The sequence below is a fragment of the Hordeum vulgare genome, chromosome 7H, assembly GCF_904849725.1.
Source record: "Hordeum vulgare subsp. vulgare chromosome 7H, MorexV3_pseudomolecules_assembly, whole genome shotgun sequence".
Taxonomy (NCBI): domain Eukaryota; kingdom Viridiplantae; phylum Streptophyta; class Magnoliopsida; order Poales; family Poaceae; genus Hordeum; species Hordeum vulgare.
This window is the reverse complement of record NC_058524.1, coordinates 599,883,240-599,955,328: the sequence shown is the minus strand read 5'-3', so window position 1 is coordinate 599,955,328 and position 72,089 is coordinate 599,883,240. Positions and strand designations below refer to the sequence as shown.

The 72,089-nt window shown below is 44.3% G+C and overlaps 3 protein-coding genes and 1 pseudogene across 3 annotated transcripts; all 4 read left to right on the top strand.

Annotated features, from left to right (window-relative positions):
• Positions 1 to 6,981: 6,981 nt before the first annotated feature.
• Positions 6,982 to 7,640, top strand: LOC123411998 (cortical cell-delineating protein-like). Its single transcript, XM_045104956.1, has one exon. It carries the CDS (start codon positions 7,060 to 7,062, stop codon positions 7,456 to 7,458), a length of 399 nt encoding a protein of 132 aa, XP_044960891.1. The 5' UTR covers positions 6,982 to 7,059; the 3' UTR covers positions 7,459 to 7,640.
• Positions 7,641 to 32,635: 24,995 nt separating this feature from the next.
• Positions 32,636 to 33,325, top strand: LOC123411995 (cortical cell-delineating protein-like). Its single transcript, XM_045104953.1, has one exon. It carries the CDS (start codon positions 32,713 to 32,715, stop codon positions 33,085 to 33,087), a length of 375 nt encoding a protein of 124 aa, XP_044960888.1. The 5' UTR covers positions 32,636 to 32,712; the 3' UTR covers positions 33,088 to 33,325.
• Positions 33,326 to 40,607: 7,282 nt separating this feature from the next.
• On the top strand, positions 40,608 to 41,168 carry LOC123411997 (annotated as a pseudogene).
• Positions 41,169 to 65,639: 24,471 nt separating this feature from the next.
• Positions 65,640 to 66,329, top strand: LOC123411996 (cortical cell-delineating protein-like). Its single transcript, XM_045104954.1, has one exon. It carries the CDS (start codon positions 65,717 to 65,719, stop codon positions 66,089 to 66,091), a length of 375 nt encoding a protein of 124 aa, XP_044960889.1. The 5' UTR covers positions 65,640 to 65,716; the 3' UTR covers positions 66,092 to 66,329.
• The last annotated feature ends 5,760 nt before the right edge of the window (positions 66,330 to 72,089 follow it).

The window sequence follows — 72,089 nt, the reverse complement described above, 5'->3', positions numbered from 1 at the left end:
TTATTATATTTCCGTGTTCATAATAATCGTTTATTATCCATGCTAGAATTGTATTGATTGAAAACTCAAACACATGTGAGGATACATAGACAACACACTGTTCCTAGTGAGCCTCTAGTTGACTAGTTCGTTGATCAAAGATGGTCAAGGTTTCCTGACCATAGGCAAGTGTTGTCACTCGATAACGGGATCACATCATTAGGAGAATCATGTGATGGACAAGACCCAAATTATATACGTAGCATATTGATCGTGTCATTTTATTGCTATTGTTTTCTGCGTGTCAAATACTTGTTTCTATGACCATAAGATCATATAACTCACTAGCACCGAAGGAATACCTTGTGCGCATCAAACGTCACAACGTAACTGGGTGACTATAAAGGTGTTCTACAGGTATCTCCGAAGGTGTCCGTTGAGTTAGTATGGATCAAGACTGGGATTTGTCACTCCGTGTGACGGAGAGGTATCTCGAGGCCCACTTGGTAATACAACATCACACACAAGCCTTGCAAGTAATGTGACTAAGTGTAAGTCACGGGATCTTGTATTACGGAACGAGTAAAGAGACTTGCCGGTAACGAGATTGAAATAGGTATGCGGCTACCGACGATCGAATCTCGGGCAAGTAACATACCGAAGGACAAAGGGAATGACATACGGGATTATATGAATCCTTGACACTAAGGTTTAACCGATAAGATCTTCGGAGAATATGTAGTATCCAATATGGGCATCCAGGTCCCGCTATTGGATATTGACCGAGGAGTACCTCAGGACATGTCTACATAGTTCTTTAATCGGACTATTGACTTTAGGTTTATGGAATGAAATATCAAGGGGTTTCTAGAAAACATAGAAGATTTTCTGGACTCACTTAAAACAGGACAGTAGGTCGTTTAACCGAAAGGTTAGGAAGTTTTTAGTAAAATACAAAATATTTTTAAGATTCACTTAAAATCAGGACCGTGAAAGAAACAATTGGGTTTATTTGTTTCCAAAAGGTACGACGGACGGGTAGAGACATTTATCCTTTTATTAATAAGTATAGACATAGACTAGTGATCTAGAATAAATGTATTATACTCCCTCCATTTCTAAATATAAGTGTTTCTAGATATTTTACTACGAACTATATACGGATGTATATAGACATAATTTGAATTGTAGATTCATTTATTTTTATTGGTATGTAGTTCATAGTAGAATATTTGAAAAAAAACTTATATTCAGGAACCGAGGAAGTACTAATTTACAAGTAGTATCTTTATGTGATTAGTGAAACACCAACAATATGTGAAATTCAGACAGCTTGAGATAGCAAGTTCTGGATGAATCCACATTAGTATATCCTAGTACATCCATCACACGTACAGCTAGCTAGGCAACCCTGCCGTAATGACGTGCATATATAGATATGCCTTTTTCTAACACGCAACCCTGCCGACATGGAAAATTAAATATACATGTGAACACTTGACTGGTCATACTACACTACAAGAAAATAGAATAACCAGACCCGCAATGTATATCAGAATACTAGCACCGCGTAGACTTCATAGACTAATTGCATGACAGGACGATCAACTTGCATGTTCCATGGAAATGACTAGCCTATGATCATAGCAGTGGGGTGTCAGTTAATATAATATAACTTAAATATCATCTTAGTTTTAACAAATAGTCCAAAAATGGCACAAAGTTGTTAGAGAATTGTAAATTTGTAACCAATATAGTGGACCTATGGCGGGGCTCCACCCTGTTCAAGGGTTGTATGTTCAATCGGAACTGGTTGTTATGAGAGTCTCACTGCTGCATCTTTCAAATGTCTAGATAAATGGTTTCCCTTCATGCCCGGCGCAAAAAAAATGATGCGCCTAAACTTTTAGCAAAAAACTAAAAGCTACGCAATTATGATTTTGATACTCCCTTCAGATAGTATGAGGAAATGGCATGTGCATGAACTAGAGGTCGTCTCTCATCAGGTTGCTATTAAACTTTCCCTAAAAATCTGGGACAAGAGATTGGAAGATGCATAGACATCCACGCTCTGAAAATCAAGGGAGATGGATTAATGAGATTATATATTCAGCCTCACAACTAAAATTAGGGGGATTAGGATTGCGCTTGCAAGCCTATCACGTGTTGCGACGCGCGCACACGTAAAAGTCTTCTCATGTAATCCATAAAGCTAATCGATAGGAACGATAGACATGCTGGCAGCTACATCGGATTTGAATGGTTTGGGCACGGAAAATGATTAGAAGGTCGCATCTCCTTGGCGGCTGCCCTAGCATGACACGTGCACTCCATGGCACCGGAAATCGGCCTGGGGTGAGCAACCTCGATGATGAAGGTGTATCCCTCCTCGCAGTGCCACATGAGGTTGTGCAACTCACATACGAATGGGTCAGCTACATGGCTAGCACTAACAGATGGTTGCGATCTCTTTTGCACCTCCAGGGAGGACCCAACTATCCACGATGCTAGACCGGTGGGCTAGCTCAGCGTCGAGGCGGCGGAGCCATGGATGAGAGGGCAGATGATGGGGAGAGGAGTGGGCGGGCTTCACCATGGCATGGAGGGGAGGTGTCTGGGGGAGATGGCGGTGGATACTCTCTGGCGGGGAGATGAGATGCGGTGACAATTGGTGTCTGGTTGGTTGTGCGGGAAGAGTAGAAGGCAGCTGTGCGGTGCGTGAGTGAGAGGAGTGGCTGCTTTTTTTCCTTTCAGAAAAAAGTAAAAAGGAGGAGCTTCTATACGTTGACATCAATGTCACATAGCATAACAAGTCATTTCTAGAAAATATATATATACACAATTTAAAACTCATCAAAATAAGGATGCGGCTCACATTGTGCCATGCAATGAAGTTGAAGACAACATTCCTCACATTGTACAAAACTATGTTAAACACATCAAGTAGATCTTTATTTGTAAAAGATAATTAATTGGATTACTGAAGTGGATTTCAATTACTTCTCATCGTTACATGCTATAATTTCTATGCATGTAAATTTTTACATGTATTGTGACTATGTTTGCAACTGATAAAAATATATTCATAGCCCGTGGCAATGCATGGATATTATACTAGTAATGCTTGTATGGCGCACCTTATAATTGTTGCTGCCAAAATTATGAATGCTTCTTGATGTCTAAAAAAATTTAACCACCAATAATTTATAGGGAACTGCTTCTCTGAAACATCTACTATAACAGCATAGATTGTAGAAGCTAACCTTGATGTATAAAATTTGCGTTGGAGCGTTGGTGCCATCAAATTACCACGAAAATATATTGTGGAGCTTAGGCTTCTAGGCATCCCCCTATCTAGCCATCCAATTCCACATCGCGATTCGTGCAAGTACTTTTTTTTTTGTTTTTCCCATATAGCACAACAAATGAACTTCGAACTTGCAGCACAACACATTCTAACTGGAATGTGGAAAAAAACATTCAGATGTTTTGATGAATCGAAAATACTAAAAAAAAATCAAACAAATCTCATATTGTATATTTATGTCAGACACAAATCTAATTGTTTTTCCCATATTGTAGTAAGAATGTTTTGTTTTCCTGCAAAGTTTGAAGTTCATATATTGTCTTGTTTTGAAGAAAACAAAAGAGAAAAATTTCATGTGGTAAGTTAATTGTATAGTACGGATCTCAAAGCAACATTGAACTGTAAGGACAAGAGGTGTCTGGAAGCCAGAGCTCAAAAAATTCACGTCCAAATATTCGTTGAAGCGTTGCAGCCATTTGTTTCAAATTTCGACACCAAAAACTACTTTTGTCCAGCGTGTGGATTCTACCATGTTGAAGCCATGGAGGGCCATGTCTTTGGATCTCCTCGCGCAAGTAGTACTCGATCGTATGCTCATGTAGGGATCAGCAACACAGTGTCTTTGGATCTCCAGGTCCTAGTAGTACTCGACAGTGTGCTCATGCAGGGATCGGCAGTATGTAGGCTCATGGAGGGAGGAAACGACGACCATCGGTTGCAGCACCAGCAGGCGAGATGGAGGCGCTCGCTGGAAGAGGAGTGCTGGAAGCGTCGGGTCCTATGGCTACCTAGATAGGCTCTAGATGAAGCATCAGCATGCGATTGTACATGCAAGGATATCCGGATAAAAGCCATGAACCGCGAGGGTGGCAGACGTCAAGAATAATGAGGGTGTGCAGATGTGATGTTGCCTCGAAGCCAGCGGCGAGGCAACATTCAATCAAGTCGACAAAGATCTTAGAAGCCATACCTTTCTTAGAATGAGCTAATGGAGGCCTCATGCACATGATACGGCAACGAGAAGCCCTAAATTCCGAAACCAGGGTAACCTCGAGAGAGGTGATAGATGGTCCGATGTAAAAAGTGGCGCTATATGGTTAGTCTAACTTTTCAGCTAATGAAGATTAGTTTGTTCTCCAGAAAACTCGGTCAGTAATAAATATAATATCTTCCTTTCTTTTCGAATAAATCTCGGATGGATTAATTTTTCGTCTTTCAGTCGTTTCGGGCTGGAACCAAGCCTAGTGTCCTCTGGTTCGAATATATCTTGAGAGACAAGGCCCAATTATGTTTTCTTACTCATTTAAAATCGTTGAAATATCATACAACATGTACGTAATTATAATAGTTAGTTGTCTCGGTTGATCATTGCGTCGAATCAATTGCAAAGTAGAACATTTTGGATTGGAAGTGCTCTATTATCACCGTTCTTTATTTAGACCCAGGTGGGCCGTATAAATTAGGCTAAGGCCCAGCCAGTTGTGAGACGCACCGGGAGCAGGCCTAGGTGGGCACTGCGTAAATGGCCCAAATGGCCCAAGTGGGACCCTGGAAGACATTTTATTTGGTCGAACATTTTTCGGATAGTTTTTGGGACGGACCAAAAAATAGTACAACATCGGATAGGAAAAAAAATCTGAAAATCTAATATGGATGAACATATGAAAGAATTAAAGAAACACACCTTGCTTTATCACTAGGTATAGATATACTCTTTGGTGAATAGTAACCTAAAATTGAATTACGAGAATTCTGAATTTATTTGTCAGCGTGAAAAATTAAATTAACTGTATCATTTGTCTTTTGACTTGTTTTTTTGCACATGTCAACACGCTTAAGCTTTCCCATTAAAAAAATGCAGGTGGCATTTGGGTGTGACAATAAACACATATATATTTTTAAATTTTATTTGAAGTTGATAAAATACAATTTAACACGCAACAACATATATATACTAGCCCAAAGTAATATCTGTATAATGTGTAACTATTTTGTTTTACTCAATATTTTTTTCAACTAAATCTTCTAGGCTCTATCTTGCACCACGGCGTTCAAGCAGTATTGAAATTAGGACCGCCTATACGTCAGATATATGAAAAAAGAATCCGTGTCAGCCAATTTTCTAAGCCGTTGGATGGCAGGATCGTCCCTTCGTTCGGCCTCGCACAAAACACATTATGACTGATGCAAAAAAAAACACGTGTCCATCCGTGCCAATGAGCCAGTATAATAAACCTGTGGCCGACACATGGCATGGTGGTTGGTGATGCAGTGGGCCAGCAGGGTCTGGCAGCGGAGATCGTGGCGCGTTCCGGTGGCGACGGGGCCGACTGGTGGCACCGGCGGGTTCCCACAGGCAGGTTGGTGGCGACGCTGCGATGGCTTGGTCACAATTGAGTCTTGCGAGCAGCGAGCGGTCGGTCACTTCTGTGCAGCGTGGCAAGCGGCGGTGCTGGCCTGGGTTGCGTGGAGAGGCGGGTCTGATCGCGGCAAGACCGTCCCTTGGAGTGGGTGACGGCCATTGTAGGCGGTCCTGGACCTGGCTGGAGGTGCTGGTCGGGTGCGGTTCCTTGTGCAGGCTGGGAGTGGATGGTGTGGCTGCGGTTTTCTTGTTTGGTGGTCGGTCCTTGGTCCTTAGCTTTGCAGCTATATCGGCAAGTGTTGCGGTGGCGGCGGTATGAAGCTTCTTGGATAGTGCTACCAAGTCCATGGAGGCGAGGTGGTGGGCTACGCGCGGATGAAAATCTTGCACGGCTTAGGTCGAGCCGGTGTTGGTGACACCCGTGGATGTCATTTCCTTCCTTGGAGGCATCGTCGAGCGTGTTTGCCACCTCCTTCGTCCTCCAGGAGCTGTTAGGAGCATTGTGTTTGAAGACAAGTCTGACTCCTCGTTGCTCTACTTCGGAGTCCGCCGCGGTCCTTGTTTTGATCCTAAGTGGCACTATATATGTCTGTCACCGGTTGTTCAAGACGGTGACTTTTCGGTGTGGATCGAGTCCTGTCATTGATCTGCATCTTTCTCTCACGCGCTAAGGGTGGCTGGTGCGTCGACAAGAGACACTCTGCGGAAGTTATTTGGTCTTCGGTGTTGTTCGGCGTCAGTCAAGACGCGGTGCTTTGTGTCGGTTCAGGATAAGCTCTTTTGCATTGTAGCTCGGTGGACGGTGTGGTTTATCTTTAGGTTTGTTCTTGTGATGTTCGTGCTATGCATCAAGTGATAGGCTTTTTCATTGAAATTATGTCTTTACCAGAGTACAAAAGGTATCATGGACACATGGAATCAAAATCGTACGACTCCTATTTGTGTCTCCGTGAACGTGATGATCAGGGTAAGCCAGCTCCTAGAGCTGCCATGCCAGATATATCTATTCCTTTGTCCGATCCTGTGCTCCAGATTATTATGGCCACACTTGTAAGCCATCAAATATTTATGTACACACAGCAGACAACATGCATATAGGAGTACTCTTCTTGGAAACAAAAGGAAACTCTCATGGCACAGCTCTCAAGTTTTTGTTCATTAGCGAACAGATTAAGCTCCAATGATGGATGTCACACCCGTAACATGCGAGTACAATAATGGTTGCACATGAGTTTTGGAAATTACCACGGCAAGATTGAAACTAATTACCTCGATTGATGATGACATGAAGGCACTTGCACACCACACCCGGTCTATAAGTACCACCCCCAAACAACCCAAGAAAACCATCCCAAGCTAGCATACCCTACAAGCTTAATTAGCCACATACCAGCACAAACGATCAGTAGCAATGGCGCCCTCCAAGCTCGCCCTCTTCCTCGCCCTGAACCTTGTCCTCCTTGCCGCCGTGCAGGGCTGCGGTCCCTACTGCCCACCGGTCGTCCCCACCCCGCCGATCCTTCCACCGTCCGTGCCGTCGACCGGCGGGGGCAGCTGCTCGATCAACACGTTGAAGCTGGGCGTGTGCGCCAACGTGCTGAACCTGCTGAAGCTCAAGATCGGCGTGCCGGCGAACGAGCAGTGCTGCCCACTCCTGGGCGGGCTCGCCGACCTCGACGCCGCCGTGTGCCTCTGCACCGCCATCAGGGCCAACATCCTCGGCATTAAGCTCAACGTCCCCATCGACCTGACCCTCCTCCTCAACCAGTGCGGCAAGAAGTGCCCAACCAACTTCACCTGCCCCATCTGATGCATCCATCCATTGCATGGGCTCCCTCGCTCGTGCATGCATGCTTGATAAGCTCGTGATTGATCATCAGGGTCATTGTATCCCGTTATGGTATCTAAATGCACGATTTGCATATTTGTAAAAGGATATACATACTTGTACACGCACCTTGGAATATAAAATTTGTTCAAGTTGGGGTTTTCTCTCTTCCCTCTCGGCTGGAACCCTAGCCCTCCTCGTCAAGAGAAAAGATCATCCTAGTGTATGTAGCTTAGTAAATATACCCTAGCCCTCCTCGGCACAAAAAATCTTATGTAACTTAGGAACAAGGCAGGATCTAAGAATCATTTTTGTTTATTTAGTTTGATAAGGCAGTGTCAACAACAACAAAATATATGATGGTATTGACATCCTAGTGTAAATCTCTCTATATACAATGGGTGCTCGGAAGCAAAAAGAATTAATTATAACTACCCTGGTTAAAAATGTATACCTGCTATCCTGGGGGTGTTAACCAAAGGTGCTAAGCATGAAAGCAACAGAACTTGGCATATTTATATATGTCATACTTTTGAAACATAATGTATAGCTTGTATATAGGAACCATGGTCATGCGAAATATTTGGGCGCCGTTCTTGTCAGGATGTCTTAGTCGGAGATCGGAAAAACGATTGAGCAACAAGGACACATATCCTTTCTTGGGTTAAAAGATCCTAAGAAAAATACTTACATGAGCTTCTTTCTTTTGCTGGTAAAAAGAAGACTTACTTGAGCTTCTTGAACAAACCAAATTCTGTTACGGTCCGAGGAAGAAAATCTTCAGATCGAGCCCAAACCTGCCATGCTTGTCTGAAATTTCGAAACAAGAAGAAATTAGAAACTAGGAGAAGTATTAAAACAAGAGAATTAAGAGGGAAAAGAGGTTATTCATACGAGGCCTGGATGAGTACGGTGCACTTGGCCTTGCCATAAGAGGTCTTCACGGTGTCATCCATAAATCAAGCCCATCTAGGCCACACAGGAAAGAAATACTCAAGTGCGCGATGACGCCGGGCTGAATAATTAGGCCTTTGGTGATACAACCTACATGTGTGGCTTGGTACATAGTCAAAGGGCTACCTGTCGATTGTCATGAGGCAACCAAGCATATGTGGCATGACTATGTCTTGCTCTGTTGTTCCAATTTGGCATGTAGGTCGCTCTATAGCAAGTTGGTGCATAGCCCCCTCCCGAGATTGTCCCGCGTTTGGACCATCCTAGTCTAGTTTTTTTCTTTTCAGTTGGCGGAAGTTCTAGAACCTTCGTTGAGTCAGTTTTTATTTTCTTCTTCTTTGTTGCTTCTTTTTATTTTTCTACATCTTTCTCATTTTCGTTTTTCTCCTTTTCCACTTTCTTTTCTATTTTTGATTTTCTTTTATTATGTCATTTTCATTTTAATTTTTCATTTCTCATTTTTTTTCTTGTTTGCCTTTTATTATATTTTTCATTATTTCCAATTTCAATTTTCCTGTCTTTTTCAAAAAAACAAATATTGAAAAAATATCAAAATTGTGAACACATTTGGAAATCATAAACATTTTTTCAATTTATGGACATGTTTTGCAACGTGAACATTTTTTATATTCGTATTTTTTGCATATTCTCGGACATTATTTGAAATCATGAACAGTTTTTTAAAGTTAAACCAATTGTTTTGAATTGATAAATATTTTTATATTTTGGAAAAACTTTTTGAAGATCATAATTTTTTTAATAAATTTGTTTTTGAAAACCATGAACATACTTTCATTCAACAAACCTCTTTTCAATTGATGAACTTCGAAATTCAGTGACAATTTAAACTGAAATACATTTTTTATGGACATTTTTTACAGAATCGTGAATATTGTTTTAATTCATGAACTTCTTCCATCTTTAATAATTGTTTTTGAACCCACACACTTTATTTCTTTCCCGGACTTTTTTTCAAAATCATGAAAGATCTTTGAATATGCAAAGATTTGTTTGAAAATCATGAATTCTTTTAAATTTGAAAATTTTATGACTTCCCAAATGTTTTTCAAAAACATGCACATTTCATGAATTCACGAATATTTATGATTTCTCAAAATATTTTTATTTCTCTATTTCCTGAAAATGGAAACATTTTGTAATCCTGAATTATTTTAAAATAGAAAATACAAATACAGAAAAGAAAAAAAAGGAAAAATATATAAAAAAACATTGGTGTCCCGCCTCCCACATGGGTCGGCCCAAGACTAATGGGATTTTATCAAGTGGACCAAAGCCCTCTTTTCTACTAGTGTATGATAGAGTTGAATGGCCTTATTTGAAAGGGGTTCTTGTTAAATTTGACTTTAATTGAAACTAGTTAGAATCGGTGATGAGGTGTGTGACCTCTATACAATATGCAGTCAAATTAAATGGGAACTTAACTGGCCCTTTCATACCTACTAGAGGCATATGTCAGGGTGATCCCATCAGCCCATACTTATTTTTATTATGTCCTGAAGGTTTATCTTGTCTTCTACAGTTAAAAGAAGCAATAAGGGACATTAGAGAAATCAAGAAAGGAAAAGCAGGCCATCCTATTTACCACCTCTTATTTGATGATGATAGCATATTTTTTGTGACGGGAGACAATAGAAGCACAAACATACTTAAAATTGCTCTTGAGACCTACTACAAAGGCTCTGGTCAGAAAATCAACTTGCACAAGTCATATATCTTCTTTGGACATCAATGTGACAATCGGGTGAAGGAACGAGTAAAGAACATGGTAGGAGTCCGAGATGAGTCTCTACAAGCCACTTACCTTGGCATGCCTTCTTGGGTGGGATGCTCTACAACAAGCAATTTTAATTTCCTCACTCGGAGGCTATGGAGGATATTAAATGGGTGGAATGATAAGACTGTTATCCAGAGAAGGTAGAGAAGTACTTCTAAAGTCGGTGGCTCAAGCCATCCGGACATATGTAATGTGCTGCTTCCAAATTCCAATATCAATATGTGAGAACATGCATAGACCTATCTCCAGTATGGTGGGGAATGGAAGATGGGAGGAAAAAATTCATTGGAGGTCCTCTAATTGGCTATCCTCGCCCAAGTATCTTGGAGGAATGGGATTCAGGGACTTGGTGATTTTTAATCAAGCCATGCTTGCAAAGCAGTGCTGTAGGCTCTTAGTGAACCCCAATTCATTATGCTTCAAGGTATTAGAACGAAGGTATTGTTGGGGAACGTAGCATAAATTCAAAATTTTCCTACGCATATTCAGATCTTCCTATGGAGAGACCAGCAACGAGAGAGGGGTAAGAGCATCTTCATACCTTTAAAGATCGCTAAGCGGAAGCGTTGCTAGAACGCGGTTGATGGAGTCGTACTCGCAGCGATTCCGATCTAGTGCCGAACTACGGCACCTCCGCGTTCAACACACGTGCAGCCCGGTGACGTCTCCCGCACCTTGATCCAGCAAGGAGGAGGGAGAGGTTGGGGAAGAACTCCAGCAGCACGACGGCGTGGTGTCGATGGAGAGACGAGGTCTCCCGGCAGGGCTTCGCCAAGCACCGGCAGAGAGGAGGATAAAGAAGAGCAGGGCTGCGCCGAGGGAGAGGGAAAAGTCTGGTCTCCAATGGCCAAAAGTGCCCACTATATATAGGGGGAGGGGAGAGGGGGTGCCACCCCTAGGGTTCCCACCCTAGGGGGTGCGGCAGCCCCCCCAGATGGGATGTGCGGCGGCCAGAAGGGGGAGGAGGTGGTGGCGCACCAACTGGTGGGCCTTAGGCCCACCTGGCTTAGGGTTTGCCCCCCCTTTTCTCTCCCTTGCGCAATGGGCTGAGTGGGGAGGCGCACCAGCCCACCTAGGGGCTGGTTCCCACCCCCACTTGGCCCACCTTACCTCCCGGGGTCGTCGCCCCCCTTCGGTGGTCCCCCGGGGCCACCTCCGGTGGTCCCGGTGGTCCCGGTACGTTACCGGTGATGCCCGAAACACTTCCGGTATCCGAAACCATCCGTCCTATATATCAATCTTTATCTCCGGACCATTCCGGAGCTCCTCGTGACGTCCGGGATCTCATCCGGGACTCCGAACAACTTTCGGTAACCTCGTATAATAATTCCCTATAACCCTAGCGTCATTGAACCTTAAGTGTGTAGACCCTACGGGTTCGGGAGACAGGCACATATGACCGAGACACCTCTCTGGCCAATAACCATCAGCGGGGTCTGGATACCCATGGTGGCTCCCACTTGCTCCATGATGATCTCATCGGATGAACCACGATGTCAAGGATTCAATCAATCCTGTATACGATTCCCTTTGTCTGTCGGTATAGAACTTGCCCGAGATTCGATCGTCGGTATACCTATACCTTGTTCAATCTCGTTACCGGTAAGTCTCTTTACTCGTTCCGTAGCACGTCATCGTGTGACTAACTCCTTAGTCACATTGAGCTCATGATGATGTTCTACCGAGTGGGCCCAGAGATACCTCTTCGTCACACGGAGTGACAAATCCCGATCTCGATTCGTACCAACCCAACAGACACTTTCGGAGGTACCCGTAGTGCACCTTTATAGTCACCCAGTTACGTTGTGACGTTTGATACACCCAAAGCACTCCTACAGTATCCGGGAGTTGCACAATCTCACGGTCGAAGGAAAAGACACTTGACATTAGAAAAGCTTTAGCATACGAACAATACGATCTAGTGCTATGCTTAGGATTGGGTCTTGTCCATCACATCATTCTCCCAATGATGTGATCCCGTTATCAATGACATCTAATGCCCATGATCAGGAAACCATGATCATCTATTGACTAACGAGCTAGCCAACTAGAGGCTTGCTAGGGACACATTGTGATCTATTTATTCACACATGTATTACTGTTTCCTGTTAATACAATTATAGCATGAACAATAGACGATTATCATGAACAAGGAAATATGATAATAACCATTTTATTATTGCCTCTAGGGCATATTTCCAACAGTCTCCTACTTGCACTAGAGTCAATAATCTAGTTACATTGTGATGTATCGAACACCCATAGCATTATGGTGTTGATCATGTTTTGCTCGTGGAAGAGGTTTAGTCAATGGGTCTGCAATATTCAGATCCGTGTGTACTTTACAAATATCTATCACTCCACTCTGGACATGGTCCTGGATGGAGTTGTAGCGGCGTTTGATGTGCTTCGTCTTCTGGTGAAACCTGGGCTCCTTGGCTATGGCAATGGCCCCAGTGTTATCACAGAAGAGTGTCATTGGACCCGACGCGCTTGGAACCACTCCAAGGTCGGTGATGAGCTCCTTCATCCAAATTCCTTCATGAGCTGCTTCTGAAGCAGCTATGTACTCCGCTTCACATGTAGATGCTGCCACGACTTCTTGCTTGCTGCTGCACCAGCTCACTGCCCCACCATTCAACAGATATACGTATCCGGTCTGTGACTTAGAATCATCCGGATCTGTGTCGAAGCTAGCGTCGACGTAACCCTTTACGACGAGCTCTTCGTCACCTCCATAAACGAGAAACATTTCCTTAGTCCTTTTCAAGTACTTAAGGATATTCTTGACCGCTGTCCAGTGCTCCATACCTGGATCACTTTGGTACCTCCCTACCAAACTTATGGCAAGGTTTATATCAGGTCTGGTACACAGCATGGCATACATTAGAGAGCCCACAGCTGAAGCGTAGGGGACAGAACTCATCTTCTCTCTATCTGCTGCCGTGGTCGGCGACTGGGTCTTACTCAATCTCATACCTTGCAAAACTGGCAAGAACCCTTTCTTTGAGTTTTCCATATTGAACTTCTTCAATATCTTGTCAAGGTATGTACTTTGCGAAAGACCTATGAGGCGTCTTGATCTATCTCTATAGATCTTGATGCCTAATATGTATGTAGCTTCTCCAAGGTCCTTCATTGAAAAACTCTTGTTCAAATAGGCCTTTATGCTCTCCAACATCTCTATATTATTCCCCATCAATAATATGTCATCCACATATAGTATGAGGAAAGCTACAGAGCTCCCACTCACTTTCTTGTACAGACAGGCTTCTCCGTAAACCTGTATGAACCCAAACGCTTTAATCACCTCATTAAAGCGAATGTTCCAACTCCGAGATGCTTGCACCAGCCCATAGATGGAGCGCTGGAGCTTGCATACTTTGTTAGCACCCTTAGGGTCGACAAAACCTTCTGGTTGCATCATATACAACTCTTCCTTAAGGTTCCCGTTAATGAACGCTGTTTTGACGTCCATTTGCCAAATTTCATAATCATAAAAGGCGGCAATTGCTAACATGATTCGGACTAATTTCAGCTTCGCTACCGGAGAAAAAGTCTCTCCGTAGTCAACTCCTTGAATTTGTCGAAAACCCATTGCGACAAGTCGAGCTTTGTAAACGATTACATTAATTACCGTTTGCATCAGCCTTCTTCTTGAAAATCTATTTATTTTCTATGGCTCGCCGGTCATCGGGCAAGTCCACCAAAGTCCATACTTTGTTCTCATACATGGATCCTATCTCGGATATCATAGCCTCAAGCCATTTGTTGGAATCAGGGCCCGCCATCGCTTCTTCATAGTTCGAAGGTTCACCGTTGTCTAACAACATGATTTCCATCACGGGGTTGCCGTACCACTTTGGTGCGGAGCGTGCCCTTGTGGACCTTCGCGGTTCAGTAGTAACTTGATCCGAAGCTTCATGATCATCATCATTAACTTCCTCTTCAGTCGGTGTAGGCGCCACAGGAACAACTTCCCGCGCTGCGCTACTATCCTGTTCGAGAGGGGGTGTAATTACCTCATCAAGTTCTACCTTCCTCCCACTTACTTCTTTTGAGAGAAACTCTTTCTCTAGAAAGGATCCGTTCTTGGCAACAAAGGTTTTACCTTTGGATCTAAGATAGAAGGTATACCCAATAGTTTCCTTAGGGTATCCTATGAATACGCATTTCTCCGCTTTGGGTTCGAGCTTTTCTGGTTGAAGTTTCTTCACATAAGCATCGCAGCCCCAAACTTTAAGAAACGACAACTTAGGTTTCTTGCCAAACCATAGTTCATACGGTGTTGTCTCAACGGATTTAGACGGTGCCCTATTTAAGGTGAATGCAGCAGTTTCTAATGCGTATCCCCAAAATGGTAGCGGTAAGTCGGTAAGAGACATCATAGATCGTACCATATCTAATAAAGTGCGATTACGACGTTCAGACACTCCGTTGCGTTGCGGTGTGCCAGGCGGCGTCAGTTGTGAAACGATTCCACACTTCCTTAGGTGTGTGCCAAACTCGTGACTCAAATATTCTCCTCCACGATCAGATCGTAGACATTTAATTTTTCTGTCACGTTGATTCTCAACCTCACTCTGAAATTCCTTGAACTTTTCAAACGTCTCAGATTTGTGCTTCATCAAGTAGATATACCCATACCTACTCAAATCATCGGTGAGAGTGAGAACATAACGATAACCACCGCGAGCTTCAACGTTCATTGGACCACACACATCAGTATGTATTATTTCCAATAAGTCGGTTGCTCTCTCCATTATTCCTGAGAGTGGAGTCTTAATCATCTTGCCCATGAGGCACGGTTCGCATGTGTCAAATGATTCAAAGTCAAGAGACTCTAATAGTCCATCAGTATGGAGCTTCTTCATGCGCTTAACGCCGATATGACCAAGGCGGCAGTGCCACAAGTATGTGGGACTATCATTATCAACTTTACATCTTTTGGTACTCACACTATGAATATGTGTAACATCACGATCGAGATTCATCAGGAATAAACCATTCACCAGCGGAGCATGACCATAAAACATATCACTCATATAAATAGAACAACCATTATTCTCTGACTTAAATGAGTAGCCGTCTCGCATTAAGCAAGACCCTGATACAATGTTCATGCTTAAAGTTGGTACTAAATAACAATTATTAAGGTTTAAAATTAATCCCGATGGTAGATGTAGAGGCAGCGTGCCGACGGCGATCACATCGACCTTTGAACCATTCCCGACGCGCATCGTCACCTCGTCCCTGGCCAGTCTCCGCTTATTCCGCAGTTCCTGCTTTGAGTTGCAAATGTGAGCAACAGCACCGGTATCAAATACCCAGGAGCTACAACGAGCGGCGGTAAGGTACACATCAATAACATGTATATCACGTATACCTTTAACGTTGCCGGCCTTCTTGTCCGCTAAGTATTTAGGGCAGTTCCGCTTCTAGTGACCCTTTCCCTTGCAATACAAGCACTCAGTCTCAGGCTTGGGTCCGTTCTTTTTCTTTTTCCCGGCATCTGGCTTACCGGGCGCGGCAACAGCTTTGCCGTCTTTCTTGAAGTTCTTCTTACCCTTGCCTTTCTTGAAACTAGTGGTCTTGTTGACCATCAACACTTGATGCTCTTTCTTGATTTCTACTTCTGCAGACTTGAGCATCGAGTACAACTCGGGAATGGTCTTCTCCATCCCTTGCATGTTGTAGTTAAGCACAAAGCCTTTGTAGCTTGGTGGGAGAGACTGGAGGATTCTGTCAATTATAGCATCATCCGGAAGTTCGACTCCAAGTGAAGTCAGACGACCGTGTAACCCAAACATTTTGAGTATGTGCTCACTGACAGAACTGTTCTCCTCCATCTTACAGCTAAAGAACTTGTCGGAGACTTCATATCTCTTGACACGGGCATGGGCTTGAAAAACTAGCTTCAGCTCCTGGAACATCTCATATGCCCCGTGTTGCTCAAAACGCCTTTGGAGCCCCGTTTCTAAACTGTATAACATGCCACACCTAACCAGAGAGTACTCATCACTCCGCGTTTGCCAGATGTTCAGAATGTCCTGGGCTGCTGTGGGAGTGGGAGGGTCACCTAGCGGCGCATCAAGGACATAAGCCTTTTTAGCTGCTTCAAGGATGAGCTTCAAGTTGCGAACCCAGTCCGCATAGTTGCTACCATCATCTTTCAGCTTGTTTTTCTCTAGGAATGCGTTGAAATTGAGGTTGACGTTGGACATCTACAATATTTATAAAGACAACTTTTAGACTAAGTTCATGACAATTAAGTTCATCTAATCAAATTAAGTATGATCTCCCACTTAAATCGACATCCCTCTAGTCATCTAAGTGATACATGATCCATGTTGACTAACCCGTGTCCGATCATCACGTGAGACGGACTAGTCACCATGGTGAGCAACTCCATGCTGATCGTATTCAACCATACGACTCATGTTCGACCTTTCGGTCTCTTGTATTCGAGGTCATGTCTGTAGATGCTAAGCTCGTCGAGTCAACCTAGGTGTTTCGCGTGTGTAAATCTGGCTTACAGCCGTTGTATGCGAACGTTAGAATCTATCACACCCAATCATCACGTGGTGCTTCGAGACAACGAACCTTCGCAATGGTGCACACTTAGGGGAATACGTTCTCAAAATTTTAAGAGGGATCATCTTATTATGCTACCGTCGTTCTAAGCAATAAGATGTAAAACATGATAAACATCACAATGCAATCATATAGTGACATGATATGGCCATTATCATCTTTGCTCTTTCGATCTCCATCTTCAGGCATCGCATGATCATCATTGTCACCGGCGTGACACCATGATCTCCATCATCGTGTCTCCGTGAAGTCGTCACGCCAACTACAACTATCACTTCTACTATAGCTAACCGTTAGCAATGAAGTAAAAGTAGTAAGCACATGGCGTTGCATCTCACACAATAAATTAAGACAACTCCTATGGCTCCCGCCGGTTGTCATACTCATCGACATGCAAGTCGTGAAACCTATTACAATAACATGATCATCTCATACATCATACATGCAACATCACAACTTTGGCCATATCACATCACATGTCAAACCCTGCAAAAACAAGTTAGACGTCCTCTAATTGTTGTTGCAAGTTTTACGTGGCTGATTTGGGTTTCTAGCAAGAACGCCTTCTTACCTACGTGACAGCCACAATGATGATATGCCAAAGCTATTTACCCTTCATAAGGACCCTTTTCATCAAATCCAATCCGACTAGAGTAGGAGAGACAGACACCCGCTAGCCACCTTTATGCACGGTGTGCATGTCTGTCGGTGGAACCAGTCTCACGTAAGCGTACGTGTAAAGTCGGTCCGGGCCGCTTCATCCCACAATACTGCCGGAAAAGAATAAGACTAGTAGTGGCAAGCAAATTGACAAATCATCGCCCACAACTTTTGTGTTCTACTCGTGCATAGAATCTACGCATAGAAAACCTCGCTCGGATGCCACTGTTGGGGAACGTAGCATAAATTCAAAATTTTCCTACGCATATTCAGATCTTCCTATGGAGAGACCAGCAACGAGAGAGGGGTAAGAGCATCTTCATTCCTTTGAAGATCGCTAAGCGTAAGCGTTGCTAGAACGCGGTTGATGGAGTCGTACTCGCAGCGATTCCGATCTAGTGCCGAACTACGGCACCTCCGCGTTCAACACACGTGCAGCCCGGTGACGTCTCCCGCACCTTGATCCAGCAAGGAGGAGGGAGAGGTTGGGGAAGAACTCCAGCAGCACGACGGCGTGGTGTCGATGGAGAGACGAGGTCTCCCGGCAGGGCTTCGCCAAGCACCAGCAGAGAGGAGGAGAAAGAAGAGGAGGGCTGCACCGAGGGAGAGGGAAAAGTCTGGTCTCCAATGGCCAAAAGTGCCCACTATATATAGGGGGAGGGGAGAGGGGGTGCCACCCCTAGGGTTCCCACCCTAGGGGGTGCGGCAGCCCCCCCAGATGGGAGGTGCGGCGGCCAGAAGGGGGAGGAGGGGGTGGCGCACCAACTGGTGGGCCTTAGGCCCACCTGACTTAGGGTTTGCCCCCCCCCTTTTCTCTCCCTTGCGCAATGGGCTGAGTGGGGAGGCGCACCAGCCCACCTAGGGGCTGGTTCCCACCCCCACTTGGCCCACCTTACCTCCCGGGGTCGTCGCCCCCCTTCGGTGGTCCCCCGGGGCCACCTCCGGTGGTCCCGGTGGTCCCGGTACGTTACCGGTGATGCCCGAAACACTTCCGGTATCCGAAACCATCCGTCCTATATATCAATCTTTATCTCCAGACCATTCCGGAGCTCCTCGTGACATCCGGGATCTCATCCGAGACTCCTAACAACTTTCGGTAACCTCGTATAATAATTCCCTATAACCCTAGCGTCATCGAACCTTAAGTGTGTAGACCCTACGGGTTCGGGAGACACGCAGACATGACCGAGACACCTCTCTGGCCAATAACCATCAGCGGGGTCTGGATACGCATGGTGGCTCCCACTTGCTCCATGATGATCTCATCGGATGAAGCACGATGTCAAGGATTCAATCAATCCTGTATACGATTCCCTTTGTCTATCGGTATAGAACTTGGCCGAGATTCGATCGTCGGTATACCTATACCTTGTTCAATCTCGTTACCGGTAAGTCTCTTTACTCATTCCGTAGCACGTCATCGTGTGACTAACTCCTTAGTCACATTGAGCTCATGATGATGTTCTACCGAGTGGGCCCAGAGATACCTCTTCGTCACACGGAGTGACAAATCCCGATCTCGATTCGTACCAACGCAACAGACACTTTCGGAGGTACCCGTAGAGCACCTTTATAGTCACCCAGTTACGTTGTGACGTTTGATACACCCAAAGCACTCCTACGGTATCCGGGAGTTGCACAATCTCACGGTCGAAGGAAAAGACACTTGACATTAGAAAAGCTTTAGCATACGAACAATACGATCTAGTGCTATGCTTAGGATTGGGTCTTGTCCATCACATCATTCTCCCAATGATGTGATCCCGTTATCAATGACATCTAATGCCCATGATCAGGAAACCATGATCATCTATTGACTAACGAGCTAGCCAACTAGAGGCTTGCTAGGGACACATTGTGATCTATTTATTCACACATGTATTACTGTTTCCTGTTAATACAATTATAGCATGAACAATAGACGATTATCATGAACAAGGAAATATGATAATAACCATTTTATTATTGCCTCTAAGGCATATTTCCAACAGGTATCAATATTCATCAATGATTGCTAGAATGGATAAATGTTGCACCAGATCTTCACGCATTGTACTTTACTGTGGCTATATGGAATAACTCGGATAACAGAAATAATATAAGAAATGGTGAGAATTTGCATCATCCGCATCGTGTGGCTGGGAAGATTAAATCCTATATTGGTTTCATCTTAATGGACAATTTCAAACCGAACTAGACCACTAGGCGTGAGATCCAAACATCAGTCACAAACGATCGGTGTTGATAAATGTTGATGCTGCAGTCTTCTCACAATCATCGCGAATGGGAGTGGGCATAGTAATAAGAAGTCACCTAGGAGGCTAGGACTACTACTAGCAACCAAAACAAGGTATGTGGACCAAGTGGTTAACCTTGAACTCGCGGAGGCCATTGCTATGCGGTGTGCCCTACAATTTGCTGAAGAAGTGGGCTTCCAAAGAATTATCGTTGCATCTGATTGCGCCACTTTGATCAGCAAAGTGACAAGTGCTACGATGGATAGATCTCAAACAGGCGCCATAGTTTTTGATATTAAGAATAGAGCTCCAAAGTTCGAATATTGTTTGTTTACTCATGTTAGTCGGTCATGTAATATGGCAGCTCATGTTCTAGCAAAATCATCGGAAACAAGATCTTCGGTCATGTTGGTTTGATGAAGTTCATGAGGTATTCAGAAACATTTTATGTAAGGAACTATCTCTGTTTGTATAAATGAAGTTGCCATGTCAAAAAATGAAGAGATATATGTCATCCGTGGAATTACAAATCAAATAAAAAAGGGACACGCGAATGCGGCAGCTATAGTGCAACGGCCAACCTCATGGTCATGGAACTAATCATGTTTACCATGATTAGGCGAAAACATGACCCCATCGATGAACAGGACAAGTGGCAAGATATATGTGTCTTTAGCTATATGTGAGGATTTGTTTAACCCATTACAACGCACAAGTCTTTTTGCTAGTTATTATACAAGAAGCTGAACGTATCACTAGTGGGGACAGGGCCTATAGCCCCGGCCCGTAAGGGGCTTTAGTCCCGGTTCACCAACCGGGACTAAAGGGACGGGACTAAAGGCCTAACCTTTAGACCCGGCCCTGCTACAAGCCGGGACTAAAGGTGCTCCACGTGGGCGCCTCGTAGCGCCCCAAGACAAGACCTTTAGTCCCGGTTCGTCACACGGGCCGGAACTAAAGATTTTCAGATTTTGCTGGTTTTTGGGTTTTTTTTGAATGAAACTATTTTTGGGTTTTAGGGTTTTAGGGTTTAGGTGTTCGGGAGATTAACGTGATGCCTCGTTTGGTTTTCGGGAATTAATTTTCATATAATTTAAATAGAAATAAATATGCGTATATATATAAGATTAACTTATCTTACAAGCGAGCATATATATACAATTATATGCAGATCTGAATTATCGGGACTAGAGCCCGTCTATTCGATTACATGGACGAACATCAGTAATGGCCCCTAGCTACACTAAATCGTCTTTTGTCATCTATAGCTTCCGTCCTCAGAAATCCCGCAAGCTCCTCTGCAACAGCAATCGCGCGTTGCTCTGGTAGGACCTTCGTCCTCATGGCCGTGTGCTATATAAGAAGAGGAGATGAATATGAATATCAATCATGATAACAAAGAATGATGGGTAAAAATAGAGGTGTGAATGTTCATTGCTTACGTCGAATCTGTGATCCTTGAGCTCAGAGGTAAACGTGCGAATGGTCTCGCAAACATAGTATCCGCATAGATGCGTTCCCCGTGGCTGCTGGTCGCACTTTACGAGAATAGAATATATATAATCAAAATAATAATCTAGCATCATAAATGTATTGAAAACTAATAGAAGTATATCATACTACTACTTACCCGAGCCGCTCTAAAGGTCAGCTTCTCAGGAAAGTTACCGGGAGTCACGCACTTGAACCGCTTCCAAATCCTGCCCGACAAGGATAATAATTTGCTAAGTTTTTCATTAATTGATATATCAGAACATCATCGAAAGAGACCGATAGAGCGCAAGAATGATTAAAATTACCCTTGGAGCATGTCCTGCACGCTTTGGAACTATTCCAAGGGTCTCGATAATGGGTCGAAGGCATCAATTCTTCCCTTATCAATCTGAATGTCCAACAGAATCCAATGGAAGCTGCATATATATATATATATATATATGTGTGTGTGTGTGTGTGTGTGTGTGTGTGTGTGTGTGTGTGTGTGAGTAACTTATCAATTACACTTATAAGTGAATGGACACAACAGAGTAAAGACCCTCACCTGAAGTTGTATGGAAACAGTATGTGGTCACAGAAATTTTGATCTGTTAGAAACCTTAGAAGGTTTTCCTCCGTCTCCTTGGGATAATTAGTTAGCGTCGCTATATGTATTTTATCTGGGTCAATAAACCCAATATTTATGATGCTCTTACTTTTACAATCCAGAATCTTCATTCTGCATAATAGAGTACAAGTTATATATAGACAATGAATTGAAATAACTAAACAAGTTATATGTAGACAACGAATTGAAAAACTTACAGACAATAGCAACTCATAAGCGATTTGTCGAGGGCGTCGGCATTGTACATCTGGAAGAGTTCATCAAAGTCGATATGGATTTCTTTGGGGTGGCCGTAGTACTCCCGTGGCACACTCAGCACGATCATCGTTCTCCCCTTCTTTGATTCACTTAAGTACCATGTATGCAAGTAACGCATATTTGTTGGGAGATTATCTTTGCTGACCAAAGGCTCACCCATGACAAACTTTGGCTTAGGGGCTACCACAGCCTTGGGTATCTTGTCGTCTTGGGAAGACAGCAATTCTTCAACCGAGATACCACATTGAGCCGCCAACTCCTTTGTTGTTTCTAAAGCTAGCCCCTGCACCGGAGGGGGAACATTCTCGGTTAACACCTTGAGGGGTGGGATCGACTGTTTGGCATGTTGTCCAAGCCGAGGAACGTCTGATTTTTTCTTGCTTGTAGTTGAACTGCTCTTTTTCAGTTCCTTCTGCAATGTGCGTGTATAGTCATCAGGCTTATGGTGTAAGTCATAAGATCTGATAGGAAGATTAGCAGACGTACCTTTGGGAGGGGGGACCGTTTGCGCTTTGGGGTGCTCTGTGACTTAGGAATCGTCGGCGGAGCGTTCTTGGTGGCACGCTCCCGCTTAGTATCCGGAGCGGGCGGCGGCGGAGACTGACGACCCAAGTCCGGCGGCGGTGATCGAGATCTTCTCTTTTTCACTTCCTTCTGCAATGTGCGTGTATAGTCATCAGGCTTATGGTATAAGTCATACTGTGATGGAAGGGTCGTGAAGTATTTTGCAAATGCTATTTTCTTCTAGGTGTATTCCGGGCGGGGCTCGGGTTCCTTCTTTTTCATCTGCGCATCATGATGTTCCTTTGCTATCCTGGCGTTTTCCTCGGGGGTACGATCATAAGGTCCGATAGGAAGATTAGCATGACGTACCTTTGGGAGGGGCGACCGTTTGCGCTTTAGGGTGCTCTGTGGCTTAGGAATCATCGGCGGAGCGTTCTTGGTGGCACGCTCCCGCTTTGTATCCGTGGCAGGCTCAGGCTTTGTATCCGGAGCGGGCGGCGGCGTTGCGTTCTTGGTGGCACGCTCCCGCTTTGTATCCGTGGCAGGCTCAGGCTTTGTATCCGGAGCGGGCGGCGGCGGAGCGTTCTTGGTGGCACGCTCCCGCTTTGTATCCGTGGCAGGCTCAGGCTTTGTATCCGGAGCAGGCGGCGGCGTTGCGTTCTTGGTGGCACGCTCCCGCTTGTATCCGTGGGAGGCTCATGCTTTGTATCCGGAGCGGGCGGCGGCGGAGCATTCTTGGTGGCACGCTCCCGCTTTGTATCCGTGCCAGGCTCAGGGTTTGTATCCGGAGCGGGCGGCGGCGGAGCGTTCTTGGTGGTACGCTCCCGCTTTGTATCCGTGGCAGGCTCAGGGTTTGTATCCGGAGCAGGCAGCGGCGGAGCGTTCTTGGTGGCACGCTCCCGCTTTGTATCCATGGCAGGCTCAGGGTTTGTATCCGGAGCGGGCGGCGGCGGAGCGTTCTTGGTGGCACGCTCCCGCTTTGTATCCGTGGCAGGCTCAGGGTTTGTATCCGGAGCGGGCGGCGGCGGAGCGTTCTTGGTGGCACGCTCCCGCTTTGTATCCGTGGCAGGCTCAGGGTTTGTATCCGGAGCGGGCAGCGGCGGAGACGGACGACCCAAGTCCGGCGGTGGTGATCGAGATGGACTCGTGTTGTGCTGGCCAACGTCATGTATAGGGCTTGGAGGTAATGGAGGTGTAGGTGACCTGCGACGACTCGGAGGCGGTGTTGTCCTTGGGGCCGAGCCTGGAAGCTTGATGTAGTTCTTGTCCCATAAGATGACTCCACCCAATACTTCTCCGAGTATCCTCCATCTTCGGGTCCAGCTATGTCGAGCTCCATATCATTAAACCCCGTCATGATTTCATCCACCCCGACTTTACCAAAGCCAGCTGGAATCTCACGGCCATGCCAGCGTGCATTAGGGCCAGAAGGTAAAGCTTGTCCGACGGCCACCTTCATGGATATGTTCTTGAATTTCTGATGAAGTTCACATGATGTTGAATCCTTGATTCCATCCACGGGGTAGCCGGGACCGCCCTCTATCATTCTTCGTTCATCGGCGGGCGGGGCCTCAGATTCAGCCACGCTGCTTTTCCGCTTAGATGGGGCACCGGTAATATCAAGTGCAGGATCTTCCTGGCGCGGTACTCCTCTAAGCTCATCAATCTTCTTCTGTTGCTCGTTAATCCTGGCAAGCAACTGGTTGAACTTGTCATTCTCCTCATCCTGCTTCCGCTTCTGTGCTCTCTCTCGGCTTCTGTAAGTGTCTTGGTCTCTGGCAAACCCAAGCCACCACGGGTAAGATGGACCGAAGCCCCCTGGCCCCAGCTTGTGGTGATATTTCTTCTTGTCGGCATTTATCTTGTTCTTTTCTGATAATGCCTGGGCATCTTCTGACTCCTTGTACTCTTGAAATTCCTTCCAGTGATTCGCATGCTTGGCTAGATACCCCTCGAATACTGGCACTTTCTTTGTCGTCAGATAGTTTTTCCATAGCTTCTTCTTCCAGCTACGGAATAGTTCGGCCATCTTCTTTAGAGTCGACTGCTTGACTTTGGCCCTCAGTTTGTCTGCGGCGTCTTCATTCTCACATTCTGGCAGGTTGAAATGTGACATGATATCATTCCAAAGACTATCTTTGTACCTTTCGACGACATAGTCACTATCGGCTGCCCCTTTGCGCTTGTTCCACTCCCGAACGCTGATCGGGACGTGATACCTAACGAGAACTCCGCATTGCTTCTTGAATGTGTCAGCATCATTCTTAGGAAGCTTGGGTTCACCCGTAGGCATTATCAGCTCAAAGGTGTAATGCGTCCGTGCATCCAACTTTCTAGTCGGGCCTCGTTTCGTAGATTTGCTCGATGTGGAGGCCTAAGAGGGAGAAACATTCGTCAAATGAATGTATATGTATAGAATATAGAGCTATCTCCAATATTTTTCACATATTACAAGTGATTGTCGAACTTCATATGTATACCTCGCCGGACTTTATTATTTCTTCACCGGCTTATCCACCGGCTTCTTCATCAGTGGAGCTATCACCTTCTCCATCATTGGACCTATCTCCTGCCCCATCGGCTTCATCTTCGTGTCGCTCGACCTCCATTCCATATCCATAGTCGTTTAGATATGACGTCGGAGATTCAGCTGGTTCAACGTCGGGGCCGTCTTTGATTATATCTTCGAGAAGTTCTTCCTCTTCGAGGTTCCTGATATGTGGATCCATAGTTCTGCAAAAAACGGACATTTGATTAACTAATAAACTAACAAACTATATAAGAGGGGTTGGAAACTTCGAAGGCTCGTTTTATATAGGAGGACCTTTAGTCCCGGGTCTTGGCTAGAACCTAAACTCTAAAATACCAGCCGGGCGGAGCCCAGTCCCGGACACTTAAGCATATACAATAGCAAAATTAAACTAGTTCTATTAATTTTCTTGCTAAAAATAAACTATTAACACTTAAGCATATACAATAGAAAAATTAAACTATTAACAATTAAGCATATACAATAGCAAAATTAAGCAATAATCTAAGAAACACTATTAACACTTAAGCATATACACTATACAATAGCAAAATTAAATGACAAAAAAAATAGTTCTTCTTCTTGTAACCCTAAACTAATTTTTCCTCTTCTTCTATTTGTCCTCTTCTTCTACTTCTTCTTCTACTTCTACTTCTCCTCTTCTTCTACTACTTCTCCTCTCCTCTTCTTCTATTTTTCCTCTTCTTCTCCTCTCCTCCTCTTCTTATTCTCCTTTTTCTTCTTTTCTTCTCCTCCTCTTCTTATTCTCCTTTTTCTTCCTTTCTTCTCCTTTTTCTTCCTTTCTTCTATTTTTCTTCCTTTCTTCTCCTTTTTCTTCCTTTCTTCTCCTTTTTCTTCTTTTCTTCTCCTTTTTCTTCCTTTCTTCTCCTTTTTCTTCTTTTCTTCTCCTTTTCCTTCCTTTCTTCTCCTTTTTCTTCTTTTCTTCTCTTTTTTATTCCTTTCTTCTCCTTTTTCTTCCTTTCTTCTCCTTTTTCTTCTTTGCTTGTGCTGGCCGGAGTGTTGGGGAGGAGGGGGTGTGGGGCTTACCGGCCGGAGGTGTCGACGGCGTGCGGCGAGGAGGACGGCGGCGAGCGGCGAGGAGGACGGCGGCGCGCGGCGAGGAGGGCGGCGCGCGGCGAGCAGGACGACGGCGACGGCGAGGAGGTCGGCAGGCGGCGGCGAGCAGGACGGCGGGCAGCCTGACGGCGTCGTCGAGTTCGTCGCTTGCCGCGCCGGGCAGGAGAACGAGAGGAAGAAGAAGAGAAATGGATGATTTGGTTCGAAATTTTCTAACTCCCGCTTATACAGGTGGATCTACAGTCCCGATTCGTGGCTCGATCCGGGACTAAAGATCCTTTAGTCCCGGATGGAGCCACGAACTGGGACTAAAGGCCCTTTTTCGGCTGACCAGAAGGCGGGAAGCAGGGGCCTTTAGTCCCGGGGCGTGGCTCGAACCGGGACTAAAGACCACTTTAGTCCCGGGTGGAGCCACGACCCGGGACTAAAGCCCCTTTTTCGGCTGACCAGAAGGCGGGAAGCAGGGGCCTTTAGTCCCGGGGCGTGGAAAGAACCGGGACTAAAGTTTTGCCTATATAAACCCTCGCCCCTGCCCACCATATCCCCTGTTTTTTGGTTGTTGAAGTGTGACCATGCCATGCTCTTGCCACTCTAGTTCATGCACATGACGTGTTCGATGAAATGCTCGAGCCACTCTACTTAAGCTTTCTCCTCTCCAAGCTCGACCTCCAAGCTCCATTTTCCTTAATATTTGTCTAGGTTTGGCCGTGCACCAACTGCGAGCACCACCGTGGTGAGCCTCTTGTTCTTATCTTCTTTTTAAAATTAAAAAAATCTTACTTGTATGAATTATATACATACTTGTATAAATTACTCACTTTCATTATTTTTTGTTATGATATAGTGCGATGGTTTTGGTATCCGCCTCCGTCGGCCCTCGTCCTGTCTATGATTCGGATGTGGTATATATTATCTTTTATAACTATTTGTTTTATTTAGTGTTTATGACAATTATGACATATATTTTTTAATCTAGGAGGTATGTGAACCGGAAATTCCAACCCACATAAAAATTCTTGCCGAGAAGTTAAATTTGGTTGAAAAAGAAAACAAATACTTGAAGAAAAAATTGAAAATAATTGAGGATAAGAATATGGAACTGGAGTTGCATGTCGCCGATGTCATCGATGATTGCAAGATGAAGATCGATGCGATGCGGTTGAAGATGGATGCAATGCGCTTGAAGATGGATGAAATGCGCTTGAAGATTAGGAATATTAGAAAATATGCCATTGATAAAGAGGCTTGGTATCATTATGTTGTTGGGTCAATTGTTACCTTAGTTGCGATTTTGATCGCGTTTGTTGTTGCATTTAAATGTTTTACATAGTTGTATGTTGTTTTATGAGAGAACTTTATGTATTTATTTTTTGCAATAATAACATTTGATCACTACTGTTCTTTGGCTTTAATGTGATGATGAACTTGTATTAATTTGGTCATATGTTTTGCAATGGTTTTTTAATATATTTGATTTCATAATAGAGATGAATCGCCAATGATAATATTTAATTTCATAATATGGTTTTTTGAACTCCATAAAAAGTTGAGAGGGCTACGACAAAAACTAGATGCACTTCGTGTACAAAACGGACAATCTCTCTCGAAGTATCAGGGTTTCGAACGAGAACTTGTCTCTTACAAAGGGATTTCATTTTTGTGAACTTATTTGAACTCCATACTTTTTGGTGTGTTCAAAATGCACCATTCAAAGGCACAACACAAAATTTCAACAATTTCTGACTTCATTTGGTATATTTCGTGGATTTACTTATTTGTTTTGAGCTAGTTGACCCTGAAATTGAAAAGCACTACAAATGAACTCTGAAAATGTTGAAAGTTGGCATGCTATCATCATTTCACCCACATAGCATGTGCTAAAAAGTTGAGAGGGCTACGACAAAAACTGGATGCACTTCGTGTACAAAACGGACAATCTCTCTCGAAGTATCAGGGTGTCGAACGAGAACTCATCTCTTACATGGATAATATGAAAATGAAAAGTGTTTGAAATTTAGTACGTTCCATACATGCATTACATAAAAGGTTTAATACATTATTACATTATTGCACCAATATTCCTATCTATTATTTCTGTTTTATTCTGGGTCATAGCCATGGAGAATCTTCATCATTCATTAGGATGCTTGGGTCATTTTTCACTTTGAAGGGCGGAATTTCATGAAACTTATTATAATCTTCTGACATGTCTGTCTTGTCATCTACTCCCACGATGTTTCTTTTCCCTGAAAGAACCATGTGGCGTTTTGGCTCATCGGATGATATCTTCTTTTGCTGATTTCTTTTTCTCGTTAATGTAGACATGTCCTTCACATAGAAAACCTGAGCAACATCATTGGCTAGGACAAATGGTTCGTCCATGTACGCAAGATTGTTAAGATCCACTGTTGTCATGCCGTACTTTTGGTCTACAACTAACCCGCCTCCTGTCAGCTTCACCCATTTGCACCGAAATAAAGGGATCATAAAAGTAGGTCCATAGTCAAGTTCCCATATCTCCTCTATGTACCCGTAATATGTTTCCAAACAGTGCCCATTCTCGTCTGTTGCATCAAAGCATACACCACTATTTTGGTTGGTGCTCTTTTTATCTTGGGCAACCGTGTAAAATGTATTCCCATTTATCTCATACCCTTGCAAAGTACATATAGTCGAAGATGGTGGCCTGGCCAAACAGTACAGCTCATCTCCAACGGTGTCGTCATTCAGGAGATGTGTCTGCAACCAACTGCCGAAAGTCTTCTCGTGTTCCCCTTTAATCCAAGAGTCAGCCTTCCCCGGGTTTTCGGAGCGTAGAATATTCTTGTGTCTCACGATATACGGAGCCACCATGGTGGAATTGTGTAGAACTGTGTAGTGTGCTTGAGAGAAAGAATGCTCGTCCATACATACTTTTGCTTTCCTTCCTAGTGTGCCTTTTCCTGTCAGCCTACCCTCATACCGAGATTCAGGAACACCAATCGGCTTAAGGTCAGGAAGAAAGTCCACACAAAACTCAATGACCTCCTCTGTTCCATAGCCCTTGGAGATGCTTCCTTCTGGCCTAGCACGGTTACGAACATATTTCTTTAAGACTTCCATGGACCTCTCGAAGGGGAACATATTGTGTAGAAACACAGGACCGAGAATTCTAATCTCTTCGACTAGGTGAACTAGGAGGTGTGTCATTATATTGAAGAAGGATGGCGGGAACAACAACTCAAAGCTGACCAGACATTGGACCACATCAATCTGTAACCCTGATAGACTTTCTCGATCGATTACCTTCTGAGAAATTGCATTGAGGAATGCACATACCTTCACAATTGCCAGGCGAACATTTTCCGGTAGAATTCCCCTCAATGCAACCGGAAGCAATTGCGTCATAAGCATGTGGCAGTCATGAGACTTTAGGTTTTGGAATTTTTTGTCTTTCATATTTACGATTCCCTTTATATTCGACGAGAAGCCAGTCAGGACCTTGATACTGAAAAGGACTTCAAAGAAGATTTCCTTCTCTTCCTTAGTAAGAGCGTAGCTGGCACGCCCTTGAAACTGCCCTGGATGCATGCCATCTCTTCCTTTATGACGTTCTTGGTCCTCCCGTGCTTCCGGTGTATCTTTTGACTTCCCATACAAGCCCAAGAAGCCTAGAATATTCACGCAGAGATTCTTTGTCAGGTGCATCACGTCGATTGCCGAGCGGACCTCATGGACTTCCCAGTAGGGTAGCTCCCAAAATATAGATTTCTTCTTCCACATGGGTACGCGCTTATCAGGGCCGTTAGGAACAGGTTGGCTGCCAGGACCCTTTCCAAAGATTACTTTTAAATCTTTGACCATATCAAATACTTCAGCACCAGTACGGATGACAGGCTTCCCCCGGGGTTCTGCCTTGCCATTGAAATGCTTGACTTTTTTCTTTAAGGGATGCTTGGGCGGAAGAAAACAACGATTGTACGGATACACATTCTTCCTACAGTTGTCGAGATATATACTTTCTGTCTGATCCAAATAGTGCGTGCATGCATTGTATCCCTTGTTTGATTGTCCTGAAATGTTACTAAGAGCAGGCCAATCATTGATGGTTACGAAAAGCAACGCTCGAAGGTCAAATTCCTCTTGTTTGTGCTCGTCCCACACACGTACACCTGGTTCGGCCCACAGCTGTAAAAGTTCATCAACTAATGGCCTTAGGTACACATCAATATCGTTGCCGGGTTGCTTTAGACCTTGTATAAGCACTGGCATCATAATAAACTTCCGCTTCATGCACAACCAAGGAGGAAGGTTGTAGATACATAGAGTAATGGGCCAGGTGCTGTGACTGCAACTCTGCTCCCCAAAAGGATTCATGCCATCTGTACTCAGACCTAACCATAAGTTCCTTGCGTCTGCTGCAAATCTCGGGAACTCTCTCTTGATTTTTCTCCACTGCCGACCATCAGCGGTGTGCCTCAACTTATCGTCTTTCATACAATCTTCCATGTGCCATCGCAACAACTTCGCATGATCTTTATTTCTGAACAGACGTTTCAACCGTGGTATTATAGGAGCATACCACATCCCCTGGCAGGAACCGTCTTCCTGGGTGGCTCGCCCTCAATATCACCAGGGTCATCTTTTCTGATCTTATACCGCAATGCAGTCTATACCGGGCATTTATCCATATTCTCGTACTTCTCACCTCGGTAGAGGATGCATTCATTAGGGCATGCATGTATCTTCTGCACGTCTAATCCTAGAGGGCAGACAAGCTTCTTTGCTTCGTACGTGCTGGCGGGCAATTCGTTCTTTCTTGGAAGCATCTTCTTCATCAGTACCAGCAACTTTTCGAATGACGAGTCAGTCACACCGGTCTCTGTCTTCCACTTCAGCAATTCCAGTGTGCTACCCAGCTTCTTCTGGCCATCTTCACAAGTTGGGTACAACAATTTGTTGTGGTCCTGTAACATCTGCTCGAACTACAACCTCTCCTTTTCTGTGTCGCAACCTCGCCGTGCATCAGAAATGACCCGGCCAAGATCATCAGCGGGCTCATCTGGTTCCCGTTCTTCATCCTGATCTTCTTCTTCATTGTCTTCCATTGCGGTATCAGCATACTCAGGGAACATAGATCGGTAGTTGTCATCATCGTTCTCTTCTTCTTCATCGTCGCCTTCCATCATAACCCCTCTTTCTCCGTGCTTGGTCCAAACATTATAGCCCGACATAAAACCGGACCGAAGCAGGTGGCTCTGAATGACTCTTGAGGAAGTGCAATCCTTCTCATTTCGACATTCAACACATGGACAAAACATATAGCCACCACCATGCTTGTTCGCATCGGCTGCATCTCGAAAAGAATGCACGCCTTCTCTGTAAGCGGCTGTGCGTCGATCACCGTACATCCATGGATGGCTCATCTCTGCGTTATACGACAGTATATCAAATACAATCACGATCCTAAAAATTAGTACCGCACGATCTAAACGAGGAAATATAGTTGCTAACCTTTTAGAATAAGTAGAAATAAAGAGGAAGAGGTTTAAGCGTGGCTCGGGCATCTCATATCGTAGTTGTGTTCGGTGAACTGAAGCGGCATCGCTCTAACACACATTTCAACAAACACCTCTAGTGCATAAAAAAAAGTGGAGAGCAAGCACCCACCCACAATCCTCCATCCAATAAAAATGCAACGAAGAGGGGAGAGGGGGGCTGTGCTATATATAGGCAGAGGACTTTAGTCCCGGTTTGAGACACAAACCGGGACTAAAGGTGGCGCACATGCGGGCTGCCCACCGCGTAGCCCTTTACTCCCGGCTTGGGACACGAACCGGGACTAAAGGCTCCTTACGGGCCGGGACTAAAGCCTCGAGGGAGGATATGAGAATTGGGGCGACGTAGCCGGGCCTTTAGTTCCGGCCCAGAGGCAGGCCGGGACTAAAGGGTACAGGCCAAAGGCCCGGTTTCTACTAGTGTATGTGTCCAGCCCTGCCAACGAGCCAGTATAATACACCAGAGTACGAAAGATATAATATACACATGAAATCAAAACCATACAGCTCTTATATGTGTCTCCCGTGACCGTGATGATCAGGGTATGCCAGCCCCTAGAGCTTCCATGCCAGATATATTCCTTTGTCCGATGCTATGCTCCAGATTATTATGGCCACACTTGTAAACCAATCAAATATTTATATGCAAACAGCAGACAACATGCATATAGGAGTATCTTCTTGGAAACTAAAGGAAACTCTCATGGCACAGCTCCCAGGATTTTGTTCATTAGTGAAGAGCAGATTAAGCTCCAATGATGAATGTCACACACGTAACATGCCAGTACAATAATGGTTGCACATGAGTTTTGGAAACTACCACGGCAAGAATGAAACTAATTACCTCGATTGATAATGACATGAACGAGGCACTTGCACACCACACCCGGTCTATAAGTACCACCCCCAAACAACCCAAGAAAACCATCCCAAGCTACCATAGCCTACAAGCTTAATTAGCCATATACCAGCACGATCCATCAGTAGCAATGGCGCCTTCCAAGCTCGCCTTCTTCCTCGCTCTGAACCTGGTCCTCCTTGCCGCCGTGCAGGGCTGCGGTCCCTACTGCCCACCGGTCGTCCCCACCCCGCCGATCGGCGGGGGCAGCTGCTCGATCAACACGCTGAAGCTGGGCGTCTGCGCCAACGTGCTGAACCTGCTGAAGCTTAAGATTGGCGTGCCGGCGAACGAGCAGTGCTGCCCACTCCTGGGCGGGCTCGCCGACCTCGACGCCGCCGTGTGCCTCTGCACCGCCATCAGGGCCAACATCCTCGGCATCAAGCTCAATGTCCCCATCGACCTCACCCTCCTACTCAACCAGTGCGGCAAGAAGTGCCCCGCCAACTTCACCTGCCCCATGTGATCCATCTATCCATCGATTTACTCGTAGCTATTGCATGTCATACGCGCGCACTGTTACAGTTCATATGTCAGGCGTTTGCATGGGCTCCCTCGCTCATGCATGCATGCTTTATAAGCTTGTGATTGATCAATGTCATTGTATCACGTTATGGTATCTAAATGCATGATTTGCATATTGTAAAAGGATATACATACTTGTACACGTACCTGGAATAGAAAGGTTGTTCAAGTTGGGTTAAGTCGACTAGTGATATGCCAGCTCTTGAGTTGTATATTCATATGTACATGCATGATTGCATCAATCATGATCAGATCCACATCTTTCCCCATGCATTAGATGATCCTTGATAAAACTAAAAATCTTGCTGAAGATTTTCTTCTTCTTCAATGTCACCTTTTACATCTTGACGTTCTAGCTGATCCATAAAAAATTAAAGGATGCATGCATCGTACTACTGATTATCCCGCAAGGCAAGACGTACACTCGTAGATGTCATAAGTGCATGCACGCATAGTTTTTTTTTATATATACAATGGCAGATGCGCTCACGTACATGTACATACACTCACCTATATGAACATACACACGCATCCTATATCTACTAGGGCCTCCGAGATATTGAGTTAGCACAACATTTGAGATTGACGAAGTCATCAGAGACGTTTAATGATAGATGGAAACATTTTCTTTAACTGATGAACATCGCCATGTGACATTTGTGGTAAGCAGTTCAAACTTATTAAGGAGAGAGTTGAATAAATATAGAAAATTTTGAGCATTGGTGTCAAGTCTAACTGGTGGTCTGATTCCACCACAAGTAAGCTAACTATTTTACCTATGCTCAATTCGCTACTTAAGTTAGCATAATGTATTCTATAGTGAATATGTACAAATCATCCATTGTTGTATCTTGTTGTGGCATCTAACTGACTCACATGTTCATAGAAGGACACACATAATAATAAAAAGAGTGAATTCCGGTTTTTACCTTCTATTTTAATATTTTTGACACTAGTTACCCGATTTAACGCGATTTCATCTGTTTTAATCCATTTAGCAAAAATGTTGCCATAATTTACCTTGCTTAAAATTTTGTGAGCGTTTTGACCGATGGGTCTCAATTGTAAAGTCCAACTGGCATGTCACATCAGTGGGGCTTTTCTCATGGTTTTTCTGCACGTCGAACCACATCGTCTGCCTTCTCCTGACCGGTCAGGGCCTCATTTGTTAGGAGGGGAAGGACGAGGTAGGGGACGAGCGGCAGGCAAAACTTCAAGGCATGGCTACTGGCAAAATCGGAGCTAATACGACAATCTTCTCCCCTCCCATGCATGGCTCCATCCTCTCCTGCTCAACCCAGGTGGTTATGTTTTTATGGCTGGATTTTCTCTCAGTCCGAGATGCATATTTGATAGGTTTAGGCTCCTTGTTTCCGGTTCAAAGAAGTATGGTGATGAAATGACCTTACTTCATAAGGATGGCATGATCCCATTGAACAAATTGTAGGAGAAATTGTTACTGATGTAATCATGTATGTTTTTCTACAGCATTGTCATGTATGACCCTAAGTATGCATGATTATGTGGATCAGATTAAAACTGGTGTGTAAATATACTACTTCACTTACTTTGATGTACGTATATATCTAAATACCTAGTCAAGTAGCGAATATGTTGACCTCGTAGTGAGTTGGTATATATTGTTGGAAATATACCCTAGAGACAATAATAAATTAGTTTATTATATTTCCTTGTTCATAATAATCTTTTATTATCCATGATAGAATTGTATTGATTGGAGACTCAAATACATGTGAGGATACATAGACAACACACTGTTCCTAGTGAGCCTCTAGTTGACTAGTTCGTTGATCAAAGATGGTCAAGGTTTCCTGACCATAGGCAAGTGTTGTCACTTGATAACGGGATCACATCATTAGGAGAATCATGTGATGGACAAGACCCAAATTATATACGTAGCATATTGATCGTGTCATTTTATTGCTATTGTTTTCTGTGTGTCAAGTACTTGTTTCTATGACCATGAGATCATATAACTCACTAGCACCGAAGGAATACCTTGTGCGCATCAAACGTCACAACGTAACTGGGTGACTATAAGGTGTTCTACAGGTATCTCCGAAGGTGTCTGTTGAGTTAGTATGGATCAAGACTGGGATTTGTCACTCCGTGTGACGGAGAGGTATCTCGAGGCCCACTTGGTAATACAACATCACACACAAGCCTTGCAAGTAATGTGACTAAGTGTAAGTCACGGGATCTTGTATTACGGAACGAGTAAAGAGACTTGCCGGTAACGAGAATGAAATAGGTATGCGGCTACCGACGATCGAATCTCGGGCAAGTAACATACCGAAGGACAAAGAGAATGACATACGGGATTATATGAATCCTTGACACTGAGGTTCAACCGATAAGATCTTCGGAGAATATGTAGGATCCAATATGGGCATCCAGGTACCGCTATTGGATATTGACCGAGGAGTACCTCGGGACATGTCTACATAGTTCTTTAATCGGACTATTGACTTTAGGTTTATGGAACGAAATATCAAGGGGTTTCTAGAAAACATAGAAGATTTTCTGGACTCACTTAAAACAGGACAGTAGGTCGTTTAACCGAAAGGTTAGGATGTTTTTAGTAAAATACAAAATATTTTTAAGATTCACTTAAAATCAGGACCGTGAAAGAAACAATTGGGTTTATTTGTTTCCAAAAGGTACGACGGACGGGTAGAGACATTTATCCTTTTATTAATAAGTATAGACATAGACTAGTGATCTAGAATAAATGTATTATACTCCCTCCATTTCTAAATATAAGTGTTTCTAGATATTTTACTACGAACTATATACGGATGTATATAGACATAATTTGAATTGTAGATTCATTTATTTTTATTGGTATGTAGTTCATAGTAGAATATTTGAAAAAAAACTTATATTCAGGAACCGAGGAAGTACTAATTTACAAGTAGTATCTTTATGTGATTAGTGAAACACCAACAATATGTGAAATTCAGACAGCTTGAGATAGCAAGTTCTGGATGAATCCACATTAGTATATCCTAGTACATCCATCACACGTACAGCTAGCTAGGCAACCCTGCCGTAATGACGTGCATATATAGATATGCCTTTTTCTAACACGCAACCCTGCCAACATGGAAAATTAAATATACATGTGAACACTTGACTGGTCATACTACACTACAAGAAAATAGAATAACCAGACCCGCAATGTATATCAGAATACTAGCACCGCGTAGACTTCATAGACTAATTGCATGACAGGACGATCAACTTGCATGTCCCATGGAAATGACTAGCCTACGATCATAGCAGTGGGGTGTCAGTTAATATAATTTAACTTAAATATCATCTTAGTTTTAACAAATAGTCCAAAAATGGCACAAAGTTGTTAGAGAATTGTAAATTTGTAACCAATATAGTATAACTAGTTTGCATTTTTTAGTATAACTAGTTTGCATGTCCCATGGAAATGACTAGCCTACGATCATAGTAGTGGGGTGTCAGTTAATATAATTTAACTTAAATATCATCTTAGTTTTAACAAATAGTCCAAAAATGGCACAAAGTTGTTAGAGAATTGTAAATTTGTAACCAATATAGTGGACCTATGGCGGGGCTCCACCCTGTTCAAGGGTTGTATGTTCAATCGGAACTGGTTGTTATGAGAGTCTCACTGCTGCATCTTTCAAATGTCTAGATAAATGTTTTTCCTTCATGCCCGGCGCAAAAAAAATGATGCGCCTAAACTTTTAGCAAAAAACTAAAAGCTACGCAATTATGATTTTGATACTCCCTTCAGATAGTATGAGGAAATGGCATGTGCATGAACTAGAGGTCGTCTCTCATCAGGTTGCTATTAAACTTTCCCTAAAAATCTGGGACAAGAGATTGGAGAGATGCATAGAAATCCATGCTCTGAAAATCAAGGGAGATGGATTAATGAGATTAGATATTCAGCTTCACAACTAAAATTAGGGGGATTAGGATTGCGCTTGCAAGCCTATCACGTGTTGCGACGCGCGCACACGTAAAAGTCTTCTCATGTAATCCATAAAGCTAATCGATAGGAACGATAGACATGCTGGCAGCTACATCGGATTTGAATGGTTTGGGCAAGGAAAATGATTAGAAGGTCGCATCTCCTTGGCGGCTGCCCTAGCATGACAACGTGCACTCCATGGCACCGGAAATCGGCCTGGGGTGAGCAACCTCGATGATGAAGGTGTATCCCTCCTCGCAGTGCCACATGAGGTTGTGCAACTCACATACGAATGGGTCAGCTACATGGCTAGCACTAACAGACGGTTGCGATCCCTTTTGCACCTCCAGGGAGGACCCAACTATCCACGATGCTAGACCGGTGGGCTAGCTCAGCGTCGAGGCGGCGGAGCCATGGATGAGAGGGCAGATGATGGGGAGAGGAGTGGGCGGGCTTCGCCATGGCATGGAGGGGAGGTGTCTGGGGGAGATGGCGGTGGATACTCTCTGGCGGGGAGATGAGATGCGGTGACAATTGGTGTCTGGTTGGTTGTGCGGGAAGAGTAGAAGGCAGCTGTGCGGTGCGTGAGTGAGAGGAGTGGCTGCTTTTTTTCCTGTCAGAAAAAGTAAAAAGGAGGAGCTTCTATACGTTGACATCAATGTCACATAGCATAACAAGTCATTTCTAGAAAATATATATATACACAATTTAAAACTCATCAAAATAAGGATGCGGCTCACATTGTGCCATGCAATGAAGTTGAAGACAACATTCCTCACATTGTACAAAACTATGTTAAACACATCAAGTAGATCTTTATTTGTAAAAGATAATTAATTGGATTACTGAAGTGGATTTTAATTACTTCTCATCGTTACATGCTATAATTTCTATGCATGTAAATTTTTACATGTATTGTGACTATGTTTGCAACTGATAAAAATATATTCATAGCCCGTGGCAATGCATGGATATTATACTAGTAATGCTTGTATGGCGCACCTTATAATTGTTGCTGCCAAAATTATGAATGCTTCTTGATGTCTAAAAAAATTTAACCACCAATAATTTATAGGGAACTGCTTCTCTGAAACATCTACTATAACAGCATAGATTGTAGAAGCTAACCTTGATGTATAAAATTTGCGTTGGACCGTTGGTGCCATCAAATTACCACGAAAATATATTGTGGAGCTTAGGCTTCTAGGCATCCCCCTATCTAGCCATCCAATTCCACATCGCGATTCGTGCAAGTACTTTTTTTTTTGTTTTTCCCATATAGCACAACAAATGAACTTCGAACTTGCAGCACAACAATATGAAAATATAATATGGATATGAAAATATAACGTCGGATAGGAAAAAATCTGAAAATATAATATGGATGAACATATGAAAGAATTAAAGAAACACACCTTGCTTTATCACTAGGTATAGATATACTCTTTGGTGAATAGTAACCTAAAATTGAATTACGAGAATTCTGAATTTATTTGTCAGCGTGAAAAATTAAATTAACTGTATCATTTGTCTTTTGACTTGTTTTTTTGCACATGTCAACACGCTTAAGCTTTCCCATTAAAAAAATGCAGGTGGCATTTGGGTGTGACAATAAACACATATATATTTTTAAATTTTATTTGAAGTTGATAAAATACAATTTAACACGCAACAACATATATATACTAGCCGAAAGTAATATCTGTATAATGTGTAACTATTTTGTTTTACTCAATATTTTTTTCAACTAAATCTTCTAGGCTCTATCTTGTACCACGACGTTCAAGCAGTATTGAAATTAGGACCGCCTATACGTCAGATATATGAAAAAAGAATCTGTGTCAGCCAATTTTCTAAGCCGTTGGATGGCAGGATCGTCCCTTCGTTCGGCCTCGCACAAAACACATTATGACTGACGCAAAAAAAATACGTGTCCATCCGTGCCAATGAGCCAGTATAATAAACCTGTGGCCGACACATGGCATGGTGGTTGGTGATGCAGTGGGCCAGCAGGGTCTGGCAGCGGAGATCGTGGCGCGTTCCGGTGGCGACAGGGCCGACTGGTGGCACCGGCGGGTTCCCACAGGCAGGTTGGTGGCGACGCTGGGATGGCTTGGTCATAATCGAGTCTTGCGAGCAGCGAGCGGTCGGTCACTTCTATGCAGCGTGGCAAGCGGTGGTGCTGGCCTGGGTTGCGTGGAGAGGCGGGTCTGATCGCGGCAAGACCGTCCCTTGGAGTGGGTGACGGCCATTGTAGGCGGTCCTGGACCTGGCTGGAGGTGCTGGTCGGGTGCGGTTCCTTGTGCAGGCTGGGAGTGGATGGTGTGGCTGCGGTTTCCCTGTCTGGTGGTTGGTCCTTGGTCCTTAGCTTTGCAGCTATATCGGCAAGTGTTGCGGTGGCGGCGGTATGAAGCTTCTTGGATAGTGCTACCAAGTCCATGGAGGTGAGGTGGTGGGCTACGCGCGGATGAAAATCTTGCACGGCTTAGGTCGAGCCGGTGTTGGTGACACCCGTGGATGTCATTTCCTTCCTTGGAGGCATCGTCGAGCGTGTTTGCCACCTCCTTCGTCCTCCAGGAGCTGTTAGGAGCATTGTGTTTGAAGACAAGGCTGACTCCTCGTTGCTCTACTTCGGTGTCCGCCGCGGTCCTTGTTTTGATCCTAAGTGGCACTATATATGTCTGTCACCGGTTGTTCAAGACGGTGACTTTTCGGTGTGGATCGAGTCCTGTCATTGATCTGCATCTTTCTCTCACGCACTAAGGGTGGCTGGTGCGTCGACAAGAGACACTCTGCGGAAGTTATTTGGTCTTCGGTGTTGTTCGGCGTCAGTCAAGACGCGGTGCTTTGTGTCGGTTCAGGATAAGCTCTTTTGCATTGTAGCTCGGTGGACGGTGCGGTTTATCTTTAGGTTTGTCCTTGTGATGTTCGTGCTATGCATCAAGTGATAGCTTTTTTCATTGAAATTATGTCTTTACCAGAGTACAAAAGGTATCATGGACACATGGAATCAAAATCGTACGACTCCTATTTGTGTCTCCGTGAACGTGATGATCAGGGTAAGCCAGCTCCTAGAGCTGCCATGCCAGATATATCTATTCCTTTGTCCGATCCTGTGCTCCAGATTATTATGGCCACACTTGTAAGCCATCAAATATTTATGTACACACAGCAGACAACATGCATATAGGAGTACTCTTCTTGGAAACAAAAGGAAACTCTCATGGCACAGCTCTCAAGTTTTTGTTCATTAGCGAACAGATTAAGCTCCAATGATGGATGTCACACCCGTAACATACGAGTACAATAATGGTTGCACATGAGTTTTGGAAATTACCACGGCAAGATTGAAACTAATTACCTCGATTGATGATGACATGAAGGCACTTGCACACCACACCCGGTCTATAAGTACCACCCCCAAACAACCCAAGAAAACCATCCCAAGCTAGCATACCCTACAAGCTTAATTAGCCACATACCAGCACAAACGATCAGTAGCAATGGCGCCCTCCAAGCTCGCCCTCTTCCTCGCCCTGAACATTGTCCTCCTTGCCGCCGTGCAGGGCTGCGGTCCCTACTGCCCACCGGTCGTCCCCACCCCGCCGATCCTTCCACCGTCCGTGCCGTCGACCGGCGGGGGCAGCTGCTCGATCAACACGTTGAAACTGGGCGTGTGCGCCAACGTGCTGAACCTGCTGAAGCTCACTCCTGGGCGGGCTCACCGACCTCGACGCTGCCGTGTGCCTCTGCACCGCCATCAGGGCCAACATCCTCGGCATCAAGCTCAACGTCCCCATCGACCTGACCCTCCTCCTCAACCAGTGCGGCAAGAAGTGCCCAACCAACTTCACCTGCCCCATCTGATGCATCCATCCATTGCATGGGCTCCCTCGCTCGTGCATGCATGCTTGATAAGCTCGTGATTGATCATCAGGGTCATTGTATCCCGTTATGGTATCTAAATGCACGATTTGCATATTTGTAAAAGGATATACATACTTGTACACGCACCTTGGAATATAAAATTTGTTCAAGTTGGGGTTTTCTCTCTTCCCTCTCGGCTGGAACCCTAGCCCTCCTCGTCAAGAGAAAAGATCATCCTAGTGTATGTAGCTTAGTAAATATACCCTAGCCCTCCTCGGCACAAAAAATCTTATGTAACTTAGGAACAAGGCAGGATCTAAGAATCATTTTTGTTTATTTAGTTTGATAAGGCAGTGTCAACAACAACAAAATATACAGATGGTATTGACATCCTAGTGTAAATCTCTCTATATACAATGGGTGCTCGGAAGCAAAAAAGATTAATTATAACTACCCTGGTTAAAAATGTATACCTGCTATCCTGGGGGTGTTAACCAAAGGTGCTAAGCATGAAAGCAACAGAACTTGGCATATTTATATATGTCATACTTTTGAAACATAATGTATAGCTTGTATATAGGAACCATGTTCATGTGAAATATTTGGGCGCCGTTCTTATCAGGATGTCTTAGTCGGAGATCGGAAAAACGATTGAGCAACAAGGACACATATCCTTTCTTGGGTTAAAAGATCCTAAGAAAAATACTTACATGAGCTTCTTTCTTTTGCTGCTAAAAAGAAGACTTACTTGAGCTTCTTGAACAAACCAAATTCTGTTACGGTCCGAGGAAGAAAATCTTCAGATCAAGCCCAAACCTGCCATGCTTGTCTGAAATTTCGAAACAAGAAGAAATTAGAAACTAGGAGAAGTATTAAAACAAGAGAATTAAGAGGAAAAAGAGGTTATTCATACGAGGCCTGGATGAGTACGGTGCACTTGGCCTTGCCATAAGAGGTCTTCACGGTGTCATCCGTAAATGAAGCCCATCTAGCCCACACAGGAAAGAAATACTCAAGTGCGCGATGACGCCGGGCTGAATAATTAGGCCTTTGGTGATACAACCTACATGTGTGGCTTGGTACATAGTCAAAGGGCTACCTGTCGATTGTCATGAGACAACCAAGCATATGTGGCATGACTATGTCTTGCTCTGTTATTCCAATTTGGCATGTAGGTCGCTCTATAGCAAGCTGGTGCATAGCCCCCTCCCGAGATTGTCCCGCGTTTGGACCATCCTAGTCTAGTTTTTTTTCTTTTCAGTTGGCGGAAGTTCTAGAACCTTCGTTGAGTCAGTTTTTATTTTCTTCTTCTTTGTTGCTTCTTTTTATTTTTCTACATCTTTCTCATTTTCGTTTTTCTCCTTTTCCACTTTCTTTTCTATTTTTGATTTTCTTTTATTATGTCATTTTCATTTTAATTTTTCATTTCTCATTTTTTTTCTTGTTTGCCTTTTATTATATTTTTCATTATTTCCAATTTCAATTTTCCTGTCTTTTTCAAAAAAAACAAATATTGAAAAAATATCAAAATTGTGAACACATTTGGAAATCATAAACATTTTTTCAATTTATGGACATGTTTTGAAACGTGTACATTTTTTATATTCGTATTTTTTGCATATTCTCGGACATTATTTGAAATCATGAACATTTTTTTAAAGTTAAACCAATTGTTTTGAATTGATAAATATTTTTATATTTTGGAAAAACTTTTTGAAGATCATAATTTTTTTAATAAATTTGTTTTTGAAAACCATGAACATACTTTCATTCAACAAACCTCTTTTCAATTGATGAACTTCGAAATTCAGGGACAATTTAAACTGAAATACATTTTTTATGGACATTTTTTACAGAATCGTGAATATTGTTTTAATTCATGAACTTCTTCCATCTTTAATAATTGTTTTTGAACCCACACACTTTATTTCTTTCCCGGACTTTTTTTCAAAATCATGAAAGATCTTTGAATATGCAAAGATTTGTTTGAAAATCATGAATTCTTTTAAATTTGAAAATTTTATGACTTCCCAAATGTTTTTCAAAAACATGCACATTTCACGAATTCACGAATATTTATGATTTCTCAAAATATTTTTATTTCTCTATTTCCTGAAAATGGAAACATTTTGTAATCCTGAATTATTTTAAAATAGAAAATACAAATACAGAAAAGAAAAAAGGAAATATATAAAAAAAAAACATTGGTGTCCCGCCTCCCACATGGGTCGGCCCAAGACTAATGGGATTTTATCAAGTGGACCAAAGCCCTCTTTTCTACTAGTGTATGATAGAGTTGAATGGCCTTATTTGAAAGGGGTTCTTGTTAAATTTGGCTTTATTTGAAACTAGTTAGAATCGGTGATGAGGTGTGTGACCTCTATACAATATGCAGTCAAAGTAAATGGGAACTTAACTGGCCCTTTCATACCTACTAGAGGCATATGTCAGGGTGATCCCATCAGCCCATACTTATTTTTATTATGTCCTGAAGGTTTATCTTGTCTTCTACAGTTAAAAGAAGCAATAAGGGACATTAGAGAAATCAAGAACAGAAAAGCAGGCCATCCTATTTACCACCTCTTATTTGATGATGATAGCATATTTTTTGTGACGGGAGACAATAGAAGCACAAACATACTTAAAATTGCTCTTGAGACCTACTACAAAGGCTCTGGTCAGAAAATCAACTTGCACAAGTCATATATCTTCTTTGGACATCAATGTGACAATCGGGTGAAGGAACGAGTAAAGAACATGGTAGGAGTCCGAGATGAGTCTCTACAAGCCACTTACCTTGGCATGCCTTCTTGGGTGGGATGCTCTACAACAAGCAATTTTAATTTCCTCACTCGGAGGCTATGGAGGATATTAAATGGGTGGAATGATAAGACTGTTATCCAGAGAAGGTAGAGAAGTACTTCTAAAGTCGGTGGCTCAAGCCATCCGGACATATGTAATGTGCTGCTTCCAAATTCCAATATCAATATGTGAGAACATGAATAGACCTATCTCCAGTATGGTGGGGAATGGAAGATGGGAGGAAAAAATTCATTGGAGGTCCTCTAATTGGCTATCCTCGCCCAAGTATCTTGGAGGAATGGGATTCAGGGACTTGATGATTTTTAATAAAGCCATGCTTGCAAAGCAGTGCTGTAGGCTCTTAGTGAACCCCAATTCATTATGCTTCAAGGTATTAGAAGGAAGGTATTGTTGGGGAACGTAGCATAAATTCAAAATTTTCCTACGCATATTCAGATCTTCCTATGGAGAGACCAGCAACGAGAGAGGGCTAAGAGCATCTTCATACCTTTAAAGATCGCTAAGCGGAAGCGTTGCTAGAACGCGGTTGATGGATTCGTACTCGCAGCGATTCCGATCTAGTGCCGAACTACGGCACCTCCGCGTTCAACACACGTGCAGCCCGGTGACGTCTCCCGCACCTTGATCCAGCAAGGAGGAGGGAGAGGTTGGGGAAGAACTCCAGCAGCACGACGGCGTGGTGTCGATGGAGAGACGAGGTCTCCCGGTAGGGCTTCGCCAAGCACCCGCAGAGAGGAGGAGAAAGAAGAGCAGGGTTGCGCCGAGGGAGAGGGAAAAGTCTGGTCTCCAATGGCCAAAAGTGCCCACTATATATAGGGGGAGGGGAGAGGGGGTGTCACCCCTAGGGTTCCCACCCTAGGGGGTGCGGCAGCACCCCCAGATGGGAGGTGCGGCGGCCAGAAGGGGGAGGAGGGGGTGGCGCATCAACTCGTGGGCCTTAGGCCCACCTGGCTTAGGGTTTGCCCTCCCTTTTCTCTCCCTTGCGCAATGGGCTGAGTGGGGAGGCGCACCAGCCCACCTAGGGGCTGGTTCCCACCCCCACTTGACCCACCTTACCTCCCGGGGTCGTCGACCCCTTCGGGGGTCCCCCGGGGCCACCTCCGGTGGTCCCGGTGGTCCCGGTACGTTACGGGTGATGCCCGAAACACTTCCGGTATCCGAAACCATCCGTCCTATATATCAATCTTTATCTCCGGACCATTCCGGAGCTCCTCGTGACGTCCGGGATCTCATCCGGGACTCCGAACAACTTTCGGTAACCTCGTATAATAATTCCCTATAACCCTAGCGTCATCGAACCTTAAGTGTGTAGACCCTACGGGTTCGGGAGACAGGCAGACATGACCGAGACACCTCTCTGGCCAATAACCATCAGCGGGGTCTGGATACCCATGGTGGCTCCCACTTGCTCCATGATGATCTCATCGGATGAACCACGATGTCAAGGATTCAATCAATCCTGTATACGATTCCCTTTGTCTGTCGGTATAGAACTTGCCCGAGATTCGATCGTCGGTATACCTATACCTTGTTCAATCTCGTTACCGGTAAGTCTCTTTACTCCTTCCGTAGCACGTCATCGTGTGACTAACTCCTTAGTCACATTGAGCTCATGATGATGTTCTACCGAGTGGGCCCAGAGATACCTCTTCGTCACACGGAGTGACAAATCCCGATCTCGATTCGTACCAACCCAACAGACACTTTCGGAGGTACCCGTAGTGCACCTTTATAGTCACCCAGTTACGTTGTGACGTTTGATACACCCAAAGCACTCCTACGGTATCCGGGAGTTGCACAATCTCACGGTCGAAGGAAAAGACACTTGACAATAGAAAAGCTTTAGCATACGAACAATACGATCTAGTGCTATGCTTAGGATTGGGTCTTGTCCATCACATCATTCTCCCAATGATGTGATCCCGTTATCAATGACATCTAATGCCCATGATCAGGAAACCATGATCATCTATTGACTAACGAGCTAGCCAACTAGAGGCTTGCTAGGGACACATTGTGATCTATTTATTCACACATGTATTACTGTTTCCTGTTAATACAATTATAGCATGAACAATAGACGATTATCATGAACAAGGAAATATGATAATAACCATTTTATTATTGCCTCTAGGGCATATTTCCAACAGTCTCCTACTTGCACTAGAGTCAATAATCTAGTTACATTGTGATGTATCGAACACCCATAGCATTATGGTGTTGATCATGTTTTGCTCGTGGAAGAGGTTTAGTCAATGGGTCTGCAATATTCAGATCCGTGTGTACTTTACAAATATCTATCACTCCACTCTGGACATGGTCCTGGATGGAGTTGTAGCGGCGTTTGATGTGCTTCGTCTTCTGGTGAAACCTGGGCTCCTTGGCTATGGCAATGGCCCCAGTGTTATCACAGAAGAGTGTCATTGGACCCGACGCGCTTGGAATCACTCCAAGGTCGGTGATGAGCTCCTTCATCCAAATTCCTTCATGAGCTGCTTCTGAAGCAGCTATGTACTCCGCTTCACATGTAGATGCTGCCACGACTTCTTGCTTGCTGCTGCACCAGCTCACTGCCCCACCATTCAACAGATATACATATCCGGTCTGTGACTTAGAATCATCCGGATCTGTATCGAAGCTAGCGTCGACGTAACCCTTTACGACGAGCTCTTCGTCACCTCCATAAACGAGAAACATTTCCTTAGTCCTTTTCAGGTACTTAAGGATATTCTTGACCGCTGTCCAGTGCTCCATACCTGGATCACTTTGGTACCTCCCTACCAAACTTATGGCAAGGTTTATATCAGGTCTGGTACACAGCATGGCATACATTAGAGAGCCCACAGCTGAAGCGTAGGGGACATAACTCATCTTCTCTCTATCTGCTGCCGTGGTCGGCGACTGAGTCTTACTCAATCTCATACCTTGCAAAACTGGCAAGAACCCTTTCTTTGAGTTTTCCATATTGAACTTCTTCAATATCTTGTCAAGGTATGTACTTTGCGAAAGACCTATGAGGCGTCTTGATCTATCTCTATAGATCTTGATGCCTAATATGTATGTAGCTTCTCCAAGGTCCTTCATTGAAAAACTCTTGTTCAAATAGGCCTTTATGCTCTCCAACATCTCTATATTATTCCCCATCAATAATATGTCATCCACATATAGTATGAGGAAAGCTACAGAGCTCCCACTCACTTTCTTGTACAGACAGGCTTCTCCGTAAACCTGTATGAACCCAAACGCTTTAATCACCTCATTAAAGCGAATGTTCCAACTCCGAGATGCTTGCACCAGCCCATAGATGGAGCGCTGGAGCTTGCACACTTTGTTAGCACCCTTAGGGTCGACAAAACCTTCTGGTTGCATCATATACAACTCTTCCTTAAGGTTCCCGTTAAGGAACGCTGTTTTGACGTCCATTTGCCAAATTTCATAATCATAAAAGGAGGCAATTGCTAACATGATTCGGACTAATTTCAGCTTCGCTACGGGAGAGAAAGTTTCTTCGTAGTCAACTCCTTGAATTTGTCGAAAACCCATTGCGACAAGTCGAGCTTTGTAAACGGTTACATTAATTACCGTTTGCATCAGTCTTCTTCTTGAAGATCCATTTATTTTCTATGGCTCGCCGGTCATCGGCCAAGTCCACCAAAGTCCATACTTTGTTCTCATACATGGATCCTATCTCGGATTTCATAGCCTCAAGCCATTTGTTGGAATCCGGGCCCGCCATCGCTTCTTCATCGTTCGAAGGTTCACCGTTGTCTAACAACATGATTTCCATTACGGGGTTGCCGTACCACTCTGGTGCGGAGCGTGCCCTTGTGGACCTTCGCGGTTCAGTAGTAACTTGATCCGAAGCTTCATGATCATCATCATTAACTTCCTCTTCAGTCGGTGTAGGCGCCACAGGAACAACTTCCCGCGCTGCGCTACTATCCTGTTCGAGAGGGGGTGTAATTACCTCATCAAGTTCTACCTTCCTCCCACTTACTTCTTTCGAGAGAAACTCTTTCTCTAGAAAGGATCCGTTCTTGGCAACAAAGGTTTTGCCTTCGGATCTAAGATAGAAGGTATACCCAATAATTTTCTTAGGGTATCCTATGAATACGCATTTCTCCGCTTTGGGTTCGAGCTTTTCTGGTTGAAGTTTCTTCACATAAGCATCGCAGCCCCAAACTTTAAGAAACGACAACTTAGGTTTCTTGCCAAACCATAGTTCATACGGTGTTGTCTCAACGGATTTAGAGGATGCCCTATTTAAGGTGAATGCTACAGTTTCTAATGCGTATCCCCAAAATGATAGCGGTAAGAGACATCATAGATCGTACCATATCTAATAAAGTGCGATTACGACGTTCAGACACTCTGTTGCGTTGCGGTGTGCCAGGCGGCGTCAGTTGTGAAACGATTCCACACTTCCTTAGGTGTGTGCCAAACTCGTGACTAAAATATTCTCCTCCACGATCAGATCGTAGACATTTAATTTTTCTGTCACGTTGATTCTCAACCTCACTCTGAAATTCCTTGAACTTTTCAAACGTCTCGGATTTGTGCTTCATCAAGTAGATATACCCACACCTACTCAAATCATCGGTGAGAGTGAGAACATAACGATAACCACCGCGAGCTTCAACGTTCATTGGACCACACACATCAGTATGTATTATTTCCAATAAGTCGGTTGCTCTCTCCATTATTCCTAATAATGGAGTCTTAGTCATCTTGCCCATGAGGCACGGTTCGCATGTGTCAAATGATTCAAAGTCAAGAGACTCTAATAGTCCATCAGTATGGAGCTTCTTCATGCGCTTAACGCCGATATGACCAAGGCGGCAGTGCCACAAGTATGTGGGACTATCATTATCAACTTTACATCTTTTGGTACTCACACTATGAATATGTGTAACATCACGATCGAGATTCATCAGGAATAAACCATTCACCAGCGGAGCATGACCATAAAACATATCACTCATATAAATAGAACAACCATTATTCTCTGACTTAAATGAGTAGCCGTCTCGCATTAAGCAAGACCCTGATACAATGTTCATGCTTAAAGCTGGTACTAAATAACAATTATTAAGGTTTAAAACTAATCCTGATGGTAGATGTAGAGGCAGCGTGCCGACGGCGATCACATCGACCTTTGAACCATTCCCGACGCGCATCGTCACCTCGTCCCTGGCCAGTCTCCGCTTATTCCGCAGTTCCTGCTTTGAGTTGCAAATGTGAGCAACAGCACCGGTATCAAATACCCAGGAGCTACAACGAGCGCCGGTAAGGTACACATCAATAACATGTATATCACGTATACCTTTAACGTTGCCGGCCTTCTTGTCCGCTAAGTATTTAGGGCAGTTCCGCTTCTAGTGACCCTTTCCCTTGCAATAGAAGCACTCAGTCTCAGGCTTGGGTCCGTTCTTTTTCTTTTTCCCGGCATCTGGCTTACCGGGCGCGGCAACAGCTTTGCCGTCTTTCTTGAAGTTCTTCTTACCCTTGCCGTTCTTGAAACTAGTGGTCTGGTTGACCATCAACACTTGATGATCTTTCTTGATTTCTACTTCTGCAGACTTGAGCATCGAGTACAACTCAGGAATGGTCTTCTCCATCCCTTGCATGTTGTAGTTAAGCACAAAGCCTTTGTAGCTTGGTGGGAGAGACTGGAGGATTCTGTCAATTATAGCATCATCCGGAAGTTCGACTCCAAGTGAAGTCAAACGACCGTGTAACCCAAACATTTTGAGTATGTGCTCACTGACAGAACTGTTCTCCTCCATCTTACAACTAAAGAACTTGTCGGAGACTTCATATCTCTTGACACGGGCATGGGCTTGAAAAACTAGCTTCAGCTCCTGGAACATCTCATATGCCCCGTGTTGCTCAAAACGCCTTTGGGGCCCCGTTTCTAAACTGTATAACATGCCACACCTAACCAGAGAGTAGTCATCACTCCGCGTTTGCCAGATGTTCAGAATGTCCTGGGCTGCTGCGGGAGCGGGAGGGTCACCTAGCGGCGCATCAAGGACATAAGCCTTTTTAGCTGCTTCAAGGATGAGCTTCAAGTTGCGAACCCAGTCCGCATAGTTGCTACCATCATCTTTCAGCTTGTTTTTCTCTAGGAATGCGTTGAAATTGAGGTTGACGTTGGACATCTACAATATTTATAAAGACAAATTTTAGACTAAGTTCATGACAATTAAGTTCATTTAATCAAATTAAGTATGAACTCCCACTTAAATCGACATCCCTCTAGTCATCTAAGTGATACATGATCCATGTTGACTAACCCGTGTCCGATCATCACGTGAGACGGACTAGTCACCATGGTGAGAAACTCCATGCTGATCGTGTTCAACCATACGACTCATGTTCGACCTTTCGGTCTCTTGTATTCGAGGTCATGTCTGTAGATGCTAAGCTCGTCGAGTCAACCTAGGTGTTTCGCGTGTGTAAATCTGGCTTACACCCGTTGTATGCGAACGTTAGAATCTATCACACCCAATCATCACGTGGTGCTTCGAGACAATGAACCTTCGCAATGGTGCACACTTAGGGGAATACGTTCTCGAAATTTTAAGAGGGATCATCTTATTATGCTACCGTTGTTCTAAGCAATAAGATGTAAAACATGATAAACATCACAATGCAATCATATAGTGACATGATATGGCCATTATCATCTTTGCTCTTTCGATCTCCATCTTCAGGCATCGCATGATCATCATCGTCACCGGCGTGACACCATGATCTCCATCATCGTGTCTCCGTGAAGTCGTCACGCCAACTACTACTATCACTACTACTATAGCTAACCGTTAGCAATGAAGTAAAAGTAGTAAGCACATGGCGTTGCATCTCACACAATAAATTAAGACAACTCCTATGGCTCCTGCCGGTTGTCATACTCATCGACATGCAAGTCGTGAAACCTATTACAATAACATGATCATCTCATACATCATACATGCAACATCACAACTTTGGCCATATCACATCACATGTCAAACCCTGCAAAAACAAGTTTGACGTCCTCTAATTGTTGTTGCAAGTTTTACGTGGCTGATTTGGGTTTCTAGCAAGAACGCCTTCTTACCTACGTGACAGCCACAATGATGATATGCCAAAGCTATTTACCCTTCATAAGGACCCTTTTCATCAAATCCAATCCGACTAGAGTAGGAGAGACACACACCCGCTAGCCACCTTTATGCACGGTGTGCATGTCTGTTGGTGGAACCAGTCTCACGTAAGCGTACGTGTAAAGTCGGTCCGGGCCGCTTCATCCCACAATACCGCCGGAAAAGAATAAGACTAGTAGTGGCAAGCAAATTGACAAATCATCGCCCACAACTTTTGTGTTCTACTCGTGCATAGAATCTACGCATAGAAAACCTAGCTCGGATGCCACTGTTGGGGAACGTAGCATAAATTCAAAATTTTCCTACGCATATTCAGATCTTCCTATGGAGAGACCAGCAACGAGAGAGGGGTAAGAGCATATTCATAGCTTTGAAGATCGCTAAGCGGAAGCGTTGCTAGAACGCGGTTGATGGAGTCGTACTCGCAGCGATTCCGACTAGTGCCGAACTACGACACCTCCGCGTTCAACACACGTGCAACCCGGTGACGTCTCCCGCACCTTGATCCAGCAAGGAGGAGGGAGAGGTTGGGGAAGAAGTCCAGCAGCACGACGGCGTGATGTCGATGGAGAGACGAGGTCTCCCGGCAGGGCTTCGCCAAGCACCGGCAGAGAGGAGAAAGAAGAGGAGGGCTGCGCCGAGGGAGAGGGAAAAGTCTGGTCTCCAATGGCCAAAAGTGTCCACTATATATAGGGGGAGGGGAGACGGGGTGCCACCCCTAGGGTTCCCACCCTAGGGGGTGCGGCAGCCCCCCCAGATGGGAGGTGCGGCGGCCAGAAGGGGGAGGAGGGGGTGGCGCACCAACTGGTGGGCCTTAGGCCCACCTCGCTTAGGGTTTGCCCCCCCTTTTCTCTCCCTTGCGCAATGGGCTGAGAGGGGAGGCGCACCAGCCCACCTAGGGGCTGGTTCCCACCCCCACTTGGCCCACCTTACCTCCCGGGGTCGTCGCCCCTCCTTCGGTGGTCCCCTGGGGCCACCTCCGGTGGTCCCGGTGGTCCCGGTACGTTACCGGTGATGCCCGAAACACTTCCGGTATCCGAAACCATCCGTCCTATATATCAATCTTTATCTCCGGACCATTCCGGAGCTCCTCGTGACGTCCGGGATCTCATCCGGGACTCCGAACAACTTTCGGTAACCTCGTATAATAATTCCCTATAACCCTAGCGTCATCGAACCTTAAGTGTGTAGACCCTACGGGTTCGGGAGACAGGCAGACATGACCGAGACACCTCTCTGGCCAATAACCATCAGCGGGGTCTGGATACCCATGGTGGCTCCCACTTGCTCCATGATGATCTCATCGGATGAACCACGATGTCAAGGATTCAATCAATCCTGTATACGATTCCCTTTGTCTGTCGGTATAGAACTTGCCCGAGATTCGATCGTCGGTATACCTATACCTTGTTCAATATCGTTACCGGTAAGTCTCTTTACTCGTTCCATAGCACGTCATCGTGTGACTAACTCCTTAGTCACGTTGAGCTCATGATGATGTTCTACCGAGTGGGCCCAGAGATACCTCTTCGTCACACTGAGTGAGAAATCCCGATCTCGATTCGTACCAACCCAACAGACACTTTCGGAGTGCACCTTTATAGTCACCCAGTTACGTTGTGACGTTTGATACACCCAAAGCACTCCTACGGTATCCGGGAGTTGCACAATCTCACGGTCGAAGGAAAAGACACTTGACATTAGAAAAGCTTTAGCATACGAACAATACGATCTAGTGCTATGCTTAGGATTGGGTCTTGTCCATCACATCATTCTCCCAATGATGTGATCCCGTTATCAATGACATCTAATGCCCATGATCAGGAAACCATGATCATCTATTGACTAACGAGCTAGCCAACTAGGGGCTTGCTAGGGACACATTGTGATCTATTTATTCACACATGTATTACTGTTTCCTGTTAATACAATTATAGCATGAACAATAGACGATTATCATGAACAAGGAAATATGATAATAACCATTTTATTATTGCCTCTAGTGCATATTTCCAACAGGTATCAATATTCATCAATGATTGCTAGAATGGATAAATGTTGCACCAAATCTTCACGCATTGTACTTTACTGTGGCTATATGGAATAACTCGGATAACAGAAATAATATAAGAAATGGTGAGAATTTGCATGAGCCGCATCGTGTGGCTAGGAAGATTAAATCCTATATTGGTTTCATCTTAATGGACAATTTCAAACCGAACTAGACCACTAGGCGTGAGATCCAAACATCAGTCACAAACGGTCGGTGTTGATAAATGTTGATGCTGCAGTCTTCTCACAATCATCGCGAATGGGAGTGGGCATAGTAATAAGAAGTCACCTAGGAGGCTAGGACTACTACTAGCAACCAAAACAAGGTATGTGGACCAAGTGGTTAACCTTGAACTCGCGGAGGCCATTGCTATGCGGTGTGCCCTACAATTTGCTGAAGAAGTGGGCTTCCAAAGAATTATCGTTGCATCTGATTGCGCCACTTTGATCAGCAAAGTGACAAGTGCTACGATGGATAGATCTCAAACAGGCGCCATAGTTTTTGATATTAAGAATAGGGCTCCAAAGTTCGAATATTGTTTGTTTACTCATGTTAGTCGGTCATGTAATATGGCAGCTCATGTTCTAGCAAAATCATCGGAAACAAGATCTTCGGTCATGTTGGTTTGATGAAGTTCATGAGGTATTCAGAAACATTTTATGTAAGGAACTATCTCTGTTTGTATAAATGAAGTTGCCATGTCAAAAAATGAAGAGATATATGTCATCCGTGGAATTACAAATCAAATAAAAAAGGGACACGCGAATGCGGCAGCTATAGTGCAACGGCCAACCTCATGGTCATGGAACTAATCATGTTTACCATGATTAGGCGAAAACATGACCCCATCGATGAACAGGACAAGTGGCAAGATATATGTGTCTTTAGCTATATGTGAGGATTTGTTTAACCCATTACAACGCACAGGTCTTTTTGCTAGTTATTATACAACAAGTTGAATGTATCACTAGTGGGGACAGGGCCTATAGCCCCAGCCCGTAAGGGGCGGGACTAAAGGCCTAACGTTTAGACCCGGCCCTGTTACAAGCCAGGACTAAAGGTGCTCCACGTGGGCGCCTAGTAGCGCCCCACGGACAGGACCTTTATTCCCGGTTCGTCTCACGGGCCGGAACTAAAGATTTTCAGATTTTGCTGGTTTTGGGTTTTTTTTTTTGAATGAAATTATTTTTGGGTTTTAGGGTTTTAGGGTTTAGGTGTTCGGGAGATTAACGTGATGCCTCATTTGGTTTTCAGGAATTAGTTTTCATATAATTTAAATAGAAATAAATATGCGTATATATAAGATTAACTTATCTTACAAGCGAGCATATATATACAATTATATGCAGATCTGAATTATCGGGACTAGAGCCCGTCTATTCGATTACATGGACGAACATCAGTAATGGTCCCTAGCTACACTAAATCGTCCTTTGTCATCTATAGCTTCCGTCCTCAGAAATCCCGCAAGCTCCTCTGCAACAGCAATCGCGCGTTGCTCTGGTAGGACCTTCGTCCTCATGGCCGTGTGCTATATAAGAAGAGGAGATGAATATGAATATCAATCATGATAACAAAGAATGATGGATAAAAATAGAGGTGTGAATGTTCATTGCTTACGTCGAATCTGTGATCCTTGAGCTCAGAGGTAAACGTGCGAATGGTCTCGCAAACATAGTATCCGCATAGATGCGTTCCCCGTGGCTGCTGGTCGCACTTTACGAGAATAGAATATATATAATCAAAATAATAATCTAGCATCATAAATGTATTGAACATTAATAGAAGTATATCATACTACTACTTACCTGAGCCGCTCTAAAGGTCAGCTTCTCAGGAAAGTTACCGGGAGTCACGCACTTGAACCGCTTCCAAATCCTGCCCGACAAGGATAATAATTTGCTAAGTTTTTCATTAATTGATATATCAGAAAATCATCGAAAGAGACCGATAGAGCGCAAGAATGATTAAAATTACCCTTGGAGCATGTCCTGCACGCTTTGGAACTGTTCCAAGGGTCTCGATAATGGGTCGAAGGCATCAATTCTTCCCTTATCAATTTAAATGTCCAACAGAATCCAATGGAAGCTGCGCACACACACACACACACACACACACACACACATATATATATATATATGTGTGTGTGTGTGTGTGTGTGTGTGTGTGTGTGTGTGTCAGTAACTTATCAATTACACTTATAAGTGAATGGACACAACAGAGTAAAGACCCTCACCTGAAGTTGTATGCAAACAGTATGTGGTCACAGAAATTTTGATCTGTTAGAAACCTTAGAAAGGTTTTCCTCCGTCTCCTTGGGATAATTAGTTAGCGTCGCTATATGTATTTTATCTGGGTCAATAAACCCAATATTTATGATGCTCTTACTTTTACAATCCAGAATCTTCATTCTGCATAATAGAGTACGAGTTATATATAGACAATGAATTGAAATAACTAAACAAGTTATATGTAGACAACGAATTGAAAAACTTACAGACAATAGCAACTCATAAGCGATTTGTCGAGGGCGTCGGCATTGTACATCTGGAAGAGTTCATCAAAGTCGATATGGATTTCTTCGGGGTGGCCGTAGTACTCCCGTGGCACACTCAGCACGATCATCGTTCTCCCCTTCTTTGATTCACTTAAGTACCATGTATGCAAGTAACGCATATTTGTGCGTGTATAGTCATCAGGCTTATGGCGTAAGTCATAAGGTCTGATAGGAAGATTAGCAAACGTACCTTTGGGAGGGGCGGCGGTGATCGAGATCTTCTCTTTTTCACTTCCTTCTGCGATGTGCGTGTATAGTCATCAGGCTTATGGTATAAGTCATACTGTGATGGAAGGGTCGTGAAGTATTTTGCAAATGCTATTTTCTTCTAGGTGTATTCCGCGCGGGGCTCGGGTTCCTTCTTTTTCATCTGCGCATCATGATGTTCCTTTGCTATCCTGGCGTTTTCCTCGGGGGTACGATCATAAGGTCCGATAGGAAGATTAGCATGACGTACCTTTGGGAGGGGCGACCGTTTGCGCTTTAGGGTGCTCTGTGGCTTAGGAATCGTCGGCGGAGCGTTCTTGGTGGCACGCTCCCGCTTTGTGTCCGTGGCAGGCTCAGGCTTTGTATCCGGAGCGGGCAGCGGCGTTCCGTTCTTGGTGGCACGCTCCCGCTTTGTATCCGTGGTAGGCTCAGGCTTTGTATCCGGAGCGGGCGGCGGCGGAGCGTTCTTGGTGGCACGCTCCCGCTTTGTATCCGTGGCAGGCTCAGGCTTTGTATCCGGAGCGGGCGGCGGCGTTGCGTTCTTGGTGGCACGCTCCCGCTTTGTATCCCTGGCAGGCTCAGGCTTTGTATCCGGAGCGGGCGGCGGCGAAGCGTTCTTGGTGGCACGCTCCCGCTTTGTATCCGTGGCAGGCTCAGGGTTTGTATCCGGAGCGGGCGACGGCGGAGCGTTCTTGCTGGTACGCTCCCGCTTTGTATCCGTGGCAGGCTCAGGGTTTGTATCCGGAGCAGGCAGCGGCGGAGCGTTCTTGGTGGCACGCTCCCGCTTTGTATCCGTGGCAGGCTCAGGGTTTGTATCCGGAGCGGGCGGCGGCGGAGCGTTCTTGGTGGCACGCTCCCGCTTTGTATGCGTGGCAGGCTCAGGCTTTGTATCCGGAGCAGGCGGCGGCGGAGCGTTCTTGGTGGCACGCTCCCGCTTTGTATCCGTGGCAGACTCAGGCTTTGTATCCGGAGCAGGCGGTGGTGTTGCGTTCTTGGTGGCACGCTCCCGCTTTGTATCCGTGGCAGGCTCAGGCTTTGTATCCGGAGCGGGCGGCGGCGGAGCGTTCTTGGTGGCACGCTCCCGCTTTGTATCCGTGGCAGGCTCAGGGTTTGTTTCCGGAGCGGGCGGCGGCGGAGCGTTCTTGGTGGTACGCTCCCACTTTGTATCCGTGGCACGCTCAGGGTTTGTATCCGGAGCGGGCAGCGGCGGAGCGTTCTTGGTGGCACTCTCCCGCTTTGTATCCGTGGCAGGCTCAGGGTTTGTATCCGGAGCGGGCGGCGGCGGAGCGTTCTTGGTGGCACGCTCCCGCTTTGTATCCGTGGCAGGCTCAGGGTTTGTATCCGGAGCGGGCGGCGGCGGAGCGTTCTTGGTGGCACGCTCCCACTTTGTATCCGTGGCAGGCTCAGGGTTTGTATCCGGAGCGGGCAGCGGCGGAGACGGACGACCCAAGTCCGGCGGTGGTGATCGAGATGGACTCGTGTTGTGCTGGCCGACGTCATGTGGAGGGCTTGGAGGTAATGGAGGTGTAGGTGACCTGCGACGACTCGGAGGCGGTGTTGTCCTTGGGGCCGAGCCTGGAAGCTTGATGTAGTTCTTGTCCCATAAGATGACTCCACCCAATACTTCTCCGAGTGTCCTCCATCTTCGGTCCAGCTATGTCGAGCTCCATATCATTAAACCCCATCATGATTTCATCCACCCCGACTTTAGCAAAGCCAGCTGGAATCTCACGGCCATGCCAGCGTGCATTAGGGCCAGAAGGTAAAGCTTGTCCGACGGCCACCTTCATGGATAAGTTCTTGAATTTTTGATGAAGTTCACATGATGTTGAATCCTTGATTCCATCCACGGGGTAGCCGGGACCGCACTCTATCATTCTTCGTTCATCGGCGGGCGGGGCCTCAGATGCAGCCACGCTGCTTTTCCGCTTAGATGGGGCGCCGGTAATATCAAGTGCGGGATCTTCCTGGCGCGGTACTCCTCTAAGCTCATCAATCTGCTTCTGTTGCTCGTTAATCTTGGCAAGCAATTGATTGAACTTGTCATTCTCCTCATCCTGCTTCCGCTTCTTTGCTCTCTCTCGGCTTCTGCAAGTATCTTGGTCTCTGGCAAACCCAAGCCACCACGGGTAAGATGGACCGAAGCCTCGCATTCGTCCTCCATGTTCGTCATTGCCGAGGACCAGTGTGAGCAAATCTTTATCTCTATCTGCAGTGAACTTTCTTTGTCCCTCCTTAATTTCTTTCACTATCCTTTTCCAATTCTCCCTGGGTATCCTAAGATTGTCATTGCAGATGAGGTCCCCTGTTTTTTCGTCGCACGACCCACCATGCGCAAGGAACCAATTTCTTGCTCTCCATTCCCACTCATCACGGAGTGGTTCAGGTACGATGCCTTTATCTATCAGATCTTGCTCTTTCTTTTCCCACTTTGGGATCGCAGTCTCATAGCCCCCTGGCCCCAGCTTGTGGTTATATATCTTCTTGTCGGCATTTATCTTGTTCTTTTCTGATAATGCCTGGGCATCTTCTCACTCCTTGTACTCTTGAAATTCCTTCCAGTGATTCGCATGCTTGGCTAGATACCCCTCGAATACTGGCACTTTCTTTGTCTTCAGATAGTTTTTCCATAGCTTCTTCTTCCAGCTACGGAACAGTTCGGCCATCTTCTTTAGAGTCCACTGATTGACTTTGGCCCTCAGTTTGTCTGTGGCGTCTTCATTCTCACATTCTGGCAGGTTGAAATGTGACATGAGATCATTCCAAAGATTATCTTTGTACCTTTCGGCGACAGAGTCACTATCGGCTGCCCCTTTGCGCTTGTTCCACTCCCGAACGCTGATCGGGACGTGATCCCTAACGAGAACTCCGCATTGCTTCTTGAATGTGTCAGCAGCATTCTTAGGAAGCTTGGGTTCACCCGTAGGCATTATCAGCTCAAAGGTGTAATGCGTCTGTGCATCCAACTTTCTAGTCGGGCCTCGTTTCGTAGATTTGCTCGATGTGGAGGCCTAAGAGGGAGAAACATTCGTCAAATGAATGTATATGTATAGAATATAGAGCTATCTCCAATATTTTTCACATATTACAAGTGATTGTCAAACTTCATATGTATACCTCGCCGGACTTTATTATTTCTTCACCGGCTTATCCACCGGCTTCTTCATCAGTGGAGCTATCACCTTCTCCATCATTGGACCTATCTCCTTTTTCTTCTTTTCTTCTCCTTTTTCTTCTTTTCTTCTCCTTTTTCTTCTTTTCTTCTCTTTTTCCTTCCTTTCTTCTCCTTTTTCTTCTTTTCTTCTCTTTTTCCTTCCTTTCTTCTCCTTTTTCTTCTTTTCTTCTCTTTTTTCTTCTTTGCTTGTGCTGGCCGGAGTGTTGGGGAGGAGGGGGCATGGGGCTTACCGGCCGGAGGTGTCGACGGCGCGCGGCGAGGAGGACGGCGGCGCGCGGCGAGGAGGACGGGGCGACTCGCGGCGAGCAGGACGGCGGCGGCGAGTAGGACGACGGCGACGGCGGCGAGCGGGACGGCGGGCAGCCTGACGACGTCGTCGAGTTCGTCGCTTGCCGCGCCGGGCAGGAGAACGAGAGGAAGAAGAAGAGAAATGGATGATTTGGGTTCGAAATTTTCTAACTCCCGCTTATACAGGTGGATCTTTAGTCCCGATTCGTGGCTCGATCCGGGACTAAAGACCCTTTAGTCCCGGATGGAGCCACGAACCGGGACTAAAGGCCCTTTTTCGGCTGACCAGAAGGCGGGAAGCAGGGGGCCTTTAGTCCCGGGGCGTGGCTCGAACCGGGACTAAAGACCCCTTTAGTCCCGGGTGGAGCCACGACCCGGGACTAAAGGCCCTTTTTCGGCTGACCAGAAGGCGGGAAGCAGGGGCCTTTAGTCCCGGGGCGTGGAAAGAACCGGGACTAAAGTTTTGCCTATATAAACCCTCGCCCCTGCCCACCATATCCCCTGTTTTTTGGTTGTTGAAGTGTGACCATGCCATGCTCTTGCCACTCTAGTTCATGCACATGACGTGTTCGATGAAATGCTCGAGCCACTCTACTTAAGCTTTCTCCTCTCCAAGCTCGACCTCCAAGCTCCATTTTCCTTAATATTTGTCTAGGTTTGGCCGTGCACCAACTGCGAGCACCACCGTGGTGAGCCTCTTGTTCTTATCTTCTTTTTAAAATTAAAAAAATCTTACTTGTATGAATTGTATACATACTTGTATAAATTACTCACTTTCATTATTTTTTGTTATTATATAGTGCGATGGTTTTGGTATCCGCCTCCGTCGGCCCTCGTCCTGTCTATGATTCGGATGTGGTATATATTATATTTTATAACTATTTGTTTTATTTAGTGTTTATGACAATTATGACATATATTTTTTAATCTAGGAGGTATGTGAACCGGAAATTCCAACCCACATAAAAATTCTTGTCGAGAAGTTCAATTTGGTTGAAAAAGAAAACAAATACTTGAAGAAAAAATTGAAAATAATTGAGGATAAGAATATGGAACTGGAGTTGCATGTCGCCGATGTCATCGATGATCGCAAGATGAAGATCGATGCGATGCGGTTGAAGATGGATGCAATGCGCTTGAAGATGGATGAAATGCGCTTGAAGATTAGGAATATTAGAAAATATGCCATTGATAAGGAGGTTGGTATCATTATGTTGTTGGGTCAATTGTTACCTTAGTGCGATTTTGATCGCGTTTGTTGTTGCATTTAAATGTTTTACATAGTTGTATGTTGTTTCATGAGAGAACTTTATGTATTTATTTTTTGCAATAATAACATTTGGTCACTACTGTTCTTTGGCTTTAATGTGATGATGAACTTGTATTAATTTGGTCATATGTTTTGCAATGGTTTTTTGATATATTTGATTTCATAATAGAGATGAATCGCCAATGATAATATTTAATTTCATAATATGGTTTTTTGAACTCCATAAAAAGTTGAGAGGGCTAGGACAAAAACTGGATGCACTTCGTGTACAAAACGTACAATCTCTCTCAAAGTATCAGGGTTTCGAACGAGAACTCATCTCTTACAAAGGGATTTTATTTTTGTGAACTTATTTGAACTCCATACTTTTTGTGTGTTCAAAATGCACCATTCAAAGGCACAACACAAAATTTCAACAATTTCTGACTTCATTTGGTATATTTCGTGGATTTACTTATTTGTTTTGAGCTAGTTGACCCTGAAATTGAAAAGCACTACAAATGAACTCTGAAAATGTTGAAAGTTGGCATGCTATCATCATTTCACCCACATAGCATGTGCTAAAAAGTTGAGAGGGCTACGACAAAAATTGGATGCACTTCGTGTACAAAACGGACAATCTCTCTCGAAGTATGAGGGTTTCGAACGAGAACTCATCTCTTACATGGATAATATGAAAATGAAAAGTTTTTGAAATTTAGTACGTTCCATACATGCATTACATAAAAGGTTTAATACATTATTACATTATTGCACCAATATTCCTATCTATTATTTCTCTTTTCTTCTGGGTCGTAGCCATGGAGAATCTTCATCATTCAGTAGGATGCTTGGGTCAGTTTTCACTTTGAAGGGCGGAATTTCATGAAACTTATTATAATCTTCTGACATGTCTGTCTTGTCATCTACTCCCACGATGTTTCTTTTCCCTGAAAGAACCATGTGGCGTTTTGGCTCATCGGATGATATCTTCTTTTGCTGATTTCTTTTTCTCGTTAATGTAGACATGTCCTTCACATAGAAAACCTGAGCGACATCATTGGCTAGGACAAATGGTTCGTCCATGTACGCAAGATTGTTAAGATCCACTGTTGTCATGCCGTACTTTTGGTCTACAACTAACCCGCCTCCTCTCAGTTTCACCCATTTGCACCGAAATAAAGGAATCATAAAAGTAGGTCCATAGTCAAGTTCCCATATCTCCTCTATGTACCCGTAATATGTTTCCAAACAGTGCCCATTCTCGTCTGTTGCATCAAAGCGGACACCACTATTTTGGTTGGTGCTCTTTTTATCTTGGGCAACCGTGTAAAATGTATTCCCATTTATCTCATACCCTTGGAAAGTACATATAGTCGAAGATGGTGGCCTGGCCAAACAAACAACTCATCTCCAACGGTGTCGTCATTCAGGAGATGTGTCTGCAACCAACTGCCGAAAGTCTTCTCATGTTCCCCTTTAATCCAAGAGTCAGCCTTCCCCGGGTTTTCGGAGCGTAGAATATTCTTGTGTCTCACGATATACGGAGCCACCACGGTGGAATTGTGTAGAACTGTGTAGTGTGCTTGAGAGAAAGAATGCCCGTCCATACATACTTTTGCTTTCCTTCCTAGTGTGCCTTTTCCTGTCAGCCTACCCTCATACCGAGATTCAGGAACACCAATCGGCTTAAGGTCAGGAAGAAAGTCCACACAAAACTCAATGACCTCCTCTGTTCCATAGCCCTTGGAGATGCTTCCTTCTGGCCTAGCACGGTTACGAACATATTTCTTTAAGACTCCCATGAACCTCTCGAAGGGGAACATATTGTGTAGAAACACAGGACCGAGAATTCTAATCTCTTCGACTAGGTGAACTAGGAGGTGTGTCATTATATTGAAGAAGGATGGCGGGAACAACAACTCAAAGCTGACCAGACATTGGACCACATCAATCTGTAACCCTGATAGACTTTCTCGATCGATTACCTTCTGAGAAATTGCATTGAGGAATGCACATACCTTCACAATTGCCAGGCGAACATTTTCCGGTAGAATTCCCCTCAATGCAACCGGAAGCAATTGCGTCATAAGCATGTGGCAGTCATGAGACTTTAGGTCTTGGAATTTTTTGTCTTTCATATTTATGATTCCCTTTATATTCGACGAGAAGTCAGTCAGGACCTTGATACTGAAAAGGACTTCAAAGAAGATTTCCTTCTCTTCCTTAGTAAGAGCGTAGCTGGCACGCCCTTGAAACTGCCCTGGATGCATGCCATCTCTTCCTTTATGACGTTCCTGGTCCTCCCGTGCTTCCGGTGTATCTTTTGACTTCCCATACAAGCCCAGGAAGCCTTGAATATTCACGCAGAGATTCTTCGTCAGGTGCATCACGTCGATTGCCGAGCGGACCTCATGGACTTCCCAGTAGGGTAGCTCCCAAAATATAGATTTCTTCTTCCACATGGGTACGCGCTTATCAGGGCCGTTAGGAACAGGTTGGCTGCCAAGACCCTTTCCAAAGGTTACTTTTAAATCTTTGACCATATCAAATACTTCAGCACGAGTACGGATGACAGGCTTCCCCCGGGGTTCTGCCTTGCCATTGAAATGCTTGCCTTTTTTTCTTTAAGGGATGCTTGGGCGGAAGAAAACAACGATTGTACGGATACACATTCTTCCTACAGTTGTCGAGATATATACTTTCTGTCTGATCCAAACAGTGCGTGCATGCATTGTATCCCTTGTTTAACTGTCCTGAAATGTTACTAAGAGCAGGCCAATCATTGATGGTTACGAAAAGCAACTCTCGAAGGTCAAATTCCTCTTGTTTGTGCTCGTCCCACACACGTACACCTGGTTCGGCCCACAGCTGTAAAAGTTGATCAACTAATGGCCTTAGGTACACATCAATATCGTTGCCGGGTTGCTTTGGACCTTGTATAAGCACTGGCATCATAATGAACTTCCGCTTCATGCACAACCAAGGAGGAAGGTTGTAGATACATAGAGTAATGGACCAGGTGTTGTGACTGCAACTCTGCTCCCCAAAAGGATTCATGCCATCTGTACTCAGACCTAACCATAAGTTCCTTGCGTCAGCTGCAAATCTCGGGAGCTCTCTCTCGATTTTTCTCCACTGCCGACCATCAGCGGTGTGCCTCAACTTATCGTCTTTCATACGATCTTCCATTTGCCATCGCAACAACTTCGCATGATCTTTATTTCTGAACAAACGTTTCAACCGTGGTATTATAGGAGCATACCACATCACCTTGGCAGGAACCCTCTTCCTGGGTGGCTCGCCCTCAATATCACCAGGGTCATCTTTTCTGATCTTATACCGCAATGCAGTGCATACCGGACATTTATCCATATTCTCGTACTTCTCACCGCGGTAGAGGATGCAGTCATTAGGGCATGCATGTATCTTCTGCACGTCTAATCCTAGAGGGCAGACAAGCTTCTTTGCTTCGTACGTGCTGGCGGGCAATTCGTTCTTTCTTGGAAGCATCTTCTTCATCAGTACCAGCAACTTTTCGAATGACGAGTCAGTCACACCGGTCTCTGCCTTCCACTTCAGCAATTCCAGTGTGCTACCCAGCTTCTTCTGGCCATCTTCACAAGTTGGGTACAACAATTTGTTGTGGTCCTGTAACATCTGCTCGAACTGCAACCTCTCCTTTTCTATGTCGCAACCTCGCCGTGCATCAGAAATGACCCGGCCAAGATCATCAGCAGGCTCATCTGGTTCCCGTTCTTCATCCTGATCTTCTTCTTCATTGTCTTGCATTGCGGTATCAGCATACTCAGGGAACATAGATCGGTAGTTGTCATCATCGTTCTCTTCTTCTTCATCGTCGCCTTCCATCATAACCCCTCTTTCTCCGTGCTTGGTCCAAACATTATAGCCCGACATAAAACCGGACCGAAGCAGGTGGCTCTGAATGACTCTTGAGGAAGTGTAATCCTTCCAATTCGACATTCAACACATGGACAAAACATATAGCCACCACCATGCTTGTTCGCATTGGCTGCATCTCGAAAAGAATGCACGCCTTCTCTGTAAGCGGCTGTGCGTCGATCACCGTACATCCATGGATGGCTCATCTCTGCGTTATACGACAGTATATCAAATACAATCACGATCCTAAAAATTAGTACCGCACGGTCTAAACGAGGAAATATAGTTGCTAACCTTTTAGAATAAGTAGAAATAAAGAGGAAGAGGTTTAAGCGTGGCTTGGGCATCTCATATCGTAGTTGTATTCGGTGAACTGAAGCGGCATCGCTCTAACACACATTTCAACAAACACCTCTAGTGCATCAAAAAAAGTGGAGAGCAAGCACCCACCCACAATCCTCCATCCAAGAAAAATGCAACGAAGAAGGGAGAGGGGGGCTGTGCTATATATAGGCAGTGGACTTTAGTCCCGGTTTGAGACACAAACCGGGACTAAAGGTGACGCACATGCGGGCTGCCCACCGCGTAGCCCTTTAGTCCCGGCTTAGGACACGAACCGGGACTAAAGGCTCCTTACGGGCCGGGACTAAAGCCTCGAGGGAGGATATGAGAATTGGGGCGACGTGGCCGGGCCTTTAGTCCCGGCCCAGAGGCAGGCCGGGACTAAAGGGTCCAGGCCAAAGGCCCGTTTTCTACTAGTGTATGTGTCCAGCCCTGCCAACGAGCCAGTATAATAAACCAGAGTACGAAAGATATAATATACACATGAAATCAAAACCATACAGCTCTTATATGTGTCTCCCGTGACCGTGATGATCAGGGTATGCCAGCCCCTAGAGCTTCCATGCCAGATATATTCCTTTGTCCGATGCTATGCTCCAGATTATTATGGCCACACTTGTAAACCAATCAAATATTTATATGCAAACAGCAGACAACATGCATATAGGAGTATCTTCTTGGAAACTAAAGGAAACTCTCATGGCACAGCTCCCAGGATTTTGTTCATTAGTGAAGAGCAGATTAAGCTCCAATGATGAATGTCACACACGTAACATGCCAGTACAATAATGGTTGCACATGAGTTTTGGAAACTACCACGGCAAGAATGAAACTAATTACCTCGATTGATAATGACATGAACGAGGCACTTGCACACCACACCCGGTCTATAAGTACCACCCCCAAACAACCCAAGAAAACCATCCCAAGCTACCATAGCCTACAAGCTTAATTAGCCATATACCAGCACGATCCATCAGTAGCAATGGCGCCTTCCAAGCTCGCCTTCTTCCTCGCTCTGAACCTGGTCCTCCTTGCCGCCGTGCAGGGCTGCGGTCCCTACTGCCCACCGGTCGTCCCCACCCCGCCGATCGGCGGGGGCAGCTGCTCGATCAACACGCTGAAGCTGGGCGTCTGCGCCAACGTGCTGAACCTGCTGAAGCTTAAGATTGGCGTGCCGGCGAACGAGCAGTGCTGCCCACTCCTGGGCGGGCTCGCCGACCTCGACGCCGCCGTGTGCCTCTGCACCGCCATCAGGGCCAACATCCTCGGCATCAAGCTCAATGTCCCCATCGACCTCACCCTCCTACTCAACCAGTGCGGCAAGAAGTGCCCCGCCAACTTCACCTGCCCCATGTGATCCATCTATCCATCGATTTACTCGTAGCTATTGCATGTCATACGCGCGCACTGTTACAGTTCATATGTCAGGCGTTTGCATGGGCTCCCTCGCTCATGCATGCATGCTTTATAAGCTTATGATTGATCAATGTCATTGTATCACGTTATGGTATCTAAATGCATGATTTGCATATTGTAAAAGGATATACATACTTGTACACGTACCTGGAATAGAAAGGTTGTTCAAGTTGGGTTAAGTCGACTAGTGATATGCCAGCTCTTGAGTTGTATATTCATATGTACATGCATGATTGCATCAATCATGATCAGATCCACATCTTTCCCCATGCATTAGATGATCCTTGATAAAACTAAAAATCTTGCTGAAGATTTTCTTCTTCTTCAATGTCACCTTTTACATCTTGACGTTCTAGCTGATCCATAAAAAATTAAAGGATGCATGCATCGTACTACTGATTATCCCGCAAGGCAAGACGTACACTCGTAGATGTCATAAGTGCATGCACGCATAGTTTTTTTTTATATATACAATGGCAGATGCGCTCACGTACATATACATACACTCACCTATATGAACATACACACGCATCCTATATCTACTAGGGCCTCCGAGATATTGAGTTAGCACAACATTTGAGATTGACGAAGTCATCAGAGACGTTTAATGATAGATGGAAACATCTTCTTTAACTGAACGAACATCGCCATGTGACATTTGTGGTAAGCAGTTCAAACTTATTAAGGAGAGAGTTGAATAAATATAGAAAATTTTGAGCATTGGTGTCAAGTCTAACTGGTGGTCTGATTCCACCACAAGTAAGCTAACTATTTTACCTATGCTCAATTCGCTACTTAAGTTAGCATAATGTATTCTATAGTGAATATGTACAAATCATCCATTGTTGTATCTTGTTGTGGCATCTAACTGACTCACATGTTCATAGAAGGACACACATAATAATAAAAAGAGTGAATTCCGGTTTTTACCTTCTATTTTAATATTTTTGACACTAGTTACCCGATTTAACGCGATTTCATCTGTTTTAATCCATTTAGCAAAAATGTTGCCATAATTTACCTTGCTTAAAATTTTGTGAGCGTTTTGACCGATGGGTCTCAATTGTAAAGTCCAACTGGCATGTCACATCAGTGGGGCTTTTCTCATGGTTTTTCTGCACGTCGAACCACATCGTCTGCCTTCTCCTGACCGGTCAGGGCCTCATTTGTTAGGAGGGGAAGGACGAGGTAGGGGACGAGCGGCAGGCAAAACTTCAAGGCATGGCTATTGGCAAAATCGGAGCTAATACGACAATCTTCTCCCCTCCCATGCATGGCTCCATCCTCTCCTGCTCAACCCAGGTGGTTATGTTTTTATGGCTGGATTTTCTCTCAGTCCGAGATGCATATTTGATAGGTTTAGGCTCCTTGTTTCCGGTTCAAAGAAGTATGGTGATGAAATGACCTTACTTCATAAGGATGGCATGATCCCATTGAACACATTGTAGGAGAAATTGTTACTGATGTAATCATGTATGTTTTTCTACAGCATTGTCATGTATGACCCTAAGTATGCATGATTATGTGGATCAGATTAAAACTGGTGTGTAAATATACTACTTCACTTACTTTGATGTACGTATATATCTAAATACCTAGTCAAGTAGCGAATATGTTGACCTCGTAGTGAGTTGGTATATATTGTTGGAAATATACCCTAGAGACAATAATAAATTAGTTTATTATATTTCCTTGTTCATAATAATCTTTTATTATCCATGATAGAATTGTATTGATTGGAAACTCAAATACATGTGAGGATACATAGACAACACACTGTTCCTAGTGAGCCTCTAGTTGACTAGTTCGTTGATCAAAGATGGTCAAGGTTTCCTGACCATAGGCAAGTGTTGTCACTTGATAACGGGATCACATCATTAGGAGAATCATGTGATGGACAAGACCCAAATTATATACGTAGCATATTGATCGTGCCATTTTATTGCTATTGTTTTCTGTGTGTCAAGTACTTGTTTCTATGACCATGAGATCATATAACTCACTAGCACCGAAGGAATACCTTGTGCGCATCAAACGTCACAACGTAACTGGGTGACTATAAGGTGTTCTACAGGTATCTCCGAAGGTGTCTGTTGAGTTAGTATGGATCAAGACTGGGATTTGTCACTCCGTGTGACGGAGAGGTATCTCGAGGCCCACTTGATAATACAACATCACACACAAGCCTTGCAAGTAATGTGACTAAGTGTAAGTCACGGGATCTTGTATTACGGAACGAGTAAAGAGACTTGCCGGTAACGAGATTGAAATAGGTATGCGGCTACCGACAATCGAATCTCGGGCAAGTAACATACAGAAGGACAAATGGAATGACATACGGGATTATATGAATCCTTGACACTGAGGTTCAACCGATAAGATCTTCGGAGAATATGTAGGATCCAATATGGGCATCCAGGTACCGCTATTGGATATTGACCGAGGAGTACCTCGGGACATGTCTACATAGTTCTTTAATCGGACTATTGACTTTAGGTTTATGGAACGAAATATCAAGGGGTTTCTAGAAAACATAGAAGATTTTCTGGACTCACTTAAAACAGGACAGTAGGTCGTTTAACCGAAAGGTTAGGAAGTTTTTAGTAAAATACAAAAAAAATTTAAGATTCACTTAAAATCAGGACCGTGCGTTGATTTCAAGAAACAATTGGGTTTATTTGTTTCCAAAAGGTACGACGGACGGGTAGAGACATTTATCCTTTTATTAATAAGTATAGACATAGACTAGTGATCTAGAATAAATGTATTATACTCCCTCTATTTCTAAATATAAGTGTTTCTAGATATTTTACTACGAACTATATACGGATGTATATAGACATAATTTAAATTATAGATTCATTTATTTTTATTGGCATGTAGTTCTTAGTAGAATATTTGAAGAAAAAAAACTTATATTCAGGAACCGAGGAAGTACTAATTTACAAGTAGTATCTTTATGTGATTAGTGAAACACCAACAATATGTGAAATTCAGACAGCTTGAGATAGCAAGTTCTGGATGAATCCACATTAGTATATCCTAGTTCATCCATCACACGTACAGCTAGCTAGGCAACCCTGCCGTAATGACGTGCATATATAGATATGCCTTTTTCTAACACGCAACCCTGCCGACATGGAAAATTAAATATACATGTGAACACTTGACTGGTCATACTACACTACAAGAAAATAGAATAACCAGACCCGCAATGTATATCAGAATACTAGCACCGCGTAGACTTCATAGACTAATTGCATGACAGGACGATCAACTTGCATGTCCCATGGAAATGACTAGCCTACGATCATAGCAGTGGGGTGTCAGTTAATATAATTTAACTTAAATATCATCTTAGTTTTAACAAATAGTCCAAAAATGGCACAAAGTTGTTAGAGAATTGTAAACTTGTAACCAATATAGTATAACTAGTTTGCATTTTTTAGTATAAATAGTTTGCATGTCCGATGGAAATGACTAGCCTACGATCATAGCAGTGGGGTGTCAGTTAATATAATTTAACTTAAATATCATCTTAGTTTTAACAAATAGTCCAAAAATGGCACAAAGTTGTTAGAGAATTGTAAATTTGTAACCAATATAGTGGACCTATGGCGGGGCTCCACCCTGTTCAAGGGTTGTATGTTCAATCGGAACTGGTTGTTATGAGAGTCTCACTGCTGCATCTTTCAAATGTCTAGACAAATGGTTTCCCTTCATGCCCGGCGCAAAAAAAATGATGCGCCTAAACTTTTAGCAAAAAACTAAAAGCTACGCAATTATGATTTTGATACTCCCTTCAGATAGTATGAGGAAATGGCATGTGCATGAACTAGAGGTCGTCTCTCATCAGGTTGCTATTAAACTTTCCCTAAAAATCTGGGACAAGAGATTGGAGAGATGCATAGACATCCACGCTCTGAAAATCAAGGGAGATGGATTAATGAGATTAGATATTCAGCCTCACAACTAAAATTAGGGGGATTAGGATTGCGCTTGCAAGCCTATCACGTGTTGCGACGCGCGCACACGTAAAAGTCTTCTCATGTAATCCATAAAGCTAATCGATAGGAACGATAGACATGCTGGCAGCTACATCGGATTTGAATGGTTTGGGCAAGGAAAATGATTAGAAGGTCGCATCTCCTTGGCGGCTGCCCTAGCATGACAACGTGCACTCCATGGCACCGGAAATCGGCCTGGGGTGAGCAACCTCGATGATGAAGGTGTATCCCTCCTCGCAGTGCCACATGAGGTTGTGCAACTCACATACGAATGGGTCAGCTACATGGCTAGCACTAACAGACGGTTGCGATCCCTTTTGCACCTCCAGGGAGGACCCAACTATCCACGATGCTAGACCGGTGGGCTAGCTCAGCGTCGAGGCGGCGGAGCCATGGATGAGAGGGCAGATGATGGGGAGAGGAGTGGGCGGGCTTCGCCATGGCATGGAGGGGAGGTGTCTGGGGGAGATGGCGGTGGATACTCTCTGGCGGGGAGATGAGATGCGGTGACAATTGGTGTCTGGTTGGTTGTGCGGGAAGAGTAGAAGGCAGCTGTGCGGTGCGTGAGTGAGAGGAGTGGCTGCTTTTTTTCCTGTCAGAAAAAAGTAAAAAGGAGGAGCTTCTATACGTTGACATCAATGTCACATAGCATAACAAGTCATTTCTAGAAAATATATATATACACAATTTAAAACTCATCAAAATAAGGATGCGGCTCACATTGTGCCATGCAATGAAGTTGAAGACAACATTCCTCACATTGTACAAAACTATGTTAAACACATCAAGTAGATCTTTATTTGTAAAAGATAATTAATTGGATTACTGAAGTGGATTTTAATTACTTCTCATCGTTACATGCTATAATTTCTATGCATGTAAATTTTTACATGTATTGTGACTATGTTTGCAACTGATAAAAATATATTCATAGCCCGTGGCAATGCATGGATATTATACTAGTAATGCTTGTATGGCGCACCTTATAATTGTTGCTGCCAAAATTATGAATGCTTCTTGATGTCTAAAAAAATTTAACCACCAATAATTTATAGGGAACTGCTTCTCTGAAACATCTACTATAACAGCATAGATTGTAGAAGCTAACCTTGATGTATAAAATTTGCGTTGGAGCATTGGTGCCATCAAATTACCACGAAAATATATTGTGGAGCTTAGGCTTCTAGGCATCCCCCTATCTAGCCATCCAATTCCACATCGCGATTCGTGCAAGTACTTTTTTTTTGTTTTTCCCATGTAGCACAACAAATGAACTTCGAACTTTGCAGCACAACACATTCTAACTGGAATGTGGAAAAAAACATTCAGATGTTTTGATGAATCGAAAATACTAAAAAAAAATCAAACAAATCTCATATTGTATATTTATGTCAGAAACAAATCTAATTGTTTTTCCCATATTGTAGTAAGAATGTTTTGTTTTCCTGCAAAGTTTGAAGTTCATATATTGTCTTGTTTTGAAGAAAACAAAAGAGAAAATTTTCATGTGGTAAGTTAATTGTATAGTACGGATCTCAAAGCAACATTGAACTGTAAGGACAAGAGGTGTCTGGAAGCCCGAGCTCAAAAAATCCACGTCCAAATATTCGTTGAAGCGTTGCAGCCATTTGTTTCAAATTTCGACACCAAAAACTACTTTTGTCCAGCGTGTGGATTCTACCATGTTGAAGCCATGGAGGGCCATGTCTTTGGATCTCCTCGCGCAAGTAGTACTCGATCGTATGCTCATGTAGGGATCAGCAACACAGTGTCTTTGGATCTCGAGACCCTAGTAGTACTCGACAGTGTGCTCATGCAGGGATCGGCAGTATGTAGGCTCATGGAGGGAGGAAACGACGACCATCGGTTGCAGCACCAGCAGGCGAGATGGAGGCGCTCGCTGTAAGAGGAGTGCTGGAAGCGTCGGGTCCT

Coding starts and splice junctions, on each gene's coding strand:
- LOC123411998 (XM_045104956.1), top strand. CDS start 7,060: ATGGCGCCCTCCAAGCTCGCCCTCTTCCTCGCCCTGAACCTTGTCCTC.
- LOC123411995 (XM_045104953.1), top strand. CDS start 32,713: ATGGCGCCTTCCAAGCTCGCCTTCTTCCTCGCTCTGAACCTGGTCCTC.
- LOC123411996 (XM_045104954.1), top strand. CDS start 65,717: ATGGCGCCTTCCAAGCTCGCCTTCTTCCTCGCTCTGAACCTGGTCCTC.